General features: G+C 37.6%; 1 protein-coding gene and 1 pseudogene across 2 annotated transcripts; both read right to left on the bottom strand.

The window, feature by feature from the left end:
• Positions 1-12,877: 12,877 nt before the first annotated feature.
• Positions 12,878-62,082, bottom strand: LOC308434858 (vomeronasal type-2 receptor 116-like; the record flags this gene model as incomplete). The annotated part of the gene is made up of 6 exons (XM_080935311.1): positions 12,878-13,779; positions 33,222-33,345; positions 34,481-34,708; positions 55,412-56,218; positions 57,005-57,296; positions 61,868-62,082. The coding sequence occupies 6 exons, from the start codon at positions 62,080-62,082 to the stop codon at positions 12,878-12,880; spliced, it is 2,568 nt and encodes an 855-aa protein (XP_080791437.1).
• On the bottom strand, positions 58,744-60,896 carry LOC308435227 (sterol carrier protein 2-like; annotated as a pseudogene). The gene is made up of 2 exons: positions 60,883-60,896; positions 58,744-59,909 (listed from the first exon to the last, which is right to left on the bottom strand). The product of its transcript is annotated as a sterol carrier protein 2-like (transcript).
• Positions 62,083-72,089: the final 10,007 nt, after the last annotated feature.

The raw sequence follows: 72,089 nt of genomic DNA, 5'->3' as shown, positions 1-72,089 counted from the left end.
CTGTGGGCATAAGAATAAGTTTTCAGAAGGAAATGTGACAGCCCATCATGTCTACTCAACAAAATAATAGCAATTGCTTCCTCACTGGTACCTATGATGACACACCTCTAAGCTTCTGTCATGGCTTACTGTAGCAGATGTGAATTCTCTCTTGTACTATGGGACTTAAATCCAACCTGAAAGTTGTTGGCTGTACCCATAATAATCCACCCCATAATAATTGCACCATATGGCACATTTTGTCTTCCCTATTGATAGTGTAGCATGAACTGGTGGCCACAATTCTCACTCAACACCCCACATATGATGGACCTAGGCCTGGGCACTGATGAAGATAGAGGGACAGCTGGGTAGACAAGCAGTGCTGGTCTTAATAGAATTCACATCACTTGCATTTGTTGAGGATGCATCTCACTTGGAAGAGCTAGAGTTTCACTTTGAGCCTTCTTTGGTGCTGACCCAACTATGTGTCCTATGATATTTTAAAATTTTGCATTCTTTTTTTCTCCTATCTTATTCCTGTATCTTAAGGCAAAAGAAAAAAAAATTCTCTCCTTCACAAGACAGCAAGATTGAATTTTATATATTGTGGAACTTTAAGTAACTGGAAGACAGAATGGAGCCAAATTGATATGAATTATATACCATCTATGTACCAGGTGGTAAAAATCCAGAACCCAGGCATTAGGACTACCAAGTGAAGGTGTAGAGAGCACAGGGGCCAAATAGAATGGTCAGTAGGGAGAAAAGTGTCCAGGGGCATAGGTATGGGTGAGGGATCTAAGCTGATCATGGTATCTGGGGGAGTTAGAATTAAAATATGAAAAGAACCAGATGTTTAAAGATTCAATAATTCACAACTAGACTAAGGAAATGAGTTTCTGGAATCTGTATATGTAAGATCAGCAGAAATGAAAAACAGGTTCAAACCAGACTAATAGAAGGGGGTATCATGGAAAGATAAAATCTAAGGAATCAAGTTATCAAAAGACATGAGAATTAGAAGCTAGTTTTGGGTCCCCCCTTGTCTGGAATAGACATAGAAACTGCCTGTGCTGAAGACTCAGGGGAAAAAAAATTGTGGTTTGAGCATTTGATTAAGTTGAGGTTTGGTCTTTTGATTGTATTGTAATGCTAAATACTGGCCCGCCCACAGCCTGGTTGCCCCCAGGGATGAGAGAATCTGCACATACAGAGATTATGCTTTGTAACCTTCTCCCCAAATTATTTTCTATTGGTTAAATAAAGATGTCCACAGCCAATAGCTGGACAGAAGGGACATAGGTGGAGATTGTGCTTCCTGAGCTTGGGGTCTGAGGAGAACTAGAAGGAAAGAGAAGAATGTGGGGAGAGGAAAAGATGCCGTGGGTTGAGTGAGTCATAAAAATATGGCTATGAAGTCTCCTCAGTTGAAGTTAAGAAATACCCAGATGAAACATCCAATATTCTCAGTTGAAAATTTTTTGTTTAGCTCTGTACACCATTTTTAATAGCATTATTTGAACCTCTGGAGTCTAACTTTTTGAGTTCTTTGTATATATTTTATATTAGCCCTCTATCAGATGTAGGATTGGTAAAGATCCTTTCCCAATCTGTTGGTTGCCATTTTGTCCTCTTGACAGTGTCCTTTGCCTTACAAAAACTGCAATTTCAAGAGATCCCATTTGTCGATTCTTGATCTTACAGCATAAACCATTGGTGTTCTATTCAGGAAAATTTCCCCTGTGTTCTTCGAAACTTTTTCTTCTGTTAGTTTCAGTGCTCCTGATTTTACATGGAGGTCTTTGATCCACTTTGACTTGAGCTCTGTGCAAGGAGATAAGAAGGGATCAATTCACATTCTTCTGCATGCTGACTGCCAGTTAAACCATCACCATTTGTTGAAGATGCTGTCCTTTTTCATTGAATGTTTTTAGCTCCTTTGTCAAAGATCAAGTGACCATAGGTGTGTGGGTTAATTTCTGAGTCTTCAACTCTCTTCCCTTGATCTACCTGCCTGTTTATGTACCAATACTGTGCTGTTTTTATCACAATTGATCTGTAATATAGCTTGAGGCCAGGGATGGTGATTCTTGCAGAAGTTCTTTTATTGTTGGGAATAGTTTTTGATATCTTTGGTTATTTATTATTCCAAATAAATTTGAATATTGCTCTTTCTAACTCTATGAGGAATTGAGTTGGAATTTTGATGGAGATTGCATTGAATCTGTAGATTGCCTTAGGCAAGATGGCCATTTTTACTATGTTGATCTTTCCAATCCATGAGCATAGGAGATCTTTCCAACTTCTAAGGTCTTCTTGAATTTCCTTCTTCAGAGACTTGAAGTTCTTGTCATACAGATCTTTCACTTGCTTGGTTAGGGTCACCCCAAGGTATTTTATATCTTTTGTGACTAATGTGAAGGGTGTCAATTCTCTAATTTCTTTCTCAGCCTGTTTGTCCTTTGAGTAGAGAAAGGCTACTGATTTGTTTGAGTTAATTTTTTTTATCCAGCCACTTTGCTGAAGATGTTAATCAGCTGTAAAAGTTCTCCGGTGGAATTTTTGGGGTCACCTAAGCATACTATCGTATCATCTACAAATAGTGATATTTTGATTTCTTCCTTTCCAATTTGTATTCCTTAGACCTCTTTTTGCTCTCTGATGGCTCTGGCCAGGACATCCAGTACTATATTGAATAGGTAGAAGGAGAATTGGCAGCCTTGTCTAGTCCCTGATTGTCTAGTCCTAATTGGATTGCTTTAAGTTTCTCACCATTTAGTTTGATGTTGGCAACTGGTTTGTCATATATTTCTTTTACTATGTTTTAGTATGAGCCTTGAATTCCTGATTATTCAAGACTTTTAACATGAAAAGTCTTGAATTTTGTCAAATGCTTTCTTAGCATCTAAATAGATGATCATGTGGTTTTTATCTTTGAGTCTATTTGTATAGTGAGTTACATTGATGTATTTCAGAATATTGAACTGTCGTTGTAACCCTAGGATAAAGCCTACTTGATCATGGTGAATGATCATTTTGATGTGTTCTTGAATTTGGTTTGCAAGAATTTTATTTAGTATTTTTGCATCAATGTTCATGAGGGAAATTAGTCTAAAGTTATCTTTCTTTGTAGGGTCTTTATGTGGTTTAGGAATGAGTGTGATTGTGGTTTCAAGAATGAGTTGGGTAGTATTCCCTCTGTTTCTATTTTGTGGAATAGTTTGAAGAGTGTTGGTATTAGGTCTTCTATGAAGGTCTAATAGAATTCTGCACTAAACTCATCTGGACTTAGGCTTTTTTTAGTGGGACATTTTTGTTAATTCTTTGTACAGTTCTTTTTGTTTCTACTTGGTTGATTTCAGCTCTAAGTTTTATTATTTTCTGCTGTCTACTCCTCTTGGATATATTTCTTCTAGAGCTATGACATGTACTATCAAGCTGTTAGTGTATTCTCTCTCCAGTTTCTTTTTGGAAGTTCTCAGAGCTGAGTTTTCCTCTTAGTACTGCTTTCATTGTATCCCATAAGTTTGGGTATGTTGTACCTTTATTCTAATTAAATCCAAAAACGTCTTTAATTTTTTTCTTTATCTCTTTTTTTTAAACCAAGTTATCATTGAGTAAAGCATTGTTCAGCATCTGTTTTCTGGAATAGTTTGAAGACCATTGTTATTAGGTTGTCAATAAATGTCTGATATAATTCTGCACTGAACCCATCTGGTCCTGGGCTTCTGATGTTGCCAGGTTGTCTTGGTTTCCATTGCTATGTTCTGTTGTTTTCCTCTTGCCATCTTGTTGTTTGTGGTTATATATGGTCTTGTTAGGCCAGAAAGGAACTTTTCCCACAAGCGCTGCCTCCAAGCACTGTCTATGTTCTGGGTGTTTATGCAGCAGCCTCCCCAGGCCTGTGCCCCAGGTTATCTGCTGGTCCAAATGGCAGAGCTCCAGGGCATCTGGTCCAAGAGCACAGCCTTTCCCAGCAGATCTGGGTACCCAGACACTGATATCATAAGCTACATATACAACTGAATCAATAGGTCTCTCAAAGTGCTCACAAAAGTTGGTGTTTTGGGAATTTGGTTGGTTGATAATGTGATTTTTCCCAAGGGGTTGCAACCTCTTTTAGCTCGTTAGGTCCTTTCTTTAGCAACCTCATTGGGATCCCCAAGTTCAGAGCAATGGTTAGCTGCAAGCATACTCAGCTGTATCTATATGACTCTAGCATAGTCTCTGAGGGGGCATGTCTATCTGGTTCCTGCCAGGAAGTACTTCTTGAGATCCGTTATAGTGGTTGGATTTGGTGACTGCATATGTAGTAGATCCCAAGGTGAAGGGGCTTCTGAGTGATCTTTTCTTCAATCCCTGTTCCTCTATTTGACCTTGCATTTCCTTCCATGAAAGTTTTGCTCTTCCATCTAAGAAGGACTGAGACATCCCCATTTTGACCTTCCTTATTTTTGAGCTTTATAATGTTTGTAAATTGTTTCTTAGGTATTGAATATTCAGAGAATTCTGGAGCAAGTATATGATTATTAGTGAGTGCATACCATGTGTGTTCTTTTGTGAATGGGTTACCTCACTCAGGATGATAGTCTCTATCTAGTTCCATCCATTTGCCTAAGAATTTCATGAAGTTATTGTTTCTAATAGCTGAGTAGTACTCCATTTTGTAAATGTACCACACTTTCTGTATCCATTCATCTGTTGATGGACATCTGGGTTCTTTCCAGCTTCTAGCTATTATAAATAAGGCTGCTATAAACATGGTGGAGTATGTGTCCTGTTATATGTTGGAGGATCTTTAGAGTATATGTCCAAGAGTGGAATAGTTGGGTCTTCAGGTCCAATTTTCTGAGGAACCAATAGACTGACTTCCAGAGTGATTGTACCAGCTTAGAACCCCACCAACAGTGGAGGAGTGTTCCTCTTTCTTCACATTCTTGTCAGCATCAGCTGTCACCATAGTTTTTTATCTTATCCATTCTAACTAGTGTGAGATGGAATCTCAGGGTTGTTTTGATTTGCATTTCCCTGATGACTAGGGAAGTTGAGCATTTCTTTAGGTGTTTCTCAGGCATTCAATATTCCTTAGTTGAAAATTCTTTGTTTAGCTCTGTACACCATTTTAATAGAATTACTTGATTCTCTATAGTCTAGTTTCCTTAGTTCTTTGTATATGTTGGATACTAGCCCTCTATCAGATATAGAATTGGTAAAGATCCTATCGCAATTTGTTGGCTGCTGCTTTGTCTTCTTAAGAATATCCTTATACTTACAGTTTCATAGCTTCAATAGCTTTGCAATTTTATGAGATCCCATTTGTCAATTCTTAAGCTTAGAGCATAAGCCATTGGCGATCTGCTCAGGAATTTTTTCCCTGTGCCTTTGTGTTCTAAGTTCTTCCCCAGTTTCTCTTCTAATAGTTCCAGTGTACCTGTTTTTTATGTGAAGGTCTTTGATCCACTTGGACTTGAGTTTTGTAAAAGAGATAGGAAAGAATCAAGTTGCATAATTCTGCATGCTGACTACTAGTTGAACCAAAACCATTTGTTAAAGTGGCTGTCCTTTTTCCATTGAATGTTTTTAGCTCCTTTGTCAAAAATCAACTGTCTATAAGTGTATGGGTTTATTTCTAGGTCCTCACTTCTGTTTCAATGATCTACCTGCCTATCTATACCAATATCAAGCAGTTTTTATCACAATTGTTTTGCAATATAGCTTGAGATGAGGGATGGTGATTCCTGCAGAAGTGTTTTTATTCTTGAGAATAGAGTTTGCTATCCTAGGTTTTTTGTTATTCCAGATGAATTTGCAAATTGTTTTTCCAACTCTATGAAGAATTGAATTGGAATTCTGATGAAGATTGCACTGAATCTGTAGATTGCTATTGGCAAGATGGCCATTTTTACAAATGTTGATCCTTCCAACCTACGAGCATAGGAGATATTTCCATCTTCTTAGATCTTCTTCCATTTCCTTCTTCAGAGTCTTGAACTTCTTATCATATAGATCCTTCACTTGCTTGGTTAGAATCAACCCCAGGTATTTTATAGTCTTTGTGACTATTGTAAAGGGTATTGATGCCCTAAATTCATTCTAAGGTTGTTTATCCATTGAGTAGAAAAAGGCTGTTGATTTGTTTGGGTTAATTTAATAGCCAATCACTTTGCTGAAGTGGTTTATTATTTGTAAAAATTTCTCTGGTAGAATTTTTGGGGTCACTTAAGTATACTATCATATCTTTGGCAAATAGGGATATTTTGACTTTTTCTTTTCTAATGTGAATCCCTTTGATTTCTTTTTGTTGTCTAATTGCTCTGGCCAGGACTTCCAGTACTATATTAAATAGGCAGGGGAAGAGAGAACAGCCTTTTCTAGTCCCTGATTTAATGATATTGGTTCAAGTTTCTCTCCATTTATTTTGATGTTGGTTACTGGTTTGCAGTATATATTGCTTTCACTATGTTAAGCTATGGACCTTGGATTCCTGAACTTTCCAAGACTTTTATCATGAATGGGTGCTGAATTTTGTCCAATGCTTTCCCAGCATCTAGTGTGAGGATCATGTTTTTATTGAGTTTGTTTATATGGTAGATTTTATTGATGGATTTTCATATATTGAACCATCCCTGCATCCCTGGGATAAAGCCTACTTGGTCATGGTGGATGGCTGTTTTGATATGTCTTTGGATCCAGTTTGCAAGAAATTTATTAAGTATTTTTGCATAGAAGTTTATGAGGGATATTGGTCTGAAATTCTCTTTTGTTGTAGTGTCTTTGTGTGGTTTAGGTGTGAGAGTAATTGTGGCTTCCAAGAATGAGTTGGTTAGAGTTCCTTCTGTTTCTATTTAGTGGAATAGTTTGGAGAGTATAGGTTGTAGGTCTTCTATAAAAATCTGAAAGAATTCTCCACTAAACCCGTCTGGTCCTGGACTTTGTCTGGTTGGGAGGCTTTTGATGACTGCTTCTATTTCTTTAAGTGTTATGGGACTATTTAGATGGTTTGTCTGATCCTCATTTAACTTTAGTACCTGGCATCTGTCTAGAAATTTATGGATTTCCTCCATATTTTCTGGTTTTGTTGAATATAGACTTTTGTAGTAGAATCTGGTGATTTTTTTTAATTTCCCCAGTTTCTGTTGTTATGTCTCCACTTTCATTTATGATTTTGTTAATTTGGATACTCTATCTTAGTTAGTCTCTAATTAGTCTGGTGGTTTATCGAGCTTGTTGATTTTCTCAAAAATCCAGCTCTTGGTTTTGTTGATTCTTTGTACAGGGGGCTTGCCACACACCCTTCAGGCTGTCCTGGGAGAAATAGCCTGGAGCTCCTGGAGGACAGCTAGCATGGTGTACTCTGGGATCAGGTTCTTTCAGGCTCAGCAAGAGGCCCAGGTGACCACCATCAATACTCAGAACCAGCCTGCAGATGGCTCAGCCCCCAGAGAAATCTTGCAAGAGCTCCCCCACCTGAGACCACAGAGACAGAATGGAGTCACTGCAAAATGAATAAACCAAATGTGCTTCATTTACACAGTGGAATACTATTCAGCTATCAAAAATAAGGAAATAATGGATGTTTCAAGATAATGAATGGAATTAAAAGATATCCTGAAATATCAAATGGCTGAGAAACATCTAAGGAAGTGCTCTACATCCTTAGCCATCAGGGAAATGCAAATCAAAACAACCCTAAGATTCCACCTCACACCAGTCAGATTGGCCAAGATCCAATACTCAGATGACAGCAGATGCTGGCGAGGTTGCAGAGAAAGAGGAACACTTCTCCACTGTTGGTGGGGTTGCAAACTAATACAACCACTCTGGAAATCAGTCTGGCAATACCTCAGAAAATTGGATATAGTACTACCTGAAGACCCAGCTATTCTGGGCATATACCCCAGAGACACCTTAGTACACAACAAAGATATATGCACCACAATGTTCATAGCAGCTCTATTTATAATAACCAGAAGCTGGAAAGAACCCAGATGTCCTTCAGTAGATGAATGGATACAAAAATTGTGGTACATTTACACAATGGAATACTACTCAGCCACCAGAAACAATGACTTGACCAAATTCTTAAGAAAATGGCTGCATCTAGAGAATATCATCCTGAGTGAGATAACCCAGTCACAAAAGAACAGATATAATATGCAGTCACTGATAGTGGGATGCTAACCCCAGAGGCTCTCACTGCCCCAGAAACAACTCACAGACTGTATGAAGTCCAAGAAATAAAGAAAACAAAACAAAACAAAACAAAAAAATCTTTATACAACAAGAAAACTTTGACTATTTCCATGTTACATTTTGTTTTACATGTACTTTATGCTCATTGTAACTATTAAGTTTTCAATGCATACTATCAAACCTTTAAAAAAATCAAGTACTGACTAACAAATATATTCATACAGTTTTATGTAAAAATTATTTTAAAATCTGAAAAAAGTACTGACAAAAATGTATAATTTCATGCAAAAAAATGCTTAAAATCTGTACATTTATCTTTGTTTTGTAAAATAAAGTTGTTAAAAAAAAAAGATATCCTGAGTGTGGTAACCCTGATCCTAAAGACATGAATAGTATGTACTCACTGATAAGTGGATATTAATCAAAAAGTACAGAATACAAATGATCCACCCCACAGACCCTAAGAAATTAAATAAGTACAGCTCAATTGAGGTGCTCAAATCACACTGAGAGGGTGGGACAAAATAATCATTGGAGTCAGAGAGAGAAAGGGACATGGGTAGGAAGAGTGATGGGGGAGGGGTTAAAAGACCCAGGATCAGATATGGAATGAAATAGGAGAGAAGCCCAGACGGCCACAAGAAAAGAATGGAAATATGGAGCTGTGGGCTTGGGCTTGGAGAGAACTTCGAGAATGTTCCAGAGATCTTGGATTAGGGAGGCTCCTAGGACTCAGTGTGGGTAACCTTAGCTTTAAGTCACATAAGTGAGGATATGTAACCTGAAAGAACCACCTCTAGTAGCTAGACATGTCCACTTGTTGAACAATGAGGATATCAACCCATGTTCAAAAATTGCCCACCCCCAAATTCTCTGGTCTAAAGGACATGCAGGGCAAAATTTATCAGGGATGGAAGGAATAGTTGACCACTGAGAATCCCAAATTGAGATCCATCCCAAGGGTGGGCACTAATCCCTGACACTGTAACTGATGCTTTGTTGTGTTTGAAGACAAGAGTCCAGCATTGCTCTGCTTTGAGAGGCCCTATAACGAATGGAAAACAACAGATGTAGATACTCAAATCCAAGCATTCAATGGAGGTCAGGAATCCCTATGGAAGAGTTGGGGGAAGTGCTGAAGGAATTGTAGGGGTCGGCAACCTGATAGGAAGACCTGTCAACGGTGTCAACTAACCTGGACAACTGGGAGCTCCCAGAGCGCACACAGGCTGGTGTGAGGCTCTGGTACATTTGTAGTAAAGAGCCTTGTCTGGCCTTATTGGCAGAGGATGTGCCTAATTCTGTAGATAACTTATGCCCCAAGATTGAGGGGTACCTGTGAAGAGCTCTCTCAAAGGCAAAGGGGAGGGAGGATGGCAGTTGGACTCTGTGAGGGAGGTCATGGGAGGGCGACATTTGGGATGTAAGTAAATAAAATAAATAATGAGTAAAAATGATGTATATTCACTACTTGTCAACTAGATGTGGCATCCATGTGAAAAAAAGTATAGGCAGGAAGCTACTGGGAGTCAGTGATTAGAACTGCTTGTGTGGGTGGGTCCATAACCCTACAGAGACTGCTGCTCAAGGCAGCCAGTGATTAGAGAAGTTACTCAGCAGACTTTTATCTGGGGGAACAAAAGTTAGTTTACAGGGGCTTCCAGTCCCTGTGGCCATCAAATAAACTATGAATTATCTTAACTTTTTAGGGCCAGTGAGGAGAAGAGAGAATACATGCACATCCAAGAGAGAGAGAGAGAGAGAGAGAGAGAGAGAGAGAGAGAGAGAGAGAGAGAGAATGAAACAAAAGGCACTTTGGCACTTTCCGACATCTTCATACACACAGCTATCTATACATACATAAATACATGCATACATACATACATACATACATAGATACATACATAACTACAGAAATATACATTCACAAATATAAGGAAGCAGAGAGAAAAGAAAGAAGAAAAAATGGTTTGACTGGAAGTAGTTTTTGTTTTTCTTTAAAATTGAGGTTTCCTTTGAAGTTTTGAATGTTCTGCCAGCTCAATGGTACAAATGTTCTCAACCCAGGGAGTCATCAAGGACCGTTGGGAACAAGATGTAATTATGAAATGATTCATAATAGTAACATAATTAATGTTATGGATTATCAGTGAAAATAATATTAAGGGAGAGGACAACCACAACATCGGGAAATATCTTAAAGGGTCACATAACTAAGGAGCTTGAGAACCACAGATTTAAAGTGACCATGAAAATTTTAAGTCATGTTGAACCAAACTATGACCTTTGTGAGTTAGGCAAGTGATAAGCTGACTGAATTACCTGTTCAAATTATGAATAGCTTTCAAAAATAAAGAATCCTATGTTCTACAAGCTAAGCATAATTCTAGAGCACACTCTTTATAATAAAAAGACTCACAATCTAATCCTCAAACTGTAGTCCATATAGAGAGGCAATAACGTATCTAAAGTTTTGAGATACACAACTCCTCAATAGAAAATGTTAGGTACATATTTCAGAAAAATTTACAAAATATCATCAAACATTTTGTCAAATAATATACAATCATCTTTAATGTATAAACTGTAAAAGACACATAGAATACAATTCTTCCAGAGACAGCCCCACCGGGGAGTTCATCGCATAAACAGTCACAAATCTGAGGCAATATTGTGGATGCCAAGAAGTGTATGACAACAGGTGCTTGATACAGCTGTCTCCTGGGAGGCCCTGCCAGAACCAGAGAAATTTAGAGTCAGATGCTCTCAATCAACCATTGGACAGAGAACAGGGTCCCAAGTGGAAGAGTTAGAAAAAGGACTAAAAGAGTTGACGGGATTTTCAACCCCACAGAAAGAAGAAAAATGTCAACTAACCAGACCTCCCGCCATAGCTCCCAGATATTAAACCACAAACCAGAGTGCACATGGAGGTACCCATGCTCCAGCTGCATATGTACCAGAGAATGGCCTTATCAGGCATCAAGTAGAGGAGACGCTTTTGGCCCTGTGAAGGCTTGGTACCCCAGTGTAGGGGAATGCTCGGTGGGGAGGTAGGAGGGAATGGATTGATAGGACAATACTTTCAGAGACGCAGGGGGAGGGAACTTGGGACAGGGGTATTCCAGAAGGGAATCTGGGAAAGGGAATAACATTTGAAATGTAAGTAAAGAAAATAGACAATAAAAATACAATACCCTGTGCATGAAATTTTAATGAAAAGATAGAACAAAGTGAATAGAGGTAAATTCAGTCAGCCCAGAACAAATGATGGTAACCCTGAATTGCCAGTTTGAAATGTCTAAGTGATAGAGTAGAAATACAACGCGTTGTGGCTATACAGCAGATTCTAAAAAGATTTAACTGAAGTCAAAAGATCTATCTGAAATTTCAATTGTGCAGTCTCTTCTTTTTTGCCAGGTTAAATAAAAAAGCACAGCTATCTAAATGCCAAATGGAACTCTGATGGAAAACACAAAGTTATCTCATATATAACTTTTCACCATTGTGTCTTCATTATTGGGTGAATTTAATCTTAAAATAACAACCTAAACATACCCACAGGAAATATTTATTACTAATATTGTTTTATAAATAACAAAAGTTACACACCCTAAAAGTTAATTCAGTGATGTCTGTTCTTGCAATAAATTTGATAATATGATCTTTGAAATTTAGGTCTATTTTACGTGAGAAATGTGGAAGAGAGGGAACTGGAGCCTGAGTTATTTCAAAATGTGGTGGAAAGACTTTAAATGGTTCCTTCGTGGTTTTGGAGGATCAGTGTGTAGAGTGACATGGTTGCTGTGAAGTCACAGTTCACATATTGTCGTATAGATGCAATGATTTTATTGGTAAATACATAACCTCTCTGTGTTCGCAGGACCCTTTGCAGGAGTCATACATTTTTCATGATCTGGTGCAATATCACTGGCTTATCACATGATATGCTGCCATCATAGTAAAAAGAGCAATTGCTTACTTAACAGGAGAAATATCAAGACAGGATCACATTTAGCCAAGTCACAGTTTCTGCCAACTGCTGTTTTAGGACTTTTAGAAAGGAGGAAGAATGGAACAAAAAGATTTTAAAATGTAAAATGTTATGGAAGTATAGTGGCATGAAGTTTAATGTTGTAGTCACACTGTGTGAAATTCATTACATTTGAAAGGATCAGAAATAAACAATATCAAAAAAAATTGCATAGTCAGTTCTGGGAAAATTGAAAAGGTTTTATTTTTGTAGAGCAACAGCACTGTTTGATGTAATTAAAGTGAATCAGAAATAAAAGTTAAGAGAAAAGCCTCTAAATCATCCTAAGGTTCAGTGAATAGAGAATCATGATTAAAAAATGTAACAAATTCAACATGTAAGAATTAATATATTGAGTTAATGAAACAATGAACGTTCATGCAATCATATCTCCATGATATGGTATTATTGTATTATTATACATGTTGACTTATTTTGGGCACTGGACAAGCAGTAGTTCAGCCTCGGAAAACAATTTTCTTCCATCGTAATGTAGATTTAAGAAATCAAACTCAGAATATAAGATTTGGTGAGTAAAACTTATAGCCAAGAGCCATTTTTGGAGTACCATATTATAATCCTTTTGTGACTGTTAAAATCATAGAAAACTAGCAAAATTTATTTTAGTTGAAGATGTATGTGAACTATGTTTTAAGTAAATTTTTGCTCCTATAATCTTTTATTTCTAATGTGATGGAGTGTGTTTCTCTCTGGCCTGAACAAAATAATGTAGCATTTAGGGGCAAAGATTAGAATGAGAATTCCTGCACTGGAAGCCAAGATGGAGAAAATTTCCATAGCCACCATGACCTTCCCTCTGGTACTGAGGTAGACGGGGAGGAATGTGATCCAGACACTGCAGAACACCAGCATGCTGAAAGCCAAGAACTTGGCTTCATTAAATGCATCAGGTAGATTCCTGGACCAGAAAGCCATGAGGTAACTACAGAAGGCCATGACTCCCAGGTAGGCCAGGGTGCAATAGAAAGCAATAGCTGAGCCTTTATTGCATAGAATAATGATATGTCCATATTCAGAGTGAGCATCCATGTCAACAAATGGAGGAAATGCTCCCAGCCATATTCCAGAAAGACATACTTGTATCAGAGTGCAAACTGGAATGATGAAATTAGGGGCGTGTGATATCAGCAACCATCTTATCTTTCTTCCTGGAGCAGTAATCTTGAAGGCCATAACTACAGTGACCGTTTTGGCCAACACAGTGGATAGAATCATAGTGAATAGAAGTCCCAACAAGTTTTGTTGTAGGATACATGTGGCTGTGTTCGGAAGTCCGATGAATAGCAAGGGATAGAGAAAACACAGGGCAAGAGTGATGAGCAGGATGTAACTGAGAGATCTATTATTGGCCTTGACTATTGGAGTGTCTCTGTGTTTTACAAAGACCACAATAACAAGAGCAGTGAGTGCAGAGAATCCCAGGGACATGAATGTGAGTCCCTTTCCTAAGGGATCATTATAGGCCAGAAAGGTGACAGTTTTCTTGAGGCAATGTCTCTTCTCTGCATTTGCATAATGAGTTTCTGGACACTTTACACATTGAACTGTACCTGGTAGAAATTCAGTTGGTCATCTATACATGGTCAAGTTTTCTCTTTACCCTAATTCTTTTTACTGTGTCAACTCTTTGGGGTTTTTATCACAACCAAGTTCTTATATTGATTTACATTAAAAGGGGCTATTCTAAATTAATTAATCTACAAGATAAGGTATATATTCCTTTTATAATACCACATGAGAAAAAAGCAACTTATGAAAGAAGGGGTATTTTTTACATTACACATTATAAATAAATATATTACTGAAGAAACTAGACAGGAACTCAAGGTAAGATGTGGTTGCAAGAACTAATCTGAGTCCATGGGGTTGTGGTTCTCCCTGCCCTTCCTCTACTGCCATGTTCAGCCTGATTTGTCATGTAGATCAGGATCATGTTCTCAGACATGGCACCACATTTGGGCAAGAGAGGCCACAGCAATCGCGGATCAAGGATATGTCTAAGAGGCTTGCATATATGTCAGTCTTTGAAAATATTTTTAATTGTGGTTTTTTTTTTCTTGTCTCATAAATCTAAATTTTGTTAAATTGATAATGAAAACCCGCATGATAGCACATCCCAAGAGTCCTTTTATTTTAATTATATACTGAACCAGTCTAATATTTTCTCTGCTTTTGCCAAAGTCTTTTCTTCATAATTCCTAATAATTAAACATAAATTTCAATCATGAAAATACTAATTTACACAGTCAAAAGTACTTCAGTCATTATACCAGTTCTTATAAAATATTTAATTTCTAGCACACTATGTGAATTTAATTATATAAAATATATTGTTCTTTGACTTTTTGTCTAAAATGATGGTTGTCTGAGACATATTACATATATTTATACTTATTAATAAAATTTTTTTAGCTTGAAAGTTTTGCATTCACATGTGGATATTAATTGGATGCCACTAAATACTTGTTCAAACATCTTATCCTTCCCTCACCTTTTATTTTTGTTGAAAGGGAGATCTCACATATACTAAAGGAAATATGTGATGTCAGAGAAAACAAGCTGGATATAATTGTCTCATCTACTTCTGGGTTCTGAAAGGAAATTCAGGTTAGTCTGTGGCAGGTCTAAGTTTTTTCACACACATATATAGATACATATAAAAATGTGTGTGTATATATTATTGAATTATCAAAGTATTAGAAAACTTCAATATTAAATATTGAAAACTTTTCATAAAAACTATGAGATAGCTAAATATATGATTTTGTTGTTTTTGTGTTTCATTTAGAACAGATTTTAAAGACAAAATTCTTGGGAGTCAAACTTAGGAGTAATAATATATATGTTCCTGATGTTAGTTAATGTCATATTTCATGGGGAGTATATCTTGCAATACTTGTATAAAGGTTCCATTTCAAAAGCTATTTTAGTTTTTCATAGGTAATATATAAAGACTATACCTTTAATTCTTTTTTACCATCAACTCTTCTGTGTATCTTGCTTATGCTTCTTTACACACTCCAGTCACAATAGTTAACATTTCTCAATAAGCCTTTCATGGTAATATCCCATTGTTATGCTAATCTATTATGCTCTGTTTTTAGATTATTTCTGTTCCTCTGTTACATTAGCTTCTAATGGGTGTATTGTATAAAGAATGTCAACTCATTCATTAAAGGCTAGTGACTAGTAACACATAATATTTACTTTGTATAAGATTTATGATTTGTCTTATAATATATGTTCACTATATTCTTCTGTATTTATCAGTAAATTCTTTAAGTGTGTTGTAGTTTTAATCAATAAAAATCGGGATTGTTATATAGGTAAATAGGTTATTCATTCAATTCCACCCTTCCAAATATACATATCACTGTAGAGTACAAATCTTTCCATATAATGATGAGAGTATTTTGAGGTGAGATATGATAGGATTCTTCTACATCCATACCAAACAAATAAATAAATTACTAAGTCTTCAATATGCACACAGCAACTATACCAAGTTAACAGTAAAAGAGTTAGGTAGGTTCTGTGTTTAGTCTGTACATGTTCCAGAGAAAGAAATAAGTCTAGTCCATTTATTGTGAAATAATGGAAATTAATAGATAAGGCAATTAAATGACCACACTATTCCTGCTGGACTTTCATTCTTCTGTGACCTCTCCATCCAGCTTCATCATACCTGCAGATCCAGAACTATACAGGTAATATTATCTTCCTGCATGCATATCCTCTGCCCTCTGAGCACTCTATGCTATGCCCACCTGCACTGAATAGCCTGCTTTCCCTGCTGGACCATAATTTTTCCTACTGCCTACCTACTCAACATTATTGAATTCAGAACCATACAGTCAAAGGATACCTCCTAGAGGCCTGTAACACCAGGATCATTGAGATTATCCATATTTCCAGTATATAGTACTGGAATATAGTTCCAGTACAAGAGGAACATCCAGGACTAAAACCATCTAGAAGGCTAAAGGCTCACAAAAGAACACAAAAAATAAAAGCCAAGGGCAATATGACATCAACATAGCACACCTATTCTACAAGCAAGCCCTGGATATCCTAATTTAAATGAAGCACACGAAATTTATCTTAAATTCTGTCTTATAAGAATAATAAAGGCCTTTAAACAAAAAAGAATAAATCCCTTTTAAAAAATACAGGAAAATACAATTAACAAGCGAAGAAAACAAAACTGTTCAAGACAGAAAGTAGAAATAGAAGCAATAGAGAAAACAAAGACTGAGGTATTCTGGGAGACAAAAATCCTAGGAAATTGAGGGATAGGCCTCTGTCAGAGAGATTTGGAATCTACCAGGAAAGGCTTTGCTTTCAGACCAGATGAAGAGCAGCTTTTCCACCTGGACCAGCAGAGAGTCTGGGACACAGGCCCAGTGAGGTCACACGGGGAATTCTCAGAGCACAAAGAGTGCTTTGCTGTACTCTCTGGAAAATGGTTCTTTCTGGCCCACAGTGAGGGTCTGGCCTCTCTCAGTGGGAAGCTGGATCTCCCCCTGGAAAGGCCTTTTTTGAAGAACAGCTTCACAGATGCTTTTACACCTGGACCAGAGGTGAGCCAGACACACAGTCCTGGGAGGTCATACCAGGAGTTCTCAGAGAGCTGAGAGTGCTGTGCTCTCTGGAATACTGTCCTTTTTGGCCTAGAGAAAGAGCCAGGTTTCTGCCAGTAGGAATCAGAACATGTAGACAGAGGGCTAAGCTCTCAGAACAGCCTCACAAGAGCTCCCACACCTGAGCCCACAAAGACAGAACTGAGTCACTGCAATCAGAACTCACTGCTTATCCACAAAAAGCTGAACACTCAGAAGCAATTTTCTTGCTGAGCCCAGGAGCCCTCAGAACACAGGAGAGACAGGTGCTAGTCAGTGAAAACAAGATCATCTATAACCACAGACAACATGATTGCAGGAGGAAAGTGAAACAACTTAAGCAATGAAAACCAAGACAACCTGACAACATTAGAACCCAGCTCTCCCAGCACAGCAAGTAGTGGATCACCAAACACACCAGAAAAACAAAACAGATTTGAAATTATACTTCATGATGATGATGAAGCTCTTCAAGAAAAACATGAATAACTCCCTTAAAAGATTACAGGAGAACCAAGAAAACTAACTCAAAGAACTACAGGAAAACATAACCAAACAGATGATGGAATTGAAAGCAAAAACAGAAACAATAAATAAAGCACAAAAAAAGACAACCGTGGAGATAGAAAACCTAAAAAAGAAATCAGGAGTCACAGACACAAGCAACAGCAACAGACTACAAGAGATGGAAGAGAGAATCTCAGGGACCAAAGACAGCATAGAAAACAGACAAATTATTAAGAGAAGATGCAAAAACCAAAAACCTTCTAACCAAAAATGTCCAGGACACAATGAGAAGACCAAACCTAAGGAAAATAAGTGTAGAAGGGGGCAAGGAATATCAACCAAAAGGCACAGTAAATATTTTCACCAAAACTCATAGAAGAAAACTTTCCTACCCTTAAGAACAAGATGATATGAGCGTAAAAGAAGCCTATAGAACTCCAAATTAATTGGACTGGAAAAGAAAATCTTCCTGACACTTAATATTCAAAACACCAAATTTTCAAAACAAAAAAAGAGTACTAAAAGCTGTAAGGGAAAGGAGGCATGTAACATATGAAGACAGACCAATCAAAATTACACCCGACTTCTCAACAGAGACTATGAAAGCTAGAAGATCCTGGACAGACATTATACAGACTTTAAGAGAATACAAATGCCAGCCCAGGTTACTCTATCAAGCAAAACTCTCAATTACAATAGATGTAGAGACCAAGATATTCTAGGACAAAACCACTAATAATTGGATACTAGTCCCAGAAAGCTCTAAAAACCCAAGAAACAATCACAGACCATATGAAGCTCAAAAAGGAAACCCAAAATTTGAAAGTATCAGTTCTTCTTAGAAAACAATAAGTGTATAGGCCCCTCTCAGAGTCTGATACACCTAAACCTTAATTTATTAATAATTCAAGAGCTAAGAATCTAGCCTTGTGGCAATTTTTGTTATTTAAAAATCATTATGTTTAATCTTTACACACCAAGAAAACTTTGACTATTTCCATTTTATGTTTTGTTTTACATATACTTTATGATCATTGTAACTAGTAAGATTCCAATGCATACTATCAAATTTTTTAAAAAACAATAAAGTACTGACAAAAATATATTCATATAGTGTTATGCAAAAATGCTTTTAAAAATCTGTATATTTATCTCTGTTTTTAAAAATAAAGTTGTTTAAAAATAAACTACAGACATAACCCTTTAAAAAAAGAAATCCTAGGGAAGAAAATGAAGAAAAGATGCCAGCATCAGCTACAGTATTCAAGGGATGGAAGAAAGAATTTCAGGCATATATGCTACGATAGAAGAAACTGAAACATAAATCAAAGAAAATGCTAATACAACAAAAATCAACAACCCTGACACAAAACGTGCTGAGAATCTAGGATACCATGAAATCATTTAACCTAACAATAATAGGAATACAAGAAGGTAAAGCATCCAAGATCCAAGGACAAGAAAGTATTTTTAACAAAATCATAAATATTAAAAGCAGCAAAGGAATGAAGCCAGGTAAGATATCCAGGCAGGAACAGCCAGCCGGAAAGGCGGCTCGAACAGGCTGAGCAACTGGTGAGTGGGAGACCTAGGCTGCGGGGGAGCAGAGAGATCTCTGCGGAGTGCACACGGAAAGGGCACCCCCTGCCCTGACCTGCCCTGTCCTCCCCGATCCAGTGACCAGGAACAGATCTTAGGAACTCCTGTTCCCACCCGGAGACGACTTCAGGACGCAGAGCAGAGCCTGGCCCAACTGCCAGCCGGAAAGGCGGCTCGTAAAGGCTGAGAAACTGCGACCTGGAACAGATCTTAGGAACTTCTGTTCCCACCCGGAGACGACTTCAGGACGCAGAGCGGAGCCTGGCCCAACTGCCAGCCGGAAAGGCGGCTCGTACAGGCTGAGAAACTGCGACCTGGAACAGATCTTAGGAACTTCTGTTCCCACCCAGAGACGACTTCAGGATGCAGAGCGGAGCCTGGCCCAACTGCCAGCCGGAAAGGCGACTCGTACAGGCTGAGCAACTGGTGAGTGAAAGACCTAGGCTGCGGGGGAGCAGAGGGATCTCTGCGGAGTGCACACGGAAAGGGCACCCCATGCCCTGACCTGCCCTGTCCTCCCCGATCCAGTGACTGGGAACAGATCTTAGGAACTTCTGTTCCCACCCTAAGACGACTTCAGGACACAGAGCAGAGCCTGGCCCAACAGCCAGCCAGTAAGGCGGCTCGTACAGGCTGAGAAACTGCGACCTGGAACAGATCTTAGGAACTTCTGTTCCCACCCGGAGACGACTTCAGGATGCTGAGCGGAGCCTGGCCCAGCGGCCACCCGGTACCTGGGCTGCCGGGGAGTAGAGAGATCTCTGCTGAGTGCACACAGAAAGTGTACCAGGGACACAGACCAGATACAAGGGAAAGGTAAGAACATATCACTGACAACAAAATGGCAAGAGGAAAGAGAAAGAGTATATCCCAAGGAAACCAAGACAATCTAGCAACACCAGAACCCAGCTCTCCGATAGTAGCAAACATCGGAATTCCAAACACTCCAGAGAAAGAAGACACAGACCTGAAATCATACCTCAAGACGCTGATAGAGTTACTTAAACAAGAAAGGGAGGAAAAGCAAAAAGATTCAGAAGCTTTTAAAGAAGAAACAAGAAAAACACTCAAAGAACGCAAAGAACGAGATGAAAAGAGAACCAAAGAAATAAAGGAATGGAAGAGGAAAATTAAAACAGAAATTGACACAATAAAGAAAGCGCTAAAAGAGATAACCCTAGAGTCAGAACACCAAAAAAAGAAATCAGGAGTCACAGAAGCAAGCATTTCCAACAGATTACAAGAGATCGAGAAGAGAATCTCGGGGGCAGAAGACAACATTGCAAACATAGACAAAACAGCCAGCGAAGATGCAAAAAACAAAAAGCTCCTAACCCAAAATGTCCAGGAAATCCAAGACACAATGAGAAGACCGAACCTAAGGATAATAGAAATAGAAGAGAGAGAAGAGTATCAACTAAGAGGCACAGTAAATATCTTCAACAAAATCATAGAAGAAAACTTCCCTACCCTCAAGAATGAGATGACCATGAGCATAAAAGAAGCCTTCAGAACTCCAAATAGGTTGGACCAGAAAAGAAATACCTCCCGACAAATAATAGTAAAAACATCAAGTGCCCAAAGTAAAGAAAGAATACTAAAAGCAGTAAGGGGAAAAGGTCAGGTAACATATAAAGGCAGACCAATCAGACTCACAACCGATTTCTCAACAGAGACTATAAGAGCTAGAAGAGCCTGGACAGACATCATGCACTCCTTAAGAGAGCACAAGTGCCAGCCCAAGCTGCTATACCCAGCAAAACTATCAATCACCATCGATGGAGAGACAAAAATATTTCAAGACAAATCAAAATTCACACAATATCTGACCACAAACCCTGCACTACAATGAATTATAGGTGGAAAACCCAATACAAGGAGAGAAAATACAGCCTAGTAAAAACAAGAAAACTCCTAAACAAGAAAACTAAAAGAAGAAAAAAACACAGACACAACTCAACCCAAAAAAGCAAAAATGGCAGGAAACGGAAACAATTATTCCTTGATATCTATTAACATAAATAGTCTCAACTCCCCAATAAAGAGACATAGACTATCAGACTGGGTACATAAACAAAATCCAGCCTTTTGCTGCATACAGGAAACTCATCTCAGAGACAGAGACAGACACTATCTCAGAGTAAAAGGGTGGGAAAAAAACTTCCAAGCAAACAGCTCCAAGAAGCAAGCTGGAGTGGCTATTCTAATACCGAATAAAGTAAACTTCGAACCAAAAGTTATCAAAAAAGATAAAGAAGGACACTTTTTACTCATTACCGGGGAAATCTGTCAGGAGGAACTCTCAATCCTTAACATATATGCTCCAAATAAAAAATCACCCACATTCATAAAAGAAACTCTACTAAAGCTCAAAAAATACATTTCACCCCACACAATAATAGTGGGAGACTTTAACACCCCACTCTCACCAATGGACAGATCAGGGAAACAGAAACTGAACAAGAACACTGCAAAACTAGCAGAGACTTTGAACCAACTAGAATTAATAGATATATACAGAACATACTATCCTAAAGTAAAAGAATACACCTTCTTCTCACCACCCCATGGCACCTTCTCGAAAATTGACCACATAATTGGACACAGAATGAGCCTTCATCGATATAAGAAGATTGAAATACTCCCATGCATCCTGCCAGATCACCATGGTCAATGGCTGGTCTTTAACAACAAAAAGACAACAAAATGCCCACATACACATGGAAACTAAACAACGCTCTGTTAAAGGATAGCAGGGTCAAAGAAGAAATAAAGAAAGAAACTAAGGACTTTCTAGAATTCAACGAAAATGATAACACAACAAACCCAAACCTATGGGATGCAATGAAAGCAGTATTGAGAGGAAAACTCATTGCCCTAAGTGCTTCCAAAAAGAAACTGGAGAGAGCTCACATCAGCAACCTGACAGCACAGCTAAAAGCCCTAGAACAAAAGGAAGCAGATATACCCAAAAAGAGTAGACGGCAAGAAATAATCAAAATTAGGGCAGAAATAGACCAAATAGAAACAAAAATAACCACTGAAAAAAATCAACAAAACAAAGAGTTGGTTCTTTGAGAAAATCAACAAGATTGATAAACCCCTAGCCAGACTAACTAAAGAGCAAAGAGAGAGTATCCAAATTAACAAAATGAGAAAGGAAAGTGGTGACATAACAACTGAAACTAAGGAAATTCAAGAAATCATCAGATTCTACTACAAAATCTTATACTCCACAAAATTGGAAAATCTGGAGGAAATGGACGAATTCCTAGACAGATACAAGGTCCCAAAGTTTAACCAGGACCAAGTAAACCATCTAAATAACCCTATAACACCTAAAGAAATAGAAGAAGTCATCAAAAGCCTCCCAACCAAAAAAAGCCCAGGTCCAGACGGGTTCAGTGCAGAATTTTATCAGACATTTATTGGGGATATAACACCAATATTCGCCAAACTATTCCAAAAGATAGAATCAGATGGAATATTACCCAACTCATTTTTTGAGGCTACAATAACCCTCGTACCTAAGCCACACAAAGACCCTACAAGGAAAGAGAACTTCAGACCAATCTCACTTATGAACATTGATGCAAAAATACTCAACAAAATCTTTGCAAACCGAATCCAAGAACACATCAAAACCATCATTCATCATGACCAAGTAGGCTTCATCCCTGGGATGCAGGGATGGTTTAACATAAGGAAATCCATCAATGTAATCCACCATATAAACAAACTTAAAGACCAAAATCACATGGTCATCTCACTAGACGCTGAGAAAGCATTCGACAAAATCCAACACCCCTTCATGTTAAAAGTCCTGGAAAGAACAGGAATCCAAGGCCCATATTTAAACATAATAAAAGCAATATACAGCAAACCAACAGCCAACATCAAACTTAATGGCGAGAAACTTGAAGCAATCCCACTAAAATCAGGGACTCGACAAGGCTGCCCACTCTCTCCCTACCTATTCAACATAGTACTGGAAGTCCTGGCTGGAGCAATTAGACAGCAAAAGGAGATCAAGGGGATACAAATCGGAAAGGAAGAGATAAAAACATCACTCTTTGCCGATGACATGATAGTGTACGTGAGTGACCCCAAAATTCCACCAGAGAACTCTTACAGCTGATAAACAAGTTCAGCAAAGTGGCTGGATACAAAATTAATTCAAACAAATCAGTAGCCTTCCTATACTCAAAGGACAAACATGTGGAGAAAGAAATTAGGGAAAAGGTACCCTTCACAATCGTTACAAAAACTATGAAATACCTTGGTGTGACTCTAACTAAGGAAGTGAAGGACCTGTATGACAAGAACTTCAAACCTCTAAAGAAAGAAATTGAGGAGGATCTCAGAAAATGGAAAGATCTCCCATGCTCATGGATTGGAAAGATCAACATCTTAAAAATGGCCATCCTACCAAAAGCAATCTACAGATTCAATGCAATTCCCATCAAAATTCCAACCCAGTTCTTCATGGAATTGGAAAGATCAATGTGCAATTTCATATGGAATAACAAAAGACCTAGAATAGCGAAATCCATCCTCAACAACAAAAAAACATCTGCGGGAATCACTATCCCTGACATCAAGCTATATTACAAGGCAATTGTGCTGAAAACTGCATGGTACTGGTACAGAAATAGGCATGTGGATCAATGGAATAGAATAGAAGATCCAGAAATGAGCCCTCATGTATATGGTCACCTGATTTTTGACAAAGGAGCAGTAAACATTCAATGGAAAAAGGACAGCCTATTCAACAAATGGTGCTGGTCCAACTGGCACTCAACATGCAAAAGAATGAAAATAGACCCGTTCTTATCTCCTTGTACAAAGCTCAAGTGTAAGTGGATTAAAGATCTCCACATTAAACCAGATACACTGGAACTATTAGATGAGAAAGTAGGGAAAACCTTAGAACACATAGGCACAGGAGAAAATTTCCTGAACAAAACACCAATGGCTCAAGCTCTAAGGTCAAAGATTAACAAATGGGACTTAATGAGATTGCAAAGTTTCTGTAAGGCTAAGGACATCGTCAAGAAAACAAAACGGCAACCAACAGAATGTGAAAAGATCTTTACCAACACCACATCAGATAGAGGCCTAATATCCAAGGTGTACAAGGAACTCAAAAAGCTAGACACCAGAGAATCAAATAACCCTATTAAAAAATGGGGTACAGAGCTAAACAAATCATTTTCAGTTGAGGAACACCGAATGGCTGAGAAACATCTGAGGAAGTGCTCGACATCCTTAGCCATCAGGGAAATGCAAATCAAAACAACCCTAAGATTCCACCTCACACCAGTCAGATTGGCCAAGATCCAAAACTCAGATGACAGCAGATGCTGGCGAGGCTGCGGAGAAATAGGAACACTTCTCCACTGTTGGTGGGGTTGCAAGCTAATACAACCACTCTGGAAATCTGTCTGGCGATACCTCAGAAAATTGGATATAGTACTACCTGAAGACCCAGCTATTCCACTTCTGGGCATATACCCCAGAGACACTTTAATACACAACAAAGATATATGCACCACAATGTTCATAGCGGCTCTATTTATAATAGCCAGAAGCTGGAAGGAACCCAGATGTCCTTCAGAAGACGAATGGATACAAAAATTGTGGTACATATACACAATGGAATACTACTCAGCCACCAGAAACAATGACTTAACCAAATTCTTAAGAAAATGGCTGCATCTAGAGAAGATCATCCTGAGTGAGATAACCCAGTCACAAAAGAACAGACATAATATGCAGTCACTGATAGTGGGATGTTAACCCCAGAGGCTTGCACTCCCCCAGAAACAACTCACAGACTGTATGAAGTCCAAGAAATAAAGAAAACAAAAAATATACATATATTCACAAAACAAGAAGACTTTGACTATTCCCATGTTGCGTTTTGTTTTGCATGTACTTTACGCTTATTGCAACTAGTACGTTTTCAATGCATACTGTCAAGCCCTTGAAAAAATCAAGTACTGACTAAAAAACATATTCACATGGTTTTATGTAAAATTTATTTTAATGTCTAAAAAAACAGTACTGACAAAAATGTATAATTTTAAGCAAAAAAATTTTTTAAATCTTTACATTTATCTTTGTTTTGTAAAATAAAGTCGTTTAAAAAAAAAAAAAAAGATATCCAGGCAGACCTATTAGAATTGCTCTTGACTCCATGACAGAGACTCTAAATGCTGGAAGGGTCTACACAGATATCTTGCAACTCAAAAAATAAATTGCAGATGCCAACAAAAACTACTATACCCAGAAAAACTTTCAATAACTATAGATGAAATAAAAACAAGATGTTTCAAGACAAAACCAAGTTCAAGAATGATCTATCCATAAATCCAGCTCTACAGAAAATACAAAAAAAAAAAAAAAAAAAAAAAAAAAAAAAAAAAAAAAAAAAAAAAAAAAAAAACCTCAGACCCAAAGAAAATAACTGCATCCAAAAAATGCAGGAAATTTGTAATTCCATGCCAACAAATAAAGGAAAGTACACACACACACACACACATACACACACACACACACACACACACACACACACACACCACCACCACCACCACCACCACCACAATCATCATCATCATCATCATCATCAACAACAACAACAACATTCAAATAACATAAAATAACAGTCACTTGTTATTTATATGTCTCAACAGATTCAATTCCCCAATAAGATAAAAAAGAAGGATTGTATCATGGGAATTCTGAGCTTTTGGGCTAATATTCACTTATCAGTGAGTATACACCATGTTTGTTCTTTTAAGACTGGGTTACATCACTCAGGATAATATTTTCTAGTTCCACCAACTTGCCTAAGAATTTCATGAAGTTATTTTTTAATAGCTGAGTAGTACTCCATTGTGTAAATTGTACCAAGTTATTTGTATCCAATTCTCTGTTTAAGGACAATCCATAGACCACATTAAGCTCAAGAAGATGAAAGACCAAAGAGAGTGGATGCTTCAGCCCTACTTAAAAGGGGGAACAAAATATTCACAGAAGGAAATGCAGAGACAAAGTGTAGAGCAGAGACTCAAGGAACGGTCATCCAGAGACTACCCTGCCTAGTGATTCATTCCATATTCAGTAATCAAACCCAGACAATATTGTAGATGCCAAAAAGTGCATGATGACAGGATCCTGATATAACTGTCTCCTGTGAGGCTCTGACAGAACCTATCAAATACAGAGTCTGATGCTCTCAAACAATCACTGAACTGAGAATGGCATCCCCAAAGGAGGAGTAAAAAAAAAAAAAGAACTGAAGAAGCTGAAGGGGTTTTCAATCCCATAAGAAGAACAACAATATCAATCAAGCAGACCACCCCCAGAGCTTTCAGAGATTAAACCACCAAATAAATTATACATGGAGGAACCCATGGCTCCAGCCACATATGTATGTAGCAGAGGATAGCCTTATTGGGCATCAAGAAGAGGAGAGACCCTTGGCCCTGTGGAGGCTCAATGCCCAGTGTAGGGGAATACCAGGGTGGAAAAGTGGGAGGGAGTGGGTGGGTGAAGGAAAACTCTCATAGAGGCAGGGGAAGTGGGATAAGATAGGGGGTTTCCACAGGGGAAATTCATACCTCATGATGATAGTAGAGGGCATTAAGAAGCAAATGAATGCATCACATAAAGGAATACAGGAGAACACAGGTAAACAAGTAGAAGCTGTTAAAGAAGAAACACAAAAATCCCTTAAAGAGCTACAGGAAAACACAACCAAATAGGTGAAGGAATTCAACAAAACTAACCAGGATCTAAAAATGAAAATAGAAACAATAAATAAATCACAAAAAGACACAACCCTGGAGATAGGACACACAGGAAAGAAATCATAAGTCATAGATGCAAGCATCACCAACAGAATACAAGAAATAGAAGAGAGAATATCAAGTGCAGAAGATACCATAGAAAACATTGGCACAACAGTCAGAAATGCAAAAAGTTCCTAACACGAAAGATCCAGAAAATCTAGGACACAATGAGAATGTGTAGAAGAGAACAAAGATGCCCAAATTAAAGGTCCAGTAAATATATTCAACAACAAAATCATAGAAGAAACTTCCCCAGTGTAAAGAAAGGGAAAAAATAAGAAATGGAAATCTGCAACACACTGAGAGAAACTTCACCCTAGGAAAAGCAAGAAAGTAACCTTGTAACACACTCAAAAGAAGATAGGTACACAAACATAATTCTATCACTAAAAACAAAAATATCAGGAAACAACAATCAATATTCCTTAATATCTCTTAACATCAATGGTCTCAATTCCACAACACACACACACAGAGGGGGGAAAGGATGGAGGAAAGGAGGGAGGGAGGGAGGGAGGGAGAGCCGAAGGGAGAGGGAGAAGAAGAGAGAGAGGGAGACAAAAAAACTGGATACATAAAAAGAACCCAGCATTTTTCTGCATACAAGAAACACTTCTCAGTGACAAATACAGATACTACCTCACAGTAAAAGGCTGGAAATTTTTTTCCAAGCAAATGGTTCCAAGAACCAAGCTGGAGTAGCCATTCCAATATTTATCAAAAGTAGATTTTTAACCAAATGTTATTAATAAAGATGAGAACACTTTTTAATCATCAAAAAATCTATCAAGATGAACTCTCAATTCTGAACACCTATGCTCCAAATGCAAGAGCACCGACATTCATAAAAGAAACTCTCCTAAAGCTCAAAGCATATATTGCACCACACACAATAAAAGTGGGAGACTTCAACACCCCACTCTTATCAATAGACATATCATGGAAGCAGAAATTGAACATAGACTCAGTGAAACTAATAGAAGTTATGAACCAAATAGATTTAACATACATCTGTAAAACATCTCATCCTAAAACAAAAGATTGCCCTTTCTTATCAGCACCTTAACATACCTCTCAAAAATTGACCATATAATTGATCACAAAACAGGCCTCAACATATACAAAAAGATTGAGATAATCCCATGTATTCTGTGGGATCACCATAGACTAAGACTGCTCTTCAATAACAACAAAAACAACAGAAAGCCCACGTACACATAGAAGCTGAACAATGTTCCACTCAATAACTTTGTCAAGAAATAAAGAAAGAAAGAAAATGAAGACTTTTTAGAATTAAACATTTTATGAAATTTATGAAAAATTTAATGAAAATGAAAGAACAAGATATCCAAACTTAAGGGATACAATGAAAGCCTTGCTAAGAGAAAAACTCATAGCTCTGAGTGCCTCCAAAAAGAAACTGAAGAGAGTATATGCTAAGAGCTTGAGAGCACACCTGAAAGCTCTAGAACAAGAAAAATCAAATACACCCAACAGGAATAGGCAGCAGGAAATAATCAAACTCAGAGCTGAAAGAACTATACAAATAATCAATAAAACCAGGAGCTGATTCTTTGAGAAAATCAACAAGATAGATAAACCCTTAGCCAGATTAACTAGAGGGCACAAAGACAGTATTCAAATTAACAAAATCAGAAAAGAAAGGGGAGACATAACAACAGAAACAGAGGAAATTTAGAAAAGTATCAATCCTACTACATAAACCTTTATTCAACAAAACTGGAAAATCTGTTGGAAATAGACTATTTTCTAGACAGATACCAAATACAAAAGTCAAACTGGGATCAGAAAAACCATATAAGCAGCCCCATAACCCCTAAAGAAATAGAAGCAATAATCAAAAGTCTCCCCACAAAAAAAGCCCAGGACCAGATGGGTTTAGTGCAGAATTCTGTCAGACCTTCATAGGAGACCCAATACCAATACTCTCCAAACTATTCAACAAAATAGAAACAGAAGGAACACTACCCAATTCCTTCTTGGAAGCCATAATTACACTTATGCTTTAACCACACAAGACCCTACAAAGAAAGAGAACATAAGACCAATTTCCCTCATAGACATTGATGAAAAAATACTCAATAAAATTCTTGCAAACCAAATCTAAGAGCATATCAAAATGATCATCTAACATGATCAATTAGGCTTCATCCAGGAGATGCAGCAATGGTTCAATATATGGAAATCCAACAGTGTGATCCAATATGTAAAAAATTCAAAGAAAAAAAAACACATGATCATCTGATTAGATGACGAGAAAGCATTTAACAAAATTCAACACCCCTTTATGATAAGTTTTAGAAAAATCAGGAATTCAAAGCCCAACTTAAACATAGTAAAAACAGTATACAGCAAACCAGTAACCAACATCAAACTAAATGGAGAGAAAGTTGAAGCAATCCCACTAAAATCAGGGAGTATACAAGTATGCCAACTCTCTCCCTAACTATTCAATATAGTACTGGAAGTTCTAGACAGAGACATTATTAGACAGCAGCCCCATAAGAACTAACACTAATAAACCAGCACTCCTAGGGACTAAACTACTATCCAAAAAGTACACATGGATGGACAGATGTCTTCGGCTGCATATATTGCATCAATGGGAGTGGAAGCCCTTGGTCCTGCCAATGCTCAATGCCCCAGAGTAGGGGAATTCAGGGCAGGCAGGAGTAAGTTGGGGTCAAGGAGCACCCTCATAGAAGCAGAGCAGGGTGGACGGATTATGTAGTTAATGAAGGAGAACCCAAGAAAGAGGATAACATTTGAAATATAATTAAAACATATCCCATAAAAAATAAATGTTCAAAAACTAATAAATCATTATTCCTCTTTTATACAATGATAAATGGGCTAAGAATGACATCCACTAAACAATACCCTTTACCATAGCTAAAAATAATTAAAAAAAAAAAACTTGATGTAACTCAAACCAAGCAGGTGAAAGAACTACATGACCAGAAATTCAAACTACTGGAGAAAGAAATTTAAAAATAGAACAGAAGATAAAAAAAAATTCTCATCGCTTCTCGGCCTTTTGGCTACGATCAAGTGTAAAAAAAATTTCTCATGCTCATGGAATGGAACAATTAACATAATAAAAATGGCCATTTCACTAAAGCAGTCTATAGCTTCATTTCAATCTCTGTCAAAGACCAAGAAAAGTTTTAGAAAGGGCCATTCTCCAATTCATATAGAAAAACAAAAAGGCCAGTATTAGCAGTTTGTCTAAGTCTCTGCCCTATAGTTTCCTGGCAACAGTCAGGTGTGCCTGACTCACTATAAAATGGGTTGCTTGGCCTCTCCTATCTCTCTTTCCTTCTTTCTCTTGTTCTTTATTTCCCCCCCCCCCCGCTCACCCTCTCTCCAGATTCCCCTTTCCCCTCTCTCTTTACTTGTTAATTTCCTGCCTCTGATCCTCTACACCTCATCTCTATCTATGTATCTATCTGTCTGTCTATCTGTCTGTCCATCTATCTCGATTCCTTTCTTTGTTTCTCAATTCCCCTCCTCTTGCCTGAATAAACTCTATACTATAATATTCTGTCATGTGGCTATTCCCTTAGAAGCAAGAGATGCCTCAGCATATTTCCCCACATACACTCACTTCCCCTGCACATGACTGCACAGCTATGAAGCGTAATTCTTTTCTATTTATTTTTTTAAAACACAAAACAAGTATAGCTTAAACAATCCTCAACGATGAATAAACTTCTTGAGAAACTACCATTCCCAATCTTAAGCTGTACTACAGAGCAATAGTAATACAAAACTGCAGAGAGTTGTACAGACAAGTTGATTAATGTACAATCAAAGACTCGGAAGTAAACCGACATACTTATGAACAATTGTTTTTGATGAAGAATACCATACTGTAGAAAAAAGAAAGCATGTTCTATAACTGATCTAACTGGGTATTTACATGTAGAAGAATGCAAGTAGACCCATGTTTATCACCTGCACAAAGCTCAAGTCCAAATTTATCATAGACCTCAACATAAGACTGGATAAACTAAGTCTTAGGTAAGAGAAAGTGGGAGTTAGCCTTGAACCCTTTGGTACATAAGACAATTTTCTGAACAGAATTTCCACAGACCAGACTTTAAATCAGCAACTGATAAATGGACCTCATGGAACTGAAATGCTTCTGTAAGGCAAAGGACACTATTAATAGGACAAATTACAGGCTACAGACTAGAAGAACTTCACTAGCCCTACATGAAAGAGTTCTAATATACCAAATATATAAAGAACTTTAGAAGTTAGAGTCCACCACCATCAACAAAAACAAATAAATAACCTAATTTTAAAATGGGGTACTAAGCTATACAAATAATTCTCAACAGAGAAGTCTTAAATAACTGAGAGGCACTTAAAATGTGGAGGAGAGAGTGGAGTGGGACAACATTTAAAATGCAAATAAATAAAATATCAATTAATAAAAAACGTTCAGTGCACATACTCTTCAGGGAAGTATAAATAAAAGTGGCCCCAAGATTCCATCATACAACTCTCATAATGGCTAAGATTTAAAAAAAAAAAAAAATCAATGGATAGCGCATGCTGGTGAGGTTGTGGAACAAGGGAGAGACTACTCCATTACTATTGGGAATGTGAAGTTGTGCAACCATACTAGAAATCAATTTGGTAGTTTCTACCTGAAGACATAGCTCTGACACTACTTAAAAAATAACCTTTTATATGACAATGACACTTGTTCAGCTATGTTCATATCAGATTTGTTCTAATATCCAAAATTTGTAAATAACCTAAATGTCACTTAACTGAGGAATGGATAAAGAATAGGTGGTACATCTACACATGGTAATACTGTTTAACCATTAAATACAAGGACATCATAAATTTTGTAGAGAAGTGGATTGAACTTGAGAATAGCTTCCTGAATGAGGTAACCCAGACCAAAAGAACCTGCATGGTCTGCACTGACTTAAAATGGTTATTAGCCATAAAATATAGGTGATCTACCCAACCAACATATGAACCCTTGGCAGATCAGCATGCCAACCCAACATGCCAACTTACAGCCTACCTGTCTAGCAACAGGTCTGTCATAAGCAAAAACACAGATTGACATTCATGGCCCTGGACCTCAAAGCCAGCTTGTTTTCCAGTTGGCCCTTCTTAACCAGGGACACCAAGACATAAGAACACAGGAGACCTGTCTAACCAGAGAAACCAGGACACAAGAACACAGGAGGCCTGTCTGACCGGGGACACAGGCTTCATCAATAAGCAGAGACTGCACTTTCTACTTTTTAGGAGGTCTGCTCGAATCCAGTTCACACAACTTTACCTGCTTTCAAGGAGACCTATTCCAGTGCTAGACTCCCAGGCTAGTTAACACAAGAGATAAACAGATGGGAGAAAGAAAAGCACAAAACAAAAGCAGCAAAAATCAATGTCATTTGGCACCATCAGAACCCAGTTCTCACATCCCAACAAGAACTAGACACCATAACACACCCAAAGAACTAGCTTGTGACCAAAAATCCTATGTCATAATAATAATAAAAACCTTAAGGATGATATAAAGAAGCCAGTTTTTCTCATTTCAAAGGATGATAAATGACCTTTCTCTATATTTACATTTTTGTTTCTAATAGTTCTGAGTGTGTTAATACACTATTGACAGATAAACATTGATGATTTAATGAGTAATATCACATACTATAAATTTGAGAATATCACGATTGTTGTGGCAATTATATTTTTAAAAATTTCAGGAGTTATAAAATTATAGTTTTAACTTCATTAGTAGATATGGGAATATAAAATTTCTAAATCATCAGTGCTTCATGAGACAATGTAAATTACTTTATAAACTACTATACAAACTATGGATTATATCTTGTAGGCTGTTGAAAATACCTTAAAATTATTGTATAACCTATAATTGCTTATGTATACACTCTTATGAAGAAAATCTGGCAGTAAAAATATTGTCCAAATAGAGAAAAATATTCCAGTGGGGGAGAAACTATTCCCATAATGTCATTTAAATGAAATAAGACTCTGATGAAACTTTGCTAATAAGGCTAAAATTGTCCAATTTCTAATGTGTGATTGATTAAAATATGGTTTCGAAATTATGAATATTTGATATTCAGAGTATTATCACTTAAATTCTATGCTAAAATCAATCATTTTTCTCTTCTGTGAGGAAGTGTTCTCTTTATGCAACAATACCTGGAATATATCAAAAATGTGAATCATTAATACATGTTATTTTAAGAGAACATACAGGATTAAATTGTTGAAATGAAGTAAAGGAATGGACATGTGGTTCTTTGCCTAATTTTTCCCTTTATCATAGGTTTGTCAGAGCACTGTAAAAAGGGTTAAAAATTCTCTGCAAGTCTTGTCAGTCACCTGTTTCATTGGAAATCTCATTTTCTGAGCAAGGAGTGCAGTCAAAGCAACAGGCAGGCTTGCTCTCCAGGACAACTTTTCTAAATCCAGGACTACAGCTTTCACTGCATACAGACCGAGGAATCTGAAAAATATTTAATAAAGATACAAAATGCTTAGTTCCTTATTAATGTCTAAGCAAAGTGTGTGTCTTATAACACAAAACAATTATTAACTAAGTTTTATGCTTAAGAAAGTAGGTAGTAGCTGTATCGCTGCATGTTTCCATGTAGCATGATATACACAGTGCATCCTTTTACACTTGGGCCCAAGATCATAAAACTTTGTAAGTTCTGTAAAGATGTCCGAATGTAGAACACCAAAGAGTAAAGTTGGGATATGCTGACAAAATGTGTAAAGAGGGTACAATGGGGCTCTAGGATGATACTATCCCTGAATTTCAACCTCCAAAATTAAAATGATTTATTTTCCATTATGTCTGCAATCTCCACAATCAGAACAATATGAATAAAATTTGCCATAAGACAAGTTTTTGGATTGTTCTTAGAAGCATATCCTATACTCCATTATCTAAATATTGCTGACTTATACACCATAGGTGCCGTCACATTTGGCATTTGAATGAAAATCAAAAAAGTTTGGACAGCAATAGCTATAAATCTCATATTCCAGATTTCGAATGAAATCTTCCTAGTGTTTTAACACACTGCTGTTACTATTCTAGGTCACTATGGATTTCACCCTCACACTGTGGTGTTAGAAACAGAACCCTCCTTTCCTCACATTAATTTTATTGCCTACATTTCTGAACAAGACAATTAAGTATAAAATGATACACACTCCCTTTATGTTACTTTTTGTCAAAGGCTTCAAAAAAAGGCCATTTGAAATTTGACTGTTACTATATAATTTTGTTGACTTATTTAAGGTTTCTTTTGTTGTAACAAAACAACATGCTAAGAGCAAATTGTGGACGGCAAGTTCACACTTAACTAAGACACTGGAAGTCATCATAAACATCCTGTCAGGTGTTTTGTTACAATAATATCAGAAAGGACAAATTCATGTGCTTTTTGAAATGGTGAAATGATTAGATAATTTTAAAATACTGAAAATACCAGAATAAGTAATCAGTAAATGACTTTATATTGGCAGTTATTGATATATTTGTGGTAGTGATAAATACAACCAAAAGTAATTAGATCTAGAATTATACATTATTTACTTTTTAAAAATAACTTATTAGGAACCACACCAACCTTGGTAAATCCTATGGGCCAGTTAATCATGTGTTCAGATATAGAAAGTTGTTTCCCCTTGGGAGCACTTGGAACAAACATACCCACTTTTATTGATAGTGAAAGGCCTGTTGGGAAATTCCAAACATTGGAAATATCATATTCTATATCTGTCTTTTTTTTCCAGTCCAGAACCACATGGTCACCAACAGAATTTTTTACTTGAATGTTTTTCAGAAAAGGGTGAAGCTAGAAGATAATTGAAACCATGTGATGAAGTTGCAGTTATAGAGTTATAACTAAATATAGAGTTATAAATAAAAATTTATAGAGTTATAACTAAATTGCAAATAAGACTGGGAAATAGAAAGTGGTAAAGGAAAAAAAGTCAGGGTCTCACTACTTGCAGATGATATGGTGGGATACAAAATTAACCCCAAAAATTCTACCAGAAGACATCTACAGCTGATAGACAATTTCAGCAAAATGAATAGATGTAAAAGGAACTCAATCAAATCCATAGCCTTCAGTTATTCAAATAAATGGGCAAAAAAAGAAAATCTAACCAAACAAGTGAAAGGTCTGTAGGACAAGAACTTCAAGTCTCTCAATAAATAAATCAAAGAATACCTCAGAAAATGGAGAGACCCTCCATGCTCATTTATGGGTAGGGTTAACATAATAAAACTGACCATCCTAACAAAATAAATCCTCAGATTCAATGCAATCCCACAAAAATTACTAAAGAGTATTTCACAGACAAGAGAAGACAATTTTCTACTTCATATGAAAACACAAAAAATGAAATATAGTGAGAATAATTGGAACAATAAAACAATTACTGAGTAGAGACACAGGCCTAGTGAGAAGGTGTTCCGATTAGCCAGGGGGCAGAGAGATATCTGCCGAGGGCACAGAGAGTGCACCCCTGCCCTGCTCGATCCAGGGACCCAGGAACCTGGCATTGGGCCCTCTGTTCCTAGCTGGTGGTTTTTGGGTGCAGAACAGGCGCTCGGACCATCCAACTCCAAAAACAGCTGAGATCAAGGGACACAGGCCAGGTACAAGGGAAAGGCGAGAACCAATCACTGACAACAAGATGGCAAGAGGAAAGCAAAAAAATGTACCCCAGAGAAACCAAGACAACTTGGCAACACTAGAACCCAGGTCTCCCAACACAGCAAACAGCAGAATGCCAAACACTCCCCAAAAGAAGACTCAGACCCGAAATCCTACCTCAAGATGATGATAAACATCCTTAAACAAGAACGGGAGAAAAAGTATAAAGATTTAGAAGCTTTTAAAGAAGAAACAAGAAAAACACTCAAAGAACTCAAAGAAGTAGAAGAAAACAGAACCAAAGAGATGAAGGAATGAAAGAAGGAATTTAAAATGGAAATGAACACAATAAAAAAACACTAAAAGAAAAAACCCTAGAGGTAGAAAACCTAAAAAAGAAATCAGGAGTCACAAATGCAAGCATTTCCAACAAACTACAAGAGATGGAAGAGAAAATCTCGGGAGCCAAAGACAACATTGAAAACATAGACAAAACAGTCAGAGAAGATGCAAAATCCAAAAAGCTCCTAACACAAAATGTCCAGGAAATCCAGGACACAATAAGAAGACCGAACCTAAGGATAATAGGAATAGAAGAGGGCGAAGAACATCAACTAAGAGGCACAGTAAATATCTTCAACAAAATCGTGGACGAAAACTTCCCTACCCTTAAGAATGAGATGACCATGAGAATAAAAGAAGCCTACAGAACTCAAATTGGTTGGATCAGAAAAGAAATTCCTCCCGACACATAATAGTCAAAACACCAAGTGCCCAAAGAAAGAAAGAATACTAAAAGCACTAAGGGAAAATGGTCAGGTAACATATAAAGGCAGAACAATCAGAATCACACACGATTTCTCAACAGAGACTATGAAAGCTAGAAGAGCCTGGACAGACATCATGCAGACACTAAGAGAACACAAGTGCCAGCCCAAGATGCTATACCCAGCAAAACTATCAATCACCATATATGGAGAAACTAAGATATTATAAGACAAAACTAAATTTACACAATATCTGACTACAAACCCAGCACTACAACAAATTGTAGGTGGAAAACCCAATACAATGAGGGGATCAAAATCGTAGTAAAAACAAGAAAACCTTTAAGCAAGAAAACGAAAAGAAGACACACAGGCACAATTCAACCTACAAAAGCAATAATAGCAGGAAACAGCAAACACTATTCCTTGATATCTATTAACATAAATGGACTCAACTCCCCCATAAAAATATACAGGCTATCAGACTGGATACATGAACAAAACCTAGCACTTTTGCTGCATACAGAAAACTTATCTCAGAAACAAAGACAGACACTAAAGAGTAAAAGGCTGGGAAAAAAAAACTTCCAAGAAAATGGCCCCAAGAAGCAAGCTGGAGTGGCTGATCTAATATCAAATAAAGTAAATTTCCAAAAAAAAAAAGGTGGTCAAAAAAGATAAGGAAGGACACTTTTTACTCATTACAGGGGAAATCTCTCAGGAGGAACTCTCAATCCTTAACATATATGCTCCAAACACAAAAGCACCCATATTCCTAAAAGAAACCCTACTAAAGCTCAAAAAAATACATTTCACCCCACACAATAATAGTGGGAGACTTTAATACCCCACTCTCACCAATGGACAGATCGTGGAAACAGAAACTTAACAAGGACACTGTAGTACTAGCAGAAACTATAAATCAACTGGAATTAATAGATATCCACAGAATATATCATCCTAAAACAAAAGAATACAACTTCTTCTCAGCACCTCGTGGCACCTTCTCCAAAATTGACCATATAATTGGACACAGAATGAGCCTCAATTAATATAAGAAGATTGAAATACTCCCATGCATCCTTTCAGACCTTCATGTTCTAAGGCTAGTCTTTAATAACAACAAAGACAACAAAAAGCCCATATACACATGAACCTGAACAATGCTCTTTTAAACAATAGCAGGGTCAAAGAAGAAATAAAGAAAGAAATTAAGAATTTTCTAGAATTCAATGAAAATGAAAGCATGACATACCCAAACCTATGGGATGCAATGAAAGCATTACTGAGAGGAAAACTCATAGCTCTGAGGGCTTCCAAAAAGAAACTGGAGAGAGAATACACCAGCAACTGAAGCTCTAGAACAAAAGGAAGCAGATACACCCAAGAAGAGTAGACGGCAAGAAATAATCAAATTTAGGGCAGAAATTAACCAAATACAAGCAAAAAGAACCATTCAAAGAATCAACAAAGCCAAGAGTTGGTTCTTTGAGAAAATTAAAAAGATGATAAACCCTTAGGCAGACAAACAAGAGGGCAAAGAGAGAGTGTCCAAATTAACAAAATCAGAAACAAAAGTGGAGAAATAACAACTAAAACTGAAGAAATTCAAGAAATAATCAGATCCTACTACAAAAGCCTATACTCAACGAAGATGGAAAATCTTGAAGAAATGGATGAATTCCTAGACAGATACAAAATAATAAAGTTAAACCAGGACCAGGTAAACCACCTAAATAATCCCATAACACCTAAAGAAATAGAAGATGTCATCACAAACCTCCCAACCAAAAAAAGCCCATGCCCAGATGGGTTCAGTGCAGAATTTTATCAGACATTAACTGATAATATAATACCAATACTCTGCAAACTATTCCAGAAGATGAGAAGAGATTGAATTAAAAGAGGTCCAGAGACAGACCCAATCTGGGATACATCTTAAGGGGATAATCCACAGTATGACACTTACTGATGCTATGGTGTACTAATAGACAGGAGCCTAGCAAGGCTGTCCTCTGAGAGGCCCAAAAGGCAGCTGACTGAGACATACAGACCTAACCCCAATGGACTGAAGTAAAAAAATAAACCCTGTGTTTGTATTAAAGGAAGGATGGAAGAAGCTGAGGAGGAGGTAAACCTCATAGAAAGACCAGTAATCTCAACTAACCAGGACCCCTGAGATCTATCAGACACTGAAACACCAACCAGGCAGCATACAGGAGCTGGTCCAAGGCCCCTGACATATAAACAACAGAGGACTGCCTAGTCTGTCCTCAGTGGGAGAAGATATTCCTAGCCCTGAAAATGCTTGAAGCACCAAAGGAGGCCTGGCAGGGCAATCGGTGAGGGTCATCCTTCTGGAGACAGGAGAAAAGGAATGAGATAAGAAACTGTGGAAGGGTAAACCAGGAAGGGCATAACGACATGTCTGTAAAAAAAATAAAGAAATAAATTCCCCAATAAAGAGACATAGATTATCGTCAAAATATGTAATCAGAATCCAGCATTTTGCTCCATACAGGAAACTCATCTCAGAAACAATGACAGATGCTACCTCAGAGTAAAAGTCTTGGAAATAGCCTTCCAAGCATATGGTTCCGGAAACAAGCTGGAGTAGCCAATCTAATATCAAATAAAATAGGTTTTCAACCAAAAGTTTTCAAAAAAAAAGATAAGAAAGAACACATTTTTTTCATCACAGGAAAAATCTATCATGATGAATTCACAATCATGAACATCTATGCTCCAAATACAAGTGCACTCACATAAAAAAAAAAAAAAACCAAAAAGGTCAAAACATACATTGCACCACACACAATAATAGTGGGAGACTTCAACCTCCCACTCTCACCAATGAACAGATCATGGAAGCAGAAACTGAACAGAGACACAGCAAAACTAGCAGAGGTTATGAACCAATTGGAAATAACAGACATCTATAGAACATTTAATCCAAAAAAAAAAAGAATATACCTTCTTCTGAGCACTTCATGGCACCTTTTCAAAAAGTGACCCTAGAGCTGGTCCAAAACAAGCTTTAACAGATATGAGATGATTGAAATACTTACATTGATCCTATCAGATCACCATGAAATAAGGCTAGTCTTTAATAAAAACAAAGACAAGAAAAAGCCCACATACAAATGGAAGCTGAACAATGCTCAACTTAATGATACCATGGTCAAAGGAGAAATAAAGAAATTAAGGATTTTTCTAGAATTTAATAAAAATGAAAGCACAACATAACCAAATCAATGAGATTCAATGAAAGCAGTACTAAAAGGAAAACTCATAGTTCTGAGTGCCTTCAAAAAGAAACTGAGGAGACCTTACACTAGTTGCTTGACAACACAGCTGAAAGCCCTAGAACAAAAAGAAGCAGATACACCCAAGAGGAGTAGACGACAGGAAATAATCAAACTCAGAACAAAAATCAATCAACCAAGTAGAAACAAAAAGAACCATAAAAAAATCAACAAAACCAAGAGCGGGTTCTTTGAGAAAATTGACAAGATTGATAAACCCTTAGCCAGACTACCTAGAGGGAAAAAAGAGTGTATGCAAGTTATCAAAATCAGAAAGGAAAGTGGGGAAATAATAACTGAAACTGAGGAAATTGAAGAAATCATCAGATCCTACTATAAAAGCCTATACTCAGCAAAGCTGGAAAATCTCAAAGAAATGGATAAATTTCTAGACAGATACCAGATACTAAAGTTAAACCAGGACCAGGTAACCCATCTAAATAATACCATAACACCTAAAGAAATAGAAGAAGACATCAAAAACCTCCCAATCAATAAAAAGCCCAGGTCCAGATGGGTTCAGTGCAGAATTTTATCACACATTTACTGTAGACCTAATACCAATACTCTCCAAACTACTCCACAAAATATAGTCAGATGGAACACTACCTAACTCATTTTTTGGGACCATAATAACCCTTGTTCCTAAACCACACAAAGACCATATAAGGAAAGAGAACTTCAGACCAATCTCACTTATGAACATTGATGCAAAAATACTCAACAAAAACCTTGCAAACTGAATCAAAAAACACATCAAAATGATCATTCACCATGAGCAAGTAGGCTTCATCCCTGGGATGAAGGGATGGTTTGATGTACGGAAAACCATCAGTGTAATCCACCATATAAACAAACTCAAAGAAAAAAACCCACATGGTCATCTCACTAGATGCTGAGAAAGCATTTGACAAAATTCAACACCCTTTCATGTTAAAAGCCTTGGAAAGAACAGGAGTCCAAGGCCCATACTTAAACATAATAAAAGCAATATACAGCAAACCAACAGCCAACATCAAACTTAATGCCGAGAAACTTGAAGCAATCCCACTAAAATCAAGGACTCCACAAAGCTCCCCACTCTCCCCCTACCTATTCAACATAGTACTGAAAGTCCTGGCTGGAGCAATTAGACAGCAAAAGGAAATCAAAGGGGTACAAATTGGAAAGGAAGAAGTAAAAACATCACTATTCGCAGATGACATGATAGTATACTTAAGTGACCCCACAAATTCCACCAGAGAACTCCTAAACCTGATAAACAAGTTCAGCAAAGTGGCTGGATATAAAATTAATTCAAACAAATAAGTAGCCTTCCTCTACTCAAAGGACAAACATGTGGAGAAAGAAATTAGGGAAAAGATACCCTTCACAATAGTCACAAAAAATATGAAATACCTTGGTGTGACTCTAACTAAGCAAGTGAAGGACCTGTATGACATGAACTTCAAAACTCTAAAGAAGGAAATCAAGGAAGATCTCAGAAAATGGAAAGATCTCCCATGCTCATAGATTGGAAGGATCAACATTGTAAAAATAGCCATCTTACCAAAAGCAGTCTACAGATTCAATGCAATCCCCATCAGAATTCCAACCCACTTCTTCATTGAGTTGGAAAGAGCAATGTGTAATTTCATCTGGAATAACAAAAGACCTAGAGTAGTGAAATCCATCCTCAACAACAAGATAAACATCTGCGGAATCACTATTCCTGATCTCAAGCTATATTACAAGGCAATTGTGCTAAAAACTGCATGGTACTGTACAGAGATAGGCACGTGGACAAATGGAATAGAATAGAAGATCCAGAAATGATCCCTCACATATATGGTCACCTGATTTTTGACAAAGGAGTTATAAAAATTCAATGGAAAAAGGACAGCCTATTCAACAAATGGTGTTGGTCCAACTGGCACTCAGCATGCAGAAGAATGAAAATAGACCCTTTCTTATCTCCTTGTACAAAGCTTAAGTGCAAGTGGATCAAAGATCTCCACATTAAACAAGGTACACTGAAAGTATTAGATGACAAAGTAGAGAAAACCTTATAACACATAGGCACAGGAGAAAATTTCCTGAACAGAACACCAATGGCGCGTGCTCTAAGGTCAAAGATTGACAAATGGGACTTAATGAGATTGCAAAGTTTCTGTAAGGCTAAAGACAATGTCAAGAAAACAAAATGGCAGCCAACAGAGTGGTAGAAGATCTTTCCCAACCCCACATCAGAAAGAGGCCTAATATCTAAGATATACAAAGAACTCAAGAAGCTAGACACCAGAGAATCAAACAACCCTATTAAAAAATGGGGTATAGAAATAAACAAAAAGTTCTCATTTGAGGAATATTGAATGGCTGAGAAGCATCTGAGGAAGTGCTCGACATCATTAGTATCACAGTGGAAACTCGACTTTCAGGAGATCAAACACATCTAGTATCTCAGAGACAGTTTGACTACCAGGAGCTCTAACACACTCAGGATCCAAGGATTACCTGACCCCAGAGTCACTGGATCATAGAGACACCTTGACTCTGAGAAATTCTGAAACAATCATAATCTCAAGAAAGATGGGTTACAGTCAGAGATAGCTAGGGTAGTTAGCACTAAAGACAACCAGATGGAAAGATGAAATCTCAAGAACATAAGCAACAGAAACCCAGGCTACTTGGCATCATCAGAACACAGTTTTTTTCACTACAGCTAGTACTGAATTTTCCATCACACCTGAAGCAAAATTTGGATTATAAATGTCTTATGATGATGATAGAGAACTTGAGAAAGGACATGAATAACTCCCTTAAAGAAATACAGGGTAACACTACCAAATAGGATAAGGGATTAAAGAAAACCATCCAGGAACTAACAATGGATATAGAAACAATAAAGAAATCTCAAAAGGAGAACTCCCTAGAGGTAGAAAACCTAGGATAGAGATCAGGAATTATAGGTGCAAGCATCACAAATAGAGTAAAAGAGATTTAAGAAATAATCTCAGGGGCAGAAAATACCAAAGAAATCATTGATACAATGGTCAAAGAAAATGCAAAGCACATAAACCTCCTAACCCAATACATCCAAAAAATCCAGGGCACAATGAGAAGATCAAACCTAAGAATAATAGACATAGAAGAAAGCAAAGATTCCCAACTGAAAAGACTACTATATCCAGAAAACCTCTCAATTACCATAGATGGAGAGACCAAGATATTCCATAACAAAAAAAATTTACACAATATCTTTTCACATATTCAGGCCCACAAAGGATAATAGATGAAAATCTCCAACACAAGGAGAAAATCTGCACCCCAGGAAAAGCAATAAAGTAATCTTCTTGCAACACACCCAAAATAAGGTAGGCACACAAACATAATTCCACCTCTAACACCAAAAATATTAGGAAACAGCAATCACTATTCCATAATATCTCTTAACATCAATTAATTCAATTCACAAATAAAAAGACATAGACAAACACACTGGATAAGTAAACAGGACCCAGAAATTCAGGTAACACACCTCAGTGACAAAGACAGATGCTATTTTGAAGTCAAAGACTGGAAAACAATTTTCCAAGCCAATGGTCCCAAGAAACAAGCTAAAGGGACATGTTAATATCGAATAAAATTGGCTTTCAACCAAAAGTAATCAATAATTAAGAAAGAACACTTCATAGCCATCAAAGCAAAAAAAAAAAAAAAAATCACCAAAATGAACTCTCAATTCTGAATATCTATGCAAGGGCACTCACATTCATAAAAACAACTTTACTAAAGCTCAAAGCATACATTGAACCACACACAATAATATTGGGAGACTTCAACACCCCACTCTCTTTAATGGACAGATCATCGAAACAGAACCTGAACAGAGAAACAGCACAACAAACAAAAGTTATGAACCAAATGGATTTGACAGATATCTATAGAACATTTCATCCTAAAATAAAAGAATATACCTTTTCTCAACAACTTATGGTACCTTTTCAAAATTGACCATGTAATTAGTCACAAAACAGGACTCAACAGATAAAATAAGATTGGAATATCTCGGGCTCATACAGGCTGAGCAACTGTGACTGGGAACAGATCTTAGGAACTTCTGTTCCCAACCGGAGACTACTTCAGGACGCAGAGCAGAGCCTGGCCCAACTGCCAGCGGAAAGGCGGCTAGGACAGGCTGAGCAACTGGGACTGGGAACAGATCTTAGGAACTTCTGTTCCTACCCGGAGACGACTTCAGGACACAGAGCAGAGCCTGGCCCACCTGCCAGCCGGAACCTGGGCTGCCGGGGAGTAGAGAGATCTCTGCGGAGTGCACACGAAAAGTGTACCAGGGACACAGACCAGATACAAAGGAAAGGTAAGAACATATCACTGACAACAAAATGGCAAGAGGAAAGAGAAAGAGTATATCCCAAGGAAACCAAGACAATCTAGCAACACCAGAACCCAGCTCTCCAATAGTAGCAAACATCGGAATTCCAAACACTCCAGAGAAAGAAGACACAGACCTGAAATCATGCCTCAAGACGCTGATAGAGTTACTTAAACAAGAAAGGGAGGAAAACCAAAAAGATTCAGAAGCTTTTAAAGAAGAAACAAGAAAAACACTCAAAGAACGCAAAGAACGAGAGGAAAACAGAAGAAAGAAATAAAGGAATGGAAGAGGGAAATTAAAACAGAAATTGACACAATAAAGAAAGCGCTAAAAGAGATAACCCTAGAGTCAGAACACCAAAAAAAGAAATCAGGAGTCACAGAAGCAAGCATTTCCAACAGATTACAAGAGATCGAGGAGAGAATCTCGGGGGCAGAAGACAACATTGCAAACATAGACAAAACAGCCAGAGAAGATGCAAAAAACAAAAAGCTCCTAACCCAAAATGTCCAGGAAATACAAGACACAATGAGAAGACCGAACCTAAGGATAATAGGAATAGATGAGGGAGAAGAGTATCAACTAAGAGGCACAGTAAATATCTTCAACAAAATCATAGAAGAAAACTTCCCTAACCTCAAGAATGAGATGACCACGAGCATAAAAGAAGCCTTCAGAACTCCAAATAGGTTGGACCAAAAAAGAAATACCTCCCGACACATAATAGTAAAAACATCAAGTGCCCAAAGTAAAGAAAGAATACTAAAAGCAGTAAGGGGAAAAGGTCAGGTAACATATAAAGGCAGACCAATCAGACTCACACCCGATTTCTCAAAAGAGACTATGAAAGCTAGAAAAGCCTGGACAGACATCATGCACTCCTTAAGAGAGCACAAGTGCCAGCCCAAGCTGCTATACCCAGCAAAACTATCAATCACCATCGATGGAGAGACAAAGATATTTCAAGACAAATCAAAATTCACACAATATCTGACCACAAACCCAGCACTACAACGAATTATAGGTGGAAAACCCAATACAAGGAGAGAAAATACAGCCTAGTAAAAACAAGAAAACTCCTAAACAAGAAAACTAAAAGAAGAAAAAAACACAGACACAACTCAACCCAAAAAAGCAAAGATGGCAGGAAACAGAAACAATTATTCCTTGATATCTATTAACATAAATAGTCTCAACTCCCCAATAAAGAGACATAGACTATCAGACTGGATACATAAACAAAATCCAGCCTTTTGCTGCATACAGGAAACTCATCTCAGAGACAGAGACAGACACTATCTCAGAGTAAAAGGGTGGGAAAAAACTTCCAAGCAAACAGCTCCAAGAAGCAAGCTGGAGTGGCTATTCTAATATCGAATAAAGTAAATTTCCAACCAAAAGTTATCAAAAAAGATAAGGAAGGACACTTTTTACTCATTACCGGGGACATCTGTCAGGAGGAACTCTCAATCCTTAACATATATGCTTCAAATAAAAAATCACCCACATTCATAAAAGAAACTCTACTAAAGCTCAAAAAATACATTTCAACCCACACAATAATAGTGGGAGACTTTAATACCCCACTCTCACCAATGGACAGATCAGGGAAACAGAAACTGAACAAGGACACTGCAAAACTAGCAGAGACTTTGAACCAACTAGAATTAATAGATATATACAGAACATACTGTCCTAAAGTAAAAGAATACACCTTCTTCTCACCACCCCATGGCACCTTCTCGAAAATTGACCACATAATTGGACACAGAACGAGCCTTCATCGATATAAGAAGATTGAAATACTCCCATGCATCCTCTCAGATCACCATGGTCTACGGCTGGTCTTTAACAACAACAAAGACAACAAAATGCCCACATACACATGGCAACTAAACAATGCTCTGTTAAAGGATAGCAGGGTCAAAGAAGAAATAAAGAAAGAAATTAAGGACTTTCTAGAATTCAATGAAAATGATAACACAACATACCCAAACCTATGGGATGCAATGAAAGCAGTATTGAGAGGAAAACTCATAGCCCTAAGTGCTTCCAAGAAGACTGGAGAGAGCTCACATCAGCAACCTGACAGCACAGCTAAAGCCCTAGAACAAAAGGAAGCAGATATACCCAAAAAGAGTAGACGGCAAGAAATAATCAAAATCAGGGCAGAAATAGACCAAATAGAAACAAAAAAAAAAACCATTGAAAAAATCAACAAAACAAAGAGTTGGTTCTTTAAGAAAATCAACAAGATTGATAAACCCCTAGCCAGACTAACTAAAGTGCAAAGAGAGAGTATCCAAATTAACAAAATCAGAAAGGAAAGTGGTGACATAACAACTGAAACTAAGGAAATTCAAGAAATCATCAGATCCTACTACAAAAACTTATACTCCACAAAATTGGAAAATCTGGAGGAAATGAACGAATTCCTAGACAGATACAAGGTCCCAAAGTTTAACCAGGACCAAGTAAACCATCTAAATAACCCTATAACACCTAAAGAAATAGAAGAAGTCATCAAAAGCCTCCCAACCAAAAAAAGCCCAGGTCCAGACGGGTTCAGTGCAGAATTTTATCAGACATTTATTGGGGATATAACACCAATATTCGCCAAACTATTCAAAAGATAGAATCAGATGGAATATTACCCAACTCATTTTTTGAGGCTACAATAACCCTCGTACCTAAGCCACACAAAGACCCTACAAGGAAAGAGAACTTCAGACCAATCTCACTTATGAACATTGATGCAAAAATACTCAACAAAATACTTCCAAACCGAATCCAAGAACACATCAAAACGATCATTCATCATGACCAAGTAGGCTTCATCCCTGGGATGCAGGGATAGTTTAACATAAGGAAATCCATCAATGTAATCCACCATACAAACAAACTTAAAGACCAAAATCACATGGTCATCTCACTAGACGCTGAGAAAGCATTCGACAAAATCCAACACCCCTTCATGTTAAAAGTCCTGGAAAGAACAGGAATCCAAGGCCCATATTTAAACATAATAAAAGCAATATACAGCAAACCAACAGCCAACATCAAACTTAATGGCGAGAAACTTGAAGCAATCCCACTAAAATCAGGGACTCGACAAGGCTGCCCACTCTCTCCCTACCTATTCAACATAGTACTGGAAGTCCTGGCTGGAGCAATTAGACAGCAAAAGGAGATCAAGGGGATACAAAATGGAAAGGAAGAGATAAAAACATCACTCTTTGCCAATGACATGATAGTGTACTTGAGTGACCCCAAAAATTCCACCAGAGAACTCCTACAGCTGATAAACAAGTTCAGCAAAGTGGCCGGATACAAAATTAACTCAAACAAATCAGTAGCCTTCCTATACTCAAAGGACAAACATGTGGAGAAAGAAATTAGGGGAAAGGTATCCTTCACAATCGTTACAAAAACTATGAAATACCTTGGTGTGACTCTAACTAAGGAAGTGAAGGACCTGTATGACAAGAACTTCAAACCTCCAAAGAAAGAAATTGAGGAGAATCTCAGAAAATGAAAAGATCTCCCATGCTCATGGATTGGAAAGATCAACATCTTAAAAATGGCCATCCTACCAAAAGCAATCTACAGATTCAATGCAATCCCCATCAAAATTCCAACCCAGTTCTTCATGGAATTGGAAAGACCAATGTGCAATTTCATATGGAATAACAAAAGACCTAGAATAGCGAAATACATCCTCAACAACAAAAAAACATCTGCGGGAATCACTATCCCTGACCTCAAGCTATATTACAAGGCAATTGTGCTGAAAACTGCATGGTACTGGTACAGAAATAGGCAAGTGGATCAATGGAATAGAATAGAAGATCCAGAAGTGAGCCCTCATGTATATGGTCACCTGATTTTTGACAAAGGAGCAGTAAACATTCAATGGAAAAAGGACAGCCTATTCAACAAATGGTGCTGGTCCAACTGGCACTCAACATGCAAAAGAATGAAAATAGACCCGTTCTTATCTCCTTGTACAAAGCTCAAGTGTAAGTGGATTAAAGATCTCCACATTAAACCAGATACACTGGAACTATTAGATGAGAAAGTAGGGAAAACCTTAGAACACATAGGCACAGGAGAAAATTTCCTGAACAAAACACCAATGGCTCAAGCTCTAAGGTCAAAGATTAACAAATGGGACTTAATGAGATTGCAAAGTTTCTGTAAGGCTAAGGACATCGTCAAGAAAACAAAACGGCAACCAACAGAATGGGAAAAGATCTTTACCAACACCACATCAGATAGAGGCCTAATATCCAAGGTGTACAAGGAACTCAAAAAGCTAGACACCAGAGAATCAAATAACCCTATTAAAAAATGGGGTACAGAGCTAAACAAATCATTTTCAGTTGAGGAACACCGAATGGCCGAAAAACATCTGAGGAAGTGCTTGACATCCTTAGCCATCAGGGAAATGCAAATCAAAACAACCCTGAGATTCCACCTCACACCAGTCATATTGGCCAAGATCTAAAACTCAGATGACAGCAGATGCTGGTGAGGCTGCGGAGAAATAGGAACACTTCTCCACTGTTGGTGGGGTTGCAAGCTAATACAACCACTCTGGAAATCTGTCTGGTGATACCTCAGAAAATTGGATATAGTACTACCTGAAGACCCAGCTATTCCACTTCTAGGCATATACCCCAGAGACACTTTAATACACAACAAAGATATATGCACCACAATGTTCATAGCGGCTCTATTTATAATAGCCCGAAGCTGGAAGGAACCCAGATGTCCTTCAGAAGACGAATGGATACAAAAATTGTGGTACATATACACAATGGAATACTATTCAGCCACCAGAAACAATGACTTAACCAAATTCTTAAGAAAATGGCTGCATCTAGAGAATATCATCCTGAGTGAGATAACCCAGTCACAAAAGAACAGACATAATATGCAGTCACTGATAGTGGGATGCTAACCCCAGAGGCTTGCACTCCCCCAGAAACAACTCACAGACTGTATGAAGTCCAAGAAATAAAGAAAACAAAAAAATATACATATATTCACAAAACAAGAAGACTTTGACTATTTCCATGTTGCGTTTTGTTTTGCATGTACTTTACGCTTATTGTAACTAGTAGGTTTTCAATGCATACTGTCAAGCCCTTGAAAAAAAATCAAGTACTGACTAAAAAACATATTCACATGGTTTTATGTAAAATTTATTTTAATGTCTGAAAAAACAGTACTGACAAAAATGTATAATTTTAAGCAAAAAATGTTTAAAATCTTTAAAAAAAAAAAAAAGAAGTTGAAATGGTGACATTTGAAAAAAAAAAAAAGATTTAAATATCTCATGTATCCTATGGATCAGCATGGACCAAGGCTGGTCTTCAATAACAACAAAAGCAACAGGAAGCCCACAACGTGAAGGCTGAACAAGGCTCTACCCAATGGTAACTTGGTAAAGAAAGAAGTAAAGAAAGAAATTAAAGACTTTTTAGAATTTAATGAAAATGAAGACACAACATACCCAAACTTATGAGGTACAATGAAAGCAGTGCTAAGAGGAAAACTCATAGCTCTGAGTACCTCCAAAAATGAAACTGAAGAGAGCATACACTAAGAGCTTAACATCCCACCTGAAATCTCTAGAAAAAAAAAAAAAGCAAATAGACCCAAGAGGAGTAGACAAAAGAAATAATCAAACTCAGAGCTGAAATCAAACAAGTAGAAACAAAAAGAACTTTGCAAAAAAAAGAAAACCAGGAACTGGTTCTTTGAAAACATCAACAAGATAGTTAAAACCCTAGCCAAACTAACCAGAGGGCACAGGAACATTATTCAAATTAACAATTTCAGAAATGTAAAGGGAAGCATTACAACAGAAACATAAGAAATTCAAAAAATCATTGGATCCTACTACAAATGCCTATAGTTAAAAAAAAACTGGAAAATCTGAATGAAATGGACAAATTTCTAGACAAGTTAAAGCAAGATCAGATAATCCATCTAAAGAGTCCCATAACACATTAAAAAAATAGAAGCAGTCATTAAAAGTTTCCCAACCAAAAAAACAAAAAAAAAACAAAAAACAAAAAACAAAAAACAGGACCAGATGTATTTAGTACAGAATTCTATCAGACCTTCAAGGAAGCCCTAATATTAATATTCTTTAAACTATTTCACAAAATTGGAACAGAGGAACATGGCACAAATAGTTCTATAAAGCCACAATTTTACTTTTACCTAAACCACACAAAGAAACAGAACCTCAAACCAATCTCCCTTATAAATATTGTTACAAAAATACTCAATAATATTCTCACAAACCGAACCCAAGAACACATCAAAACAGTCTTCCATCATGATCAAGTAGGCTTCATCCAAAAGATGCAGGGATGGTTCAATATATGGAAATTCACCAAAGTGATCCACTATATAAAAACTCAAAAAAAAATGCATTATCATCTCATTAGATACTGAGGGAGCATTTAACAAAATTCAATACCCCTTCGTGTTAAAAATCCTTGAAAGATCAGGAATTCAAGGCCCATATGTAAACATTGTAAAAGTAATATACAACAAACCAGTAGCCAGCATCAAACTAAATGCTGAGAAATGTAAAGCAATCACATTAAAATTAGGGGATAGACAAGGCTGCCCACTCTTCCCCAACTTATTCAATATAGCACTAAAAGTTTTAGCTAGAGCAATTAAATGGAAAAAGGAAATCAAAGAGATACAAATAAGAAAGGTAGAAGTCAAAATATCATTATTTGCAGATGATATGATAGAATACATAAGTGGCCCCAAAAATTCCACCAGAGAATGCCTAGAGCTGAAAAACAACTTTAGAAAAGTGACTGGATATAAAATATACTCAAACAAATCAGTACCCTTACTTTACTCAAAGGATAAACAGACTGAGAAAGAAATTAGAAAAATGACACCCTTCACAATAGTCACAAACAATATAAAATATCTTGGTGTGACTCTAACTGAGGAAGTGAATGTCCTGTACGACAAGAACTTCAAGTCTCTAAAGAAGAAAATTAAAGAAGATCTCAGAAGATGAAAAGATCTCCAATGCTCATGGATTGGCAGGAATAATCTAGTAAAAATAGCCATCTTCCAAAAGCAATCAACAGATTCAGTGCAATCCCCATCAAAATTCCAGATCAACTCTTCATAGAGTTGGAAAGAGCCACTTTTTAATTCATTTAGAATAACAAAAAAGTATATAAAACTATTCTCAACAATAAAAGAATTGCTGTGCTGTTCAGAATTCCCAAACATAAGCTGTATTACTGATTAACCATGATTAAAACTGCATAATATTGGTACAGAAACAGGAAGGTAGATCAATAGAATAGAACTGAAGACCCAGAAATGAACAAACATACCTATGGTAACTTGATCTTTGACAAAGGAGTGGAAACCATCCAGTGGAAAAAAGACAGCATTTTCAACAAATGGGGCTGGTTCAACTGGAGGTCAGCATGTAGAAAAGTGCAAATTGATTCATTCTTGTCTCCTTATACAAATTTAAGTAAAAGTGGATCAAGGACCTTCACATAAAACCCGATACACTGAAAATAATAGAAGACAAAGTGGGGAAGAGGCTCGAGCTCATAGTCACATGGAAAATTTCCTGAATAGAACACCAATGGCTTATTCTCTAAAATCAAAAAGCAACAAATGGGACCTCATAAAATTCAAAGTACCTGTAAGGGAAAGGACTTTGTCAATGGGAAAAATAGACAACCAGTAGATTGGGTAAAGATCATAACAATTCCTAAATCTAATAGAGGTCTAATATCCAATATATACAAAGAACTCAAGAGGTTAGACTCCAGAGAATCAAATAATTCTTTTAAAATGGGGTACAGAGCTAAACAAAAAAATCTCAACTGAAGAATATCAAATGGCTGAGAAGTACTTTTTAAAATGTTCAACATTCTTATTCATCAGGGAAATGCAAATTAAAACAATCCTGAGATTACACCTCACACCAGTCAAAATGGCCAAGTTCAAAAACTCAGGTGATAGCACATACTTTCTCCAGTTTGGAGTAAAGGATAACTTCTCTCTTGTTTGTAGAATTGTAAGCTTCTATGACCAGCCTAGAAATCAGTCTGGTGGTTCCTCAGAAAATTGGTCATAATACTACCTGAGGAGCCAGTTATACCACTCGTGGGCATAAACCCAGAAGATACTTCAATATATAAACAGAGATACATGCTCCACTATGTTCAAAGCAGCCTTGTTTGTAATAGCCAGAAGCTCAACACAACCTAGATGTTCTTCAACAAAGGAATGGATACAAAATATGTGGTACATTTATAGAATGGAGTACTACTTAGCTATTTAATGCCATAATTTTATGAAAATTCTTAGGCAAATGGATGTAACTAGAAAATATCGTCCTAAGTTAGGTAACCCTGTCACAAAAGAACACACATGGTATGTACTCAAAAATAAGTGGATAATAGCCCCAAAGCTTGGATTACCCAAGATACAATCCACAGGCCAATTGAAGCTCAAGAATTTTGAAGACCAAAGAGTAGAAGCTTCAGTACTTCTTAAAAGGGGGAACACATATTCACAGAAGGAAATACAGAGCCAAAGTTTGGAGCAGTGACTGAAAGATAGACCATCCAGAGACTTTCTCACCTAGGGATCTATCCTATATACTGTCACCAAACCCAGACAACATTTTGGATGACAAGAAATGCATGATGACAGGTGATTGATGTATCTGTCTCCTGAGTGCTCTGCCAGAGCCTAAGAAAAACAATTGGATGCTCTCAACCAACCATTGGACTGAAAATGGTCTCCCCAATGGAGGAGTTAGATAAAGGACTGAAGGACATGAAGGGGTTTGCAAACCCACCAGAAGAACAACAACATCAACCAACCAGACCCCTGGAGCTCCCAGAGACTAATTCCCCAACGAAGGAGTACACATGAAGGAACCCATTGCTCCTGCAACATATATACCAGAGGATGGCCTTATCAGACATCAACAAGAGGACAGGTCTTTGGCCCCATGTAGGTTCAAGTATATTCCCACTTTAAGGTAATGCTAGAGCTGGGAGATGGGGTGTGAGTGGGGTGGGTTTAGAAACATTGTCATAGAGGCAGGGGTAGGGGATGGGATAGGGGAATTCCAGAGGTAAAACTGAGAGAGGTGATAACATTTAAAATGTAAGTTAAAAAATATTTAATTAAAAAAATTAAAAGAATCAAAAGACATACAAAATGCCCCAGCAACCAAAGATCCAAATCTTAACAAAAATAATCATGATACATTACTCTCAAGTCAGGTAGACAAGAATAACTTCAGAACACCAATCAGCCAGTCACTTCGATTTTATTTAATTCCAGATGCATACAAGTTGACTCTTACAAACATCTTCATCATCTTTACCCTTTAATCAGGTTGCTGTTGCCAAATACAATTCTCCTTCCTAAATATGCTCTGTAAGTTTTAACTAAATTCTCTCTCTCCCTACCCCCCCCCCCTTTAGTTCCTTTTATTAAGTTTTGGAATTTTCATCCTGATACCATATTGCCTTCATGGGAGGCACTCCTCCACAATTTCTACCATTATCCTTCCCTCTTTTTCTCTTCTCATAGGGTGGAACCTGCATGTAGGCCCCAACATTTGACATCAAGTCACTGAAAAGCTAGACAAATATTCAAAAACCTTGATTTTTCTAATGAGATCTTACCAAGATAAATATCACTGATGTTTCTACCAGAAGCAGAATTTTTCCATATACAGCAGCCAACAAATTAGGATAGAATCTTTACTAATCCTACAACTCACAGAGGGCTAATATCCAATATATACAAAGAACTCAAGAAGTTAGACTCCAGAGAATCCAATAATCCTATTTTAAAATAGGGTACAGAGCAAAGCATAGAATTCTCAACTAAGGAAGGTGAGAAGCACCTAAACAATGTTCAACATCCCTGGTCATCAGGGAAATGCAAATCCAAACAGCCCTGAGATTCCACCTCCTACAAGTCAGAATGGCTAAGATCAAAAACTCAGATGACAGCAGATACTGTTGAGGATGTGGAGAAAGAGAAACACTCCTCCACTATTGGTCAGATTGTAAGCTGGTACAACCTCTCTGAAAATCAGATAATTATCTGGTGGTTCCTCAGATAATTGGACATATTATCTGAAAACCCAGCTATACCACTCCTGGGCATATACCCTAAAGACTCTCCAACTTATAACCAGGACACATGCTCCAACATGTTCATAGCAGCCTTATTTATAATAGCAATAATCTGGAAAGAACCCAGATGTCCTTCAACAGAGGAATGGATACAGAAATTGTGGTGTATGTACACAATGGAGGTACCACAAATTGTGGTAATGTACTCAGCTATTAGAAACGACTTTATAAAATTCCTACGCAAATGTATGGCATTAAAAACTATCATCCTGAGTGAGCTAACCCAGTCACAAAAGAACACACATGGTATGCACTCACTAATAACTAGATACTAGCCCCCCAAAAAGCTCTGAATAACCAAGAAACAATTCACAGACCTTATGAAGCTCAAAGAGAAGGAAGGCCAGAATGTGAATGCCTCAGTCCTTCTTAAAAGGAGAACAAAACACTCATGGGAGGAAATATGAAATCAAAGAGGATTGAAGATAAGATCATTCAAAAACTGCCTCACCTTGGGATCTACCACACATGTAGCCACTAAACCCAAGCACAATTGCTAATGCCAAGAAGTGCTTACTGGCAAGAACCAGATATGGATGCCTCCTCAGAAGCTCTGTCAGAGTCATACAGATACAGTTGTTGATGCATGCAGCTAACCATCAGACTGAATATGTGGTCCCCAATGAAAGAGCAAGGGAAAGGACTGAAGTAGCCGAAAGGGTTTGCAACCTCATGAAAAGAACACCATTATCAACAAGCCAAACCCTTCAGAAATTCCATGGACTAAAACACCATCCATTGAGCACACAAAGAGAGATCCATGGCTCCAGTTGCATATGTAGTATAGAACAGTGTTGCCTGGCATCAATGGGAGACGAGGCCTTTGGGCCAGTAAATGTGTATTTTCCCAGTCTTGTGAATGCCAAAGCACTGGGGTAGAGAGGGTGATTGGGAGAAGGAACACCTTCATGGAAGCAAGTGGAGGGGGAGGAGGGATGGGAGTGGGGGAAAGGGGATAAAATTTGAAATGTAAATACAGAGAGTATTCAATAAAATAATAATAATAATAATATGAAATCTTCTGCAGGTCCACTCATTAAGTACATAGTAGACATGTGAGTACATTAATAACTGAGCAGTGAAATATATACTACCTTTCATCAATTATCAATAAGTACACAAGGATCTACAATAACTACTTTAAAAGCTTTTAAAGCATATGATGTCATATTGCTATTAAGATACAATGAAGAACACAGTACCTGCCAGGGGATTAACATAGTCCTATCCTTAGAAGCCTGTGGTTGAACTTGTAATTGATTGAGAAGCATCTCATGCAGACTATGGGCCACTCCATACACAGCATTGTAGACATTGTAACTCTCTTCAGTCATGATCATTTCAAAACTATTCCCTGGCAAAAATTCCAAGGAGGCATTGGGCAGACATTTTTCAGAGATTCTGCAATCAGACTGCAAAAGTGAGCAATTGAAATACTTGTCCCACAAGAGATGAAGGAAAATGTCTTCTGGGTACTTGAAAGGGGTGGCTTCCTGCACAAAATTTGTGAAACCAAAAACCTCCCCATGATGGGGTGAAAAACTGAGACTACCATGTGATAATTCTAACATGGTATATTGGTCAAATTTTTGGCCAACCCATTTTGAGTTTGTGACCCAAACTTTTTTTATTATGTGCTCTCTAAATCTATTTTTTATTACAGTAAATATAAAAGAAATGGATCCATAAATTACAATCACATTTGCTGATGACTGTAGAATATGCATCTGATTATGGGTTTGCAAATAGTCTAGGGGTTCCCTCCACAATGACACCGTTTCTACAAACGCGATGCAGATGGTACTCTTGTCCAGCTCCTTTCTCAAGTCTGATAGAAACTGAACACCTCTCTGGTCATCTGTGCTGAGAAGTCCCACCCAGGTCCAGTTGAAATGAAGCATCAAAGAGGCAACACCACCCAACAGAGATGTTTCTTTAGGAGCCACTTGATACAGAGATGGAAACAGGTTTCTGTCGATCTGAACATGATTAAAAGGCCCAAAAGTAAGCTGAAAGGAATAAAGTATTTTAAACAGAAAAACAAGAATTGCCGTTAGAAACAGTCTCATCCTTAAAAACAGATTGAAGTGATAACATTGAAACTCTTCTCCACAGATCTTGATGTCACATTTCATTTCCTGGATGTTTCCAGGAAAAAAATGAAGTGTCAAAGTTTCAAACTCACTTGTGTGTTAATCATTCTTACTACTGTGTTTAAAAGTCACAAAGTGTGTGTGTCCAGCTTAATGTGCCACAGAGGTCAGTGCCAGTTCTTGTCCTATGTCAGAGTTATAGTTCCTGCTCTCCTTGTGTCAAATCCATTTTAATTACTTACATTTATCCTGTATCAACCTTTTGTGGTGTGTTGTCTCTCTCTCTCTCTCTCTCTCTCTCTCTCTCTCACACACACACACACACACACACACACACACACACACTGTCTCACTCTGTCTGTGTCTCACTGTCTGTCTGTGTGTGTGTGTTCTTGCCTGTGTGTGTGTGAGTGTGCCTGTGTTTTATTAGGGGCAACTTGCAACACTGATTCCCTACTGCCATGTGATTTCTGGGGAGTCCATACACATCTTTATTTTCTGAATCATTTTCCCATGCTTTAATTTAATTTTATAATTGCACAATTTTTAAATCTAAAAAACAAAAACCTCAAAAATGTGTGTGTCTTTATCAGTCTCTGTGGTTGTTCCTTTACAGAAAGTAATAAAAATCTCCCCGTTATTTTTCAAACAGCTAAATTTTGAGAGAAGAGAAGGGATGCCAATCACATCACTTGAACTCACCTGAGGAAATTTATAAAGATCCAACACTGTCCCAAATGTTTCAGATGTTTTCCACAATATTCCAGTAAGTGCAGCAGCTGACTTGCTCTCTTTTCTACAGCTGTAATTGGGAATGAATTTGCTCAAACCTGTGAGCCAATAGAATACACTCCTCAGAGCATTCCTTTGAAGATATGGCAAATTATAAATCTCAAGACCCAAAGAAGTATTAGGTAAAATATGGGAATTCAAGTTGATCTCACTGATGGCAAATAACATGGCCAAAACAAGCTGGTAGTTTTGTATGTTCATCCTGCATAGAAGTATCATAGCATATGTGTGGGAAACTCATAACAATTATACCTACAAATTCATTCCTATGGCTTCTACAGTTCTAGTATTTCTGTTTGCATAGAAAGCACACTTTTATGTCTGCCAATGAATTGTTTCAATTCAAATGGTCTGCTATGACACATAGACCCAAGAGATCTTGCATCTTAGATTTCCAGAAATAGAAATATAATTTTACCATAGAATAAGGTAGAGTCCTTCACACCATATCCACTACCTGGTCTCTAGCCTCCAAAACTATGCAAAATAATTTTTCTTCATTAAGCCACCAGGATTTGCGCATAGATTTTTATGAAAGAGAACACATACTGGAGCAACAGTTGGCTTTGTATATATTTATTATACATTGTATGTATGTGTTAGTGTTTCTGACTCTGGTATGGTTAGATATACATCTATTTTTGTTAACATATTTCAATGTTTGTGCATGAAAAGCATGTGATAACTTCTTGTTTTATTCCCTTCTGGAAGAAACTTTATCCAATTTTTTTTTTTTTTTTTTTTTTTAGCAATGGCATCCAATGGCTCTGATAAGCCATTTTTTTAAAGATGCCTATTTTTAAAATATTTTAAAAACAGCTCTGTTCAGCTGTAAATTCTCTCTTAAGCTCTGACCATAATTCTTGTATTTTATTTGGAAAGAAAAGAACAGTTTCTGATGGCATGAAATGAATATTTTTAAAGTTTTTTTTTAACACAGAACCAAATTTTATTTAAGAACTATTAGTGAGAACCGAATTGATTCCCATAAAGCTGGAGTTACAGACAGTTGTGAGGCCCTTGTGTGGGTAGTAGCATGTGAAGTTCAGTCCTATATAAGTGTAGAAAGAAATCTTTTATGACTGAACCATCTCTCTAGTCTGTGGGGAGCCATGGCTAAGAAAAGAGCCAAACTACAGCCATCTTGACACAGCAGCCTGTAAGCAGCTGTACCCCTGCCTGTGGGAACCTTTCACCTGAGCCTTCCAGGAAGCAGCACGATGGGCCCTGGAATAACTTCCAGGTGAGAAAACAGGATGTTCCAGAAAAAGCATGAGACCATTGGCACTAGACCGCAGCACCACCCTCTTCGGCAACACAGTGATCCTTAAAAACACTTCTAAGCAACACAAGGGCTCTGTTTACACAGTCTTTAGATTTTACTATTCTGGATTTTATTCTAAAACTCAAGTTTACCCCCAAACAATCATTAACATAGTAGCTTCATCAAGCACAGTAGAATGCAACTCCTCAAAGTGTAGGCTGGGAGGCCCTAAGTACCTCCAGCCTGGGGGAAATACAATTGGCCACACCCACTTAACAACAAATCAATCTCATGCTTATTCGGGAAGTATCAGACTAAGTCTGCCACGTGGATTTCTACATATCTACACATCTCATCTTGGTGTCCTGAGGTTGAAAGGGACTCTTCACAGCTTAGCTTTGCCCAACAGAAGCTGATGGCTTTGCAGTTTCGAAACTGGCCAGGCCCTGGTTACCGGCAATTTTCAGTTGACCTTGAAAGAAGGCCAGCTGAGGGTTGATTTTACCAGTCATCGAAGCCAGCAAGTCTGAGTCGGCCATGGTGACTGTGCAGCCAGGCTTCTTGCCCTAGTAGGGAAGCCCCGGTCCTTTGTCATTCTTCACATCCATCACTCGGGTAGCTTCTTTGCCCCTGGGGCCATCTTTCACTTTGAAGGCAAAAATGCCACTGATTTTCTTCACGAACTGTTCCCCTTCCTCTTCGAGCTTCTTCTGAATCTCCTTAAAGACAAGATTTGCCTTGAATGCTTACCCTGCAGAGCCTGTGGGAGCAGCTGAAATCTGCTTTCTGGAGGAGCTGGCAGCTTCAGGAACACCCATCCTGTAGAGGGTGAAAACCATAGCTCCTCCACTGCCGATCTATGCTGCAGAGCCACCTTTGTCCCTAGATCCTGCCTCTTTCTGGCTTTGCCTCTCGGTTGCCAGCAGAGCTCCATGCACTGAGCCAGAGCTATGGCGCCCAGTGGTGTCCCTTTGAGATGCGACCTCCACTTTCCTCCCTAAGTGTTGTCCCCTCTGTCTACCAGTGCTCTATACTGTCCTCCTGAACAGAGCCCCAGTTCTTCATTGGAAGAGAAGCGATCGTGAAGCTCTGTGACATCGACATCTCTGGGTCTCAGGCCGGACTTCTCATAGCACTTCCTGGCAGCTTCCTTACTCATATCATAGCCAAACATTTCGATAACACGTTTTTCTTCAAACGTACTGTGCAAGTCAGTCATCATCTCCTGTGCCACAATTTCCACAGCACTGGACTTTCTTCTGCACAAACTCCTCATTGGACAGAGTTGCTGCCGCAGCACCATCTGAGGTGGGACGGCATTGAAAGACAGCAGAAAATCCAAACCTGGCGTTGATTCCATCATTTCATCTGAGCTGTATGCCTCTCGGAGCTGGGAATACGCGCTATTAACTGAGTGTTTATGATTTTTCCATCCAATTTTGCAAAGTGTTCAACTTTTGTTCCTTATTTTCTATATGTTCTTTCCCAGCAGACTGATAATAAAACCACGCATAATTTTGAGGAAATAAAGTTATAGTTTTACAAATGCCACTATAGTAAACAGATCAAATATTCAGACTTCACTTTTTGTGTGAAATGTTTTATCTTGAGGTTTCAAGCTTATCTTTCTGTTGCTTCTGCTTCCAAAATACTTTTCCATTCAAACTGTGCATATGAATGTTGCAGAATAAATTAATATAAATTGAATTAAATGAAATTTAATTACACACTGGTAAATTCAAACATCTGTGTTGAGGTAGCTATGGCCAGCCACTCCAAAACATAAGAACTTTTCTGTTCATTGTGATCATGATGCTTGCGCTTGTCCAAATAAAATCATTATATGTGAAAAATGAACAAACGACTTTCATAATAATTCTGCTTCAGATTGACTATGCACTTCCTCACTATATTATAAAAGATTTTAGAATCTTCTAAAATATTATATAAAATCTGTTTATAATTTTATAAGAAGCATAAATGAAGTTTAATAGATATTGATATATTTCTATTTATGTACCCTAGATTGTACATAATTACATATTTTTAAAACGTGTTACATAAGTCAATTATGTTTAACATACATGGAAAAATTATATCTCATAATTTAATTTTCTCATTATTTAGACAAGCCATTCATTCTTTAGTTGTTCATATTTAACAAGCTAGGCACTTAATCTGTTTTACTGCTGCTGTGTTCTTTCAGGCAGATTTCCACGCACATTCTCTGGAGAGACATATTGTATAGTGCACAGTGGTGCATAAGCTAAAGAAACTAGATAGTTGAAAAAAAGAGGAATGAGTGCAGTGTGAATTCTTGCAAAATTAAATTATTTATATTCCTGGTACATGCACAGGTCTAAATGAAATATTTCACCTTTATGTGACATTTTTAATTCATCTGACTAACATTTCTATTAAAAATTAAGACATAATATGAAAACATATTCTGATTTTTAATGCCATATTAGTATTGAATAACTTCCTTTCTGCAGTTTCTTGACCTAATGACGTATAACCATACCAGGCTCTATGCATAGTGTTGCAATTTCTCAGTCGTAAGAATCCACCTACGCTTTTAGCAACTGACCACAAGCTGGATATTAATAGTATATTTGTATTTGCATATATTGATTTCACAGTTTAGAACATGCTTTGTTTCTCCATTTTTCAGGTCCTTAATGTATGTATATCCTACAGTGATAGAAATGTCAGCATGATACAACCTACACTTTATTGCTTTTAAAAACTATTGCACATCGTTGTTTCTCTCTAAATTCACCAATGAAATTGAAACAAGCTGTCTATTTAGATTTGAAGTCCTTGCAGATATAAGGCTGTCTAAGAAAGAGCTCTCAGTAGACATCATCTCAGAAGTTCAGTTTTTATAAATAAATTAATAAGGTCATGTAATGTTTAATGGAAACGCATTGATTGAGTAGGGTTAGGTGGCTAGCAGTGTGTGATATCCGAAGATGTGTGAAATAATTACTTTCAATAGTACGCAAAACGTTTATGGTACAAAATAGTAGTGAGGCTAGATCAATTTCTAGTTGTGACCTTAATGCACCCAAATCATAGGCAGCTGACACAAGAAATACCTGTCACTCTTAAGCTGGAGAAGGGGGTCCGAAGTCACAGATCATTTGCCCTAACACAATCATGACTGGAATTCCACAATTATCTGTGATGTTGAATAAGGTCACTGTCAACAACCCTTTAGCACTGATCTGATGTTGTGTGTGCTCTGAGTCTGAGGAATTGCCAGTAGCACAGGGAAAGGTGAACATATTGCAGCCATCAAATATGAAACAAAAACTCTGAAATGAAGATTTCTTCTACCCACTTAAGAGAACAAAAGATATCACTAAGAACTCAAAATCAAATAGAGGATTGTGGATGGAAGGCATGGAGCTTAGTGGTAAAAAATATACTTGCAATAATGTTCAAATTCACACTTAACCCAGGAAACATGAAAACTGAAACAAGAGTCAATACAAAGCACTTACCTGAACCCATTGTCTGTGTCAAAAGATAATGTTTTCCAATCTGTTGTTTTACTTAGAGGGTAGAAAGAATAAATAGGAAAAAATGCACCAATGACCATAGCCCCATCATGGTGTTGTAGATATTCTGATTCATTTAGACAAAAGGGGGTTGCAAAGGTCCACATGAGAGGTAGAATGTGTAAAAACCAGGTGATAAAAAGCCAAGAGAAAAGCATATTAATAGATGCTTCTGTCAAGATCTGGCCGTGGGGTGCTATAATCTATGCCGTGAAACATATTTATATATACAGAGTACATGTACGTGCATTTGTGGCTATCCATATAATGTTGTTGACTTGATGATGAAGTATGTCAGGCTATGCATCCTGAGATACTCGCATGATTCTTTTCTCTACCCCTTGAGAGTTCTGTAGTATGCTTTCCTTCAGGCAATGCATCTGGGACACAGGGATCAGTGAACACTAGGTCAGTGTTTAAGACAACATATTTTTCTTTAGTCATAATGACAATTATTTCTTCTAAGACTTCAATGCCCCATGGCAGGATTCTACTTTTTTTGTTTTTAGACACAAGGATTTACCAAGAAAAAAATTAATGTGAGAGCCCTTGAGGAAAATGCATTCACATAACATCAAAGGAAATCACTGTTGGGAAAAAATATGAACAGGCAAGGAGAAATTGATGAGCCAAATTAAGGAATCACGAGGCTCCATCAAACTTAAAACTCTCATTCTTATGTTCATATTTTACTTTCCCGTCTATCTCAGGATTCTGAAACCACTGTTTATGATACATACATATCCACATATGAATATTTCATCAGCTCCAAACATATGTCTCATTATCAGGTAATCAACTGTCAAGGTGAACTTATCACCTTCATACATAACTGAATTATACTGTAGAAACCATACTAATTTTGTCCTAATTTTTATTGTCATTGCTGTTGTTCTCTATGTTATCCACATTAAAGCATTGAAAACTATAGATTGTTACCATCCTTACAGTTTAGCTCCATTCGCTGATCTTTTTTAACATGAGAGAGATCCCTTCATGTCCCCAAAGAACATAATAGGCACTGAGTCTCTGCGTTCCTGTCCTGAAGTTACTGTACAAACATCACAAGCAGAGATTATTTCACAGCACATAAAACAGTTTTACGGCAGTGAAAATACTTTGTGTGGTAGCATAAACATGGTTATATTTCATGTTCATTTGACTGCCATGAAAGCTGAACAACATAAAATCTAAAACAAGATCTAGACAATGAACATTTTAATGCCCAAACATCTGTTTATTAATAACCCATGGATTTATTTCTAGTAGCACTAAAATTTGAACAAAATGACTGTTTAAATAAGATCTTGACAATGAAAACACTCATCAGTCTCAAAAAGTATAAGGGCTAATTCTCACAACACCCTAAGCTAGGAGAATAGACATAGACAATTAGAAACTGTTAAAAAATTATACATCAGTATGAGCTGGGGATGAAGCCGAGGAGTTTCATGAAATCATTGTTTCTAATAGCTAAGTGATACTCCATTGTATAAATATACCACAAATTTTATATCCATGCTTCTTATGAAGGGCATCTGGGTTCTTTCCAGCTTCTGGCTATTATAAATAAGAATGCTGGAAAGCTGAGACCCAGGGACACAAGCTTGGTGAGACTGTGCTACGAGTATCCGGGAAACAGAGAGGTCTGGGCCGAGCGCCTGGAAAACGCACCCCACCCACTGGTTCAGGGGAACAGGAACTCTGCCATAGGTTCTCGGTTTCCACAGGACAAGCCTGTGCATGAGCTTAGCCCATCTGCCACCAGAAACAGCTGATATCCAAGAACAAAAGCCTGGGGAGACTACGCTGTGAGTAGCTGGGGCACAGAGAGGCCTGGGTAGAGCACCCGGAAAGTGTGCCTCCCCCCACTGGTTGAGAAGAGCAGGAACTCTACTGTAGGGTCTTGGTTTCCACCGGGCGGCCCCATGCATGCTGAATAGGCACTCAGGCCATATGGCACCAGGAACAGCGGAGATCCAGGGATGCAGGCCTGGTGATACTGTGCTGCAAGTAGCCGGGGCACAGAGAGGTGTGGGCCTAGTGCCCAGAAAGTGCAGCCCCCCATTGGTTCAGGGGAGCAGGAACTCTGCCATAGAGACATGGTTTCCAACAGGAGGGCCCCTGCATGCAGAACAGGTGCTCAGGCCATCTACCACGAGGAACAGCTAAGATCCAGGGACACAGGCCTGGTGAGACTGCACTGCAAGTAAAGTTGCCCGGGCAAAGAGGGGTCTTGGCCTAGCAAACGAAAAACATGCCACCCCTGTTGGTACAGGAGAGCAGGAACTCAGCTGTAGGGATTCGGTTTCCACTCGGAGGGCCCTTGTGTGCAGAACAAATACTCGTGTCATTTGTCACCGGGAATATCAGAGACCCAGGGACACAGGCCAGGTACAGGGGAGAGACAGGAACCAATCACTGACAACAAGACCACGTATAAACACAGACAACAAGATGGCAAGAGGAAAGCAAAAGAATTTACCCCAGGAAAACCAAGACAACCTAGCAAGACCAAAATACAGCTCTCCCATCACAGCAAACAGCAGAATGCCAAAGACTCCAGAAAAAGAAGACTCAGATGGAAATCATACCTTAAACAAGAAAAAATCCTTAAACAAGAACAGGAGGAAAAGCATAAAGAAATAGAAGCTTTTAAAGAAGAAACAAGAAAACACTCAAAGAACTAGAGGAAAACAGAACCAAAGAGATGAAGGAATTGAAGAAGAAATTTAAAGTGGAAAATGAACCAATAAAGAAAACACTAAAAAAGACAACACTGGAGGTAGAAAACCTAAAAAAAGAAATCAGGAGTCACAGATGCAAGCATCTCCAACAGACTAAAATAGATAGAAGAGAGAATCTCAGGAGCCAAAGACAACATTGAAAACATAGACAAAACAGTCAGAAAAGATACAAAAGCTGAAAAGCAGCTAACCCAAATTGTCCAGGAGAACCAGGACACAATGAGAAGACCAAACCTAAGGATAACAGGAATAGAAAATGGCAAAGAATATTAACTAAGAGGCACAGTAAATATCTTCAATAAAATCGTAAAAGAAAACTTCCCGACCCTTAAGAATGATATGACCATGAGCATAAAACAAGCCTACAGGACTCCAAATAGAGAGGACCAGAAAAGAAATTCCCCCCGACACATAATAGTCAAAACACCAAGTTCCCAAAGCAAAGAAAGAATACTAAAAGAAGTAAGAAGAAAAGGTCATGTAACATATAAAGGCAGACCAATCAGAATCACACTCGACTTCTCAAAAACACTATGAAAGCTAGAAGATCATGGAAAGACATCATGCAGATTCTAAGAGAACACAAATGTCAACCCAAGCTGCTATACCCAGCAAAACTCTCAATCACCATAGATGGAGACACCAAGATATTCCAGGACAAAACTAAATTTACAAAATATCTGACTACAAACCCAGCACTACAACAAATTATAGATGGAAAGCCCAATACAAAGAGGGAAACTACATCCTAGTAAGAACAAGAAAATATCTAAGCAAGAAAACCAAAAGAAGAAAGACACACAGGCACAATTCTACCTCTAAAAGCAAAAATAGCAAAAAAGAGGAACCACTGTTCCTTAATATTTGTTAACATAAATGATATCAATTTCCAAATAAAAAGATAAAGATTATCAGACAAAATACAAAACCAGAATGCAGCATTTTGCTGCATACAGGAAACTCATCTCAGACACAAAGACAGATACTATCTCAGAGTAAAAGGTTGGGAAAAAACTTCCAAACAAATGGCTCCAAGAAGAAAGCTGGAGTGGCCATTTTATTATGGAATAAAGTAAATTTTCAACCAAAAGTTATCAAGAAAGATAAGGAAGGAAAGTTTTTACTCATTACAGCAAGAATTTGTCAAGAGGAAGTATCAATCTTTAACATATATGCTCCAAAAACAAGAGCACACATGTACATAAAAGAAACCCTACTAAAGCTCAAAAAATACATTTCACCACACACAATAATAGTGGGAGACCTCAACACCCCACTCTCATCAATGAATAGATAATGGAAACAGAAACTGAACAAGGACACAGTGAAATGGGCAGAGGTTATGAACCAATTGGAATTAATAGAAATCTACAGAGCATATATCCTAAAACAAATGAATACACCTTCTTCTCAGCACCTCACAGCACATTATCCAAAATTGACCATATAATCGGTCACAATACAAGCCTCAATAGATATAAGAAGATTGAAATACTCCCATGCATCCTATCACATCACCATGGTCTAAGACTGGTCTTTAATAACAACAAAGACAACAAAAAGCCCATATACACATGGAAAATAAACAATGCTCTATTAACTGATAGCATGGTCAAAGAATAAATAAAGAAATAAATAAGAGATGTTCTAGAATTTAATGAAAACAAAAATACAACATACCAAAACCTATGAGATACAATGAAAGCAGTACTAAGAGGAAAACATACAGCTCTGAGTGCCTCCAAAAAGAAACTAGAGAGAATATACATCAGCAACTTGACAGAACAGTTGAAAGCTCTAGAAGAAGAAGAAGTATATATGCCCAAGAAAAGTAGACAGCAAGAAATAATCAAACTCAGATCCGAAAATGGCCAAGTAGAAACAAAAAGAACCATTCAAAGAATCAACAAAACCAAGAGCTGGTTCTTTGAGAAAATTGACAAAATTGATAAACCCTTAGCCAGACTAATTAGAGGGCAAAGAGAAAGTATCCAAATTAACAAAATCAGAAATGAAAGTAGAGACATAACAACTGAAACTGAGGAAATTCAAGAATTAATCAGATCCTACTACAAAAGCCTATACTCAACAAAGATGGAAAATCTCGAAGAAATGGATGAATTCCTAGAGAAATACCAGAGACTAAAGTTAAACTAGGACCAGGTGAACCATCTAAATAGTCCCATAACACCTAAAGACACAGAAGCAGTCATCAAAAGCCTCCCATCCAAAAAAAGCCCAGATCCAGATGGGTTCAGTGCAGAATTCTATCAGACATTTATTGAGGACATACTACCAATACTTTAACTATTCCACAAAATAGAATCAGATAGAACACTACCTAACTCATTTTTGAGGCCACAATAACCCTCATTCCTAAACCACACAAAGATTCTACAAGGAAAGAGAACTTCAGACCAATCTCACTTATGAACACTGGTGCAAAAACATTCAACAAAATCCTTGCAAACCAAATCCAAGAACACATCAAAACGATCATTCAACATGATCAAGTAAGCTTTTTTTTTGAGATGCAGGAATGGTTTAATATACGGAAAACCATCAACCTAATCCACCATATAAACAAACTCAAAGAAAAAAACACATGGTCATCTCACTAGATGCTGAGAAAGCATTTGACAAAATTCAATACCCCTTCATGACAAAATTCAAACACCCTTTGGAAGAACAGGAATTCAAGGCCCATACCTAAACATAATAAAAGCAATATACAGCAAACCAATTATCAACATTAAACTTAATGGTGAGAAACTTAAAGCAATCCCAATAGAATCAGGGACTAGACAAGGCTGCCCACTGTCACCCTACCTATATAACATAGTACTGGAAGTCCTGGATGAAGCAATTTGACAGTAAAAGGAAACCAAAAGGATACAAATTGGAAAGAAAGAAGTAAAAACATCACTGTTTTCAGATGAAATGATAGTATACCTAATTGACCCCAAAAATTCTACCAGAGAACTCCTAGAGCTGATAAGTTCAGCAAAGTGGCTAGATATAAAATTAATTCAAACAAATCGGTAGCCTTCCTCTACTCAAAGGACAGACATGTGGAGAAATAAATTATCGTAAAGATACCCTTCAAAATAGTCGCAAAAAATATGAAACACCTTGGTGTGACTCTAACTAAGCAAGTGAAGAACCTGTATGCCAAGAACTTCAAACCTCTAAAGAAGGAAATCAAGGAATATATCAGAAAATGGAAAGATCTCCCATGCTCATGGATTGGAAGGATCAACATTGTAAAAATGATCATCTTACTAAAAGCAATCTGCAGATTCAATGCAATCCCCATCAAAATTCCAACTTCTTCACAGAGTTGGAAAGAATAATGTGCAATTTCATCTGGAATAACAAAAGACCTAGAATAGCGAAATCCATCCTCAACAACAAGAAAACATCTGCAGAAATCACTATCCCTGACCTCAAGCTATATTACAAGGCAATTGTGCTAAAAACTACATGGTACTGGTACAGAGATAGGCACATGGATCAATAGAATAGAATAGAAGATCCAGATATAAACCCTCACATATATGGTCACTTGATTTTTGACAAAGGAACTGAAACATTCAGTGGAAAAAGGACAGTCGATTCAACAAATAATGTTGGTCTAACTGGCACTCAGCATGCAGGAGAATGAAAATAGACCCTTTCTTATCTCCTTGTACAAAGCTCAAGTTCAAATGGATCAAAGATCTCCACATTAAACCAGATACACTGAAACTATAAGAAAAGAAATTAGTGAAAACCTTAGAACACATAGGCACAGGAGATAATTACCTGAACAGAACACCAATGGCTCATGCTCTAAGGTTAAATGTCGATGAAAGAGACTTAATGAGATTGCAAAGTTTCTGTAAGGCTAAGAACACTGTCAAGAAAACAAAATGGCAGCCAGCAGATTGGGAAAAGATCTTTACCAACCCCACATCTGATAGAGGCCTAATATCCAAAGCATACAAAGAACTAAAGAAGTTAGACACCAGAGAATCAAATGACCCTATTAAAAATGGGGTACTGAGCTAAACAAAAAGTTCTCAGTTGAGGAATATCAAATGGCTGAGAAGCATCTAAGGAAGTGCTCGACATCATTAGCCATCAGGGAAATGCAAATCAAAACAAACCTGAGATTCTATCTCACACCAACCAGAATAGCTAAGATCAAAAATTCAGATGACAGCAGATGCTGGCGAGAATGAAGAGAAAGAGGAACACTCCTCCACTGTTGGTGGGGTTGTAAACTGGTACAAACACTCTGGAAATCAGTCTGGTGATTCCTCATAAAATTGGACATAGTACTACCTGAAGACCAAGTTATTCCACTTCTGGGCATATACCCTAAAGAAGCTCCAATGTACAACAAAGACACATGCACCACAATGTTTATAGCAGCTCTATTTATAATAGCTGGAAACTGGAAAGAACCCAGATGTCCTTCAGTAGATGAATGGATACAAAAATTGTAGTATATTTACACAATGGAATACTACTCACCTATCAGAATCAACGACTTTATGAAATTCTTCAGAAAATGGATGGATCTAAAGAATATCATGTAGTCACTGATAATTGGATACTAACCCCAGAAAGCTCTGAACACCCCAGAAACAACTCACAGACTATACGAATTTCAAGAAAATCAAAGTCCAAAAAAATAGAAAATGAAAAAACCATTATGCTTAATCTTTACACACCAAGAAAACTTTGACTATTTCCATGTGACATCTTGTTTTACATGTACTTTATGCTCATTGTAACTAGTAAGATTTTAATTCATACTATCAAACCTTTAAAAAAAGCAAGTAGTGACAAAAATGTATTCATATCCTTTTATGCAAAAATGTTTAAAATCTGTACATTTATCTTTGTTTTTTAAAATAAACTTGTTCAATTTAAAATATAAAAAATTAAAACCTTACCAAATAGTTAAAAAAAAATAACTCAAATGACAGCACATGCTTGCGAAGATGTGGAGAAACTGAACACTCTTTCATTTTGGTGGAACTGTAAGCTGGTACAGCTACTGGGGAAATCTATCTGGTATTTATTAGGAAAATTGGAAATAGTTCTACTGAAAACCCAGTAATACCACTCCTGGAAATATAAACAAAAATTGATCTACCACACCACAATAACAGTCTCTCCACTGTGCTCATATCTGTAATAGTCAGAAACTAGAAAGAACTGTCTCTTGACTGTAGAATGGCTACAGAAAATGTGGTACATTAACACAATGGAATACTATTCAACTGTTATAAATGAATACAGCATGACATTTGCAGGCAAAAAGTTGGAAGTAGACAATAGCATCTTCAGAGATGAAGCACAGACCCCAAACGTCATGCATGGTATTCACTCACTAAGTGGGTATTAAACAAAAATTCATAATACCCATGATATAACTCACAGACTAGATAAATATTAAGCAGAAGAAAAGTCCAAGAAAACATACCTCTTTGGAGGGAGGTAGAGCTTTAGCAATCTTCCTGCTAAAGATACAGGCAGGACTATCTCTGGTTAGGGCAGGCCTTTTAGAAAACAGACTTGATTTGTAGTCCAGGGGCAGATATGGTTATGGCTGGCAAATGTCCTGTGAAACAGGTAGGATGTGAGATACTGTAGGACAGGCTCATCCATCTGTTCTAAATTCAGTTACATGTACAAACAGAAAGGGCCACCCTTTTCCTCTCCAAACAGTCAATGTGGAAATAATCTCCCGATAAGGAAGTCTACATCATATAATCGCCCAATAAAATTGGGTAAGCCATGAAAATGTGCACTCAAAGAACATTATTTAGACTGAACTGTTTCTATTTATTTATTTATATATACATGTATAAATATATGTATGCATATATGATTAATAATATAACAAAAACAAAACATTCATTTAAAGAAGCATGTGGACTGACATCAGGACTCATAGTCAACCTGCAGCTTGGTGAGGAGCTACAAGAGCACTTTCTCTCCTGAGCCCACCAGGCAGTCCCAAGTTCCTCTACACTGACTATCAGGGGAGCAGCTTCCAGGAACTTTTGTGCCCCCTGGAAGCACGGTGAAACCTGGGAACAAACAGTTCTGGTCCAAAGCCCACGCAACCTGAACTCACAGCCCACCCACAGAGAGCTGAACACCCAGGAGCAATCTCCATCCTGAGCCCATAGGCCCACAGATCCACAGAAGACACAAGCTCCAGACAATAACAAGTTCACCTAGCATCACAGGTAACAAGATGGCAAGAGGCAAGCACAAGAACCTAGGAAACAGAAAACAAGACAACCTGGCAACACGAGAACCCAGTTCTCCCACCACAACAAATAGTGGCTATCCCAACATACCAGAAAAACATGACTTGGACTTAAAAATCATACTTCATGACAATGATGGAGGGCCTCAAGAAGTGCATAAATAACTCTCTTAAAGCATAAAGGGGTACAAGGATAACACACATAAACAGGTAGGAGCACTTAAAGAGGAAACACACACACAAAATCACATAATTAGCTATATAAAAACACCCCAAAAATTCCACCAAAGAAATATTACAACTGATAAACAACTTCAGCAAAGTGGCTGGATATTAAATTGAATCAAACAAATCAGTAGCCTTCCTCTACTCAAAGCACAAATATGCTGAGAAAGAAATTAGGTAAAAGATACCCTTCACAGTAGCCACAAACAATATGAAATACCTTGGGGTAAATCTAACTAAGCAAGTGAAGAACCTGTATGACAAGAACTTCAAATCTCTGAAGAAGGAAATTGAAGATCTCAAAAATGGAAAGATCTTCCAGGCACATGGATTGGAAGGATCAACACTGTAAAAATGGCCATCTTACCAAAAGCAGTCTACAATTTCAATGCAATCCCCAACAAAATTCCAATTCAATTCTTCATAGAGCTGGAAAGAACAATTTGCAAATTCATCTGGAATTTAAAAAAACTGGGTTATCAAAACCTATTCTCAACAAGAAAACTTCTGTGGCAATCACTATCCCTGACCTCAAGCTATATTACAGAGCAATTATGTTAAAAAAACTGTATGGTAGGAGATCCAGGGACACAGACCTGGTGAAAAGGCGTTCCAACTAGCCGGGTAGCAGAGAGATCTCTGGCAAGCACATAGAAAGTGCGCCCACCCCTGCTTGGTTCAGGGAACCAGGGACACCATGTTGGGTTGTCTGTTTCATGTCGGTGGGCCTTGGGTGCAGAACAGGCATTTAGGCCATCCGCCACCAGTGGAAATCCAGGGACATAGGCCTGGTGAGAAGGCATTCTGAGTAGCCTGGAGGCAGAGAGATCTCTGCTGAGCACATGAAAAGTACACCCCCCCTGCTTGGTTCAGGGAACCAGGATCCCCGAATATGCTGTCTGTGTCCAGTCGGTGGGCCTTG

The sequence above is a fragment of the Micromys minutus genome (assembly GCF_963924665.1).
Source record: "Micromys minutus genome assembly, chromosome: 22".
NCBI lineage: Eukaryota > Metazoa > Chordata > Mammalia > Rodentia > Muridae > Micromys > Micromys minutus.
The sequence above is the reverse complement of the archived record's forward strand: the minus strand, read 5'-3'. Positions and strand labels throughout refer to the sequence as shown.